The 71,778-nt window shown below is 47.6% G+C and overlaps 1 protein-coding gene across 1 annotated transcript; it reads left to right on the top strand.

Annotated features, from left to right (window-relative positions):
- Nucleotides 1-14,659: 14,659 nt before the first annotated feature.
- Nucleotides 14,660-66,901, top strand: SNX18 (sorting nexin 18). The gene is made up of 3 exons (XM_029050135.1): nucleotides 14,660-15,983; nucleotides 16,053-17,205; nucleotides 65,785-66,901. Exons 1-3 carry the CDS (start codon nucleotides 15,708-15,710, stop codon nucleotides 65,799-65,801), a joined length of 1,446 nt encoding a protein of 481 aa, XP_028905968.1. The 5' UTR covers nucleotides 14,660-15,707; the 3' UTR covers nucleotides 65,802-66,901.
- The last annotated feature ends 4,877 nt before the right edge of the window (nucleotides 66,902-71,778 follow it).

Below are 71,778 nucleotides of genomic sequence, written 5' to 3'. Positions count from 1 at the left end.
AGAGAATGTGTCCAACTCAATTTGCTTGTATTCGCCCCTAGGCTTAGTTCAGTCCCTGGCACATAGTAAGCTCTTTATAAATACCATTATAAAAATTGTGTTTTTCTATTCACACTTTGGCTGACCCCAAGGTCTTGTGCACAACCATTTCTTTCTGTAACTAATCTACTGAACTGATCTGTGGAGAGTGCGCTAGCCAATCAGATGTGTGTTGTGCAAAGATGGTTCGGGATTCTGTACAAATCATGTAATGAAAGCAAACATGATAACAGAACTGACAGTATCAATCCATCAATAGTGTTTATTGAACGCTTACTGTGCGGAGAACAGTGGACCCTGTATTTGGGCAAGTACAACACAACAAATGTGAGACACCATCCCCGGCCGCATAAGAAGTTTATAGCCTCGTGCACTATTTAAGGTGGTGTGTCGGATTTGAAAATTATTCTCGCTTCACAGGATTGCAGTACTGTCGACTTGAAATAGAACGTAACGGGTTTCAGTATAACAAAATCAATATCACGTAAATATTGCTATTTCTGTGTGAAATGGAAATGAACTTCGGGCATTTCCAGAGCGGTTAATCCTCGCCTTAAAGACCCGGCGTTACCCTCTGGCGGGCACTGCTAAACAACATCTAAGGTCCGTTGGCTTTTTATTCACCCACAGAAGTAGTAACGGCATTTATTGAGCATTGCACAGTGTTAGGAACAAGATGTGCCTCTGGGAAGCAGTGTGGCCTAGTGGATAAAGCACGGGCCTGAGCTTCTAAACCCAGCAATACCAATCATCTGCTCTGAGACCTTGGACAGGTCACTCGACTTCTCAGGACCTCAGTTCAGGGGTCTGGAAAAGAGGGATTCAGTGCCTATTCTCCCTTCTACTGAGTCCTCTGAGGGACAGGGATTGTGTCCAACACAATTAGTAATAATTTTGGTCTTTGTTAAGCGCTTACTATGTGCCAAGCACTGTTCTAAGCACTGGGGAGGATACAAGGTGATCAGGTTGCCCCACGTGGGGCTCACAGTCTTAATCCCCATTTTCCAGATGAGGTAACTGAGGCACAGAGAAGTTAAGTGACTTGCCCAAAGTCACACGGCTGCTAAGTGGCAGAGCCGGGATTAGAACCGACTACCTCTGACTTCCAAGCCCGGGCTCTTTCCACTGAGACACACTGCTTCTCAATTAACCTGTTTCTACCCCAGGGCTTGGTACATAGTAAGTGTTAAGCAAATACCAATATAATTATTGTTAAAATAATAAATCGGGGAAATGGGGAGTACATTTTAGGCCCTCCTATTTAGAGAGTGAGCTGCACGTAGACTAGGGATAGAAACAGGTTGTATCCAACCTGATGATCCATCTCAGGAGCTTGGCACAAAGTAAGCGTTTAAGAAGTTCATAATTAGTTAATAATTAATTAGTTAATTAAAAGGGAGGAAATGAATTGGTGTGGGGCTCCTAAATTTCCCATGAGAAGCAACCCAGCCCAGTAGTTAAAGCCAGAAGTCAGAAGGGACCAGGGTTCTAGTCTGGGCTCCGCCACTTGTCACCTATGTGACCTTGAGCAAGTCACTTCACTTCTCTGTGCCTCGGTTTCCTCATTTTATAAAATAGGGATTAAGACTGTGGGCCTCAGGTGGGACAGGGACTGTATCCAGCCTGAGTAGCTGGTATCTACCCCAGTACTTAGTACAGTGCCTGGCACCTAGTAAATGCTTAGCAAATGCCATAAAACCCCCCACAAAAAAGTAGAATCAAAACTAGAAGTCAGGTCTTCTGATTACCCCAAGCATTGTGTTTTTCTCTGACCCAGCTGCAGAGCATAAACATGACAATTCAACAAAGTACAGTCTGGTGGAGGGGAGGGAGGGAGAGGAGAGAACATTGGAGGGGCTTTTTCAACCACCCACATATCTACGAGGGGACATCGCTATAAGTTAACATCACCTCTGAGTACAAGGAACCACTATATATACATGCCGGCATATAAAGAGTCATTTTAAATGCTGTGTGTCCTTAGGCTAATAACCTAACTTCTCAGGTAGAGATGCGGTGTGGCCTAGTGAAAAGAGGACAGGTGTGAGTCGGAGGACCTGGGTTCTAATCCCAGCTCCAGTACGTGTCAGTTGCGTGATCTTGGCCAGGTCATTTCACTTCTCAGTTCCTCCATCTGCAAAATAATAATAATAATAGCATTCATTAAGTGCTCACCACGTGTCAAGCACTGTTCTAAGTGCTGGGGTAGATACTAGCTAAACAGATTGGACACAGTCCCTGTCCCATATGGGGCTCACAGTCCCAAGCCCCATTTTACAGATGAGGTAACTGAGGCCCAGAGAATTGAAGTGACTTGCCCAAGGTCACACAGCAGAACGGGGCAGAGCCAGGATTAGAACCCAGGTCCTTCTGACTCTCAAGCCTATGCGCTATCCACTAGGCCATGCTGCTTCTCTTCTCCCTCCAACTTAGACTGTCGGCCCCAAGTGAATTGGCTCGTGGCTCAGTGGAAAGAGCACGGGCTTTGGAGTCAGGGCTCATGAGTTCAAATCCCAGCTCTGCCACTTGTCAGCTGTGTGACTGTGGGCAAGTCACTTAACTTCTCTGTGCCTCAGTTCCCTCATCTGTAAAATGGGGATTAAGACTGTGAGCCCCACGTGGGACAACCTGATTCCCCTATGTCTATCCCAGTGCTTAGAACAGTGCTCGGCACATAGTAAGCACTTAACAAATACCAACATTATTATTATTATTATTATTATTAACTGCTGTGGTCTCCCCCCTCTAGATCGTAAACTCGCTGTGGGCAGGGAATGTGTCTGTTTATTGTTCTCAAGCACTTAGTACAGTCTTCTGCACATAGTAAGCGTGCAATAAATACGAATGAATGAATGATCTTGTCTCTACCCCAGCGCTTAGGACTGTGCTTGGCACATAGTAAGCACTTTAACAAAAACCACAGGTATCATTATTATTATTCTCTGTGCCTCAGTTTCTTAATCTGTAAAATGGGGATAAAATATATTCTTTCCTACTTCTTAGTCTGTCCATCCATGTGAGATAGGGGTGTCTGGTCTGATTATCTTGAATCTTCCACAGTACTTGGCATATTATGAATGCTGAACAAATACCACAGTTATCATTATTAGTATTATTACTACCTTGATTGGGTAGCTCAAGCAGAAAGACTAGATAATCTATTTAATACATCTTAGATTAGACTTGATTAACTTTTGTCTACTTAATTTGTCTTGTGTTGCATTGAGATACTGTAGCCATACAATATTCCTCAGGCAAAAAGCAATATTTTATTCATTCAGTCATACGTTTTGAGCACTTACTGTGTGCAAAGCACTACATTAAGTGCTTGTTTTACCTGAAATATGTTCAACAACTCCTTAGGGAGAGAAAATATACAATAATAATAATAATGTTGGTATTTGTTAAGCGCTTACTATGTGCCGAGCACTGTTCTAAGCGCTGGGGTAGACATAGGGGAATCAGGTTGTCCCACGTGGGGCTCACAGTCTTAATCCCCATTTTACAGATGAGGTAACTGAGGCCCAGAGAAGTTAAGTGACTTGCCCACAGTCACACAGCTGACAATGAGAACAGAAGTGCAAATATATCTTTCCAGTTGCCTGGAGCTTGAGTAACATATTTTATTCTAGAGAAGCAGCATGGCCTAGTGGAAAGAGCACGGGTTGGGAGTTGGATTCTAATCCCGGCTCTGTCACTTGCTTGCTGTGTGGCCTTGAGCAAGTCACTTCACTTTTTTGTGCCTCAATTACCTCACCTGTAAAATGAGAATCAAGACTGAGAGCCCCATGTAGGACAGGGACTATGTCCCACCTGATGACCTTGTATCTACTCCGTGCTTACCTAGACACATAGGTAAGTACTTCACAAATACCACAATCATTATTATTACTCAGAAAAGAAGTAGAAATTATCCATTTTATTTATAAAGTGTCAGACCTCCAATAAATCAACAGCGTTGGGACGTCCAGCATATCCACAGCAGAGACAAGAGGAGACTCAACGTCCGCCCTCCCGCCAGTATGAAAAATCTTCTGAAAAGGCTGCAGGAATCTTCAGCTCCAAACAAATTATCACCAGCCCCCCAACTCTGCTCCAACATTCACCAACTCTCCCTTTCTCCTGCTAATCAATTCCACATTCTCCCTCAGGGCCAGGGCAAAAAAAAAAATCTAAATGTTTGGCAGCTCAAATATTCCCACGGGTCTTCCGTAGATAGAGTTTTCTGCAAAACTCCAATTAAAGGGCAGCTAAAATGTATATTCCAGCTCTTTGGGACTCATTCTCTGGCTTCTATTTGGCCCAGGGCATGTGCTGATTTATACGGTCTCAATCCTGCTTCTTCTTCTTGGAGGCTTTCACCACCCCTCAATGTCCCAACCCTGCAAATGCTGAAGAAAATCCCGTAGATCCTCTAATAAGTAAACTGCAACATGCACTAATTTTTCAACCTCATTCTCCCCATCTCACTTAAGGGAAACAGCTCGGCCTCATCGATAGAGCTCAGGACTGAGAATCAGAAGGACCTGGGTTCTAATTCCAGCTCCTCCACTTTTCTGCTGTGTGACCTTGGACAAGTCACTTCATTTCTCTGGGCCTCGGTTACCTCATTGGTAAAGTGAAGATTAAGATCGTGAGTCCCATGTGGGACAGGGACTGTGTCTAACCTGATTAACTTGATTCTACCCCAGCGTTTAGTACAGTGCTTGGTACATAGTAAGTGCTTAACAAATACCAATAAAAAAATCACTCTGTGCCCAACACCGTAATAAGAACTGGGATACATATAAAATAATACAGTCAAGCACAATCCCTGTCCAACATTGGACTCACAGTCTAAGGAGGAGGGAGAACAGAGGGTATCATGGTATTACCATAAAATTAACAGAGATGCATTATAGTCTTAGTGGCTAAAACATGGGCCTGGGAGTCAGAAGGGACCTGGGTTCTAATCCTAGCTCTGCCACTTGTCTGCTGGGTGACCTTGGGAAAGTCACTTCACTTCCCTGAGCCTCAGTTACCTCATCTGTAAAAGAGGGATTAAGACTGTGAGCCTCATTTGAGACATGGACTGGTCCTACATGATTATCTCATATCTACCCCAGCGACTACCCCAGCACTTGAACAGTGCCTGTCACATAACAAGTGCTTAACAAAAACCATAAATAATGAAGAAATAAAATCAAGAAAAACTAACAAATACCATCAAGATATAAAAAGTTCCTATACTATAGTGGAGGAAGCTGAGACCCAGACAAATTAGGGGACTTACCCAAGGTCACCCAGCAGACAAGTGGCAGAACCAGGATTAGAACCCAGGTCCTTCTGACTCCCAGGGCTACACTCTCATGCCTGGGATAATTGTGTTGGGAAACTCCATCATAGTTCTACTTCTGCAAAGCCCACTCTGAACACGGTTCATCTCCTTCATTCAATCGTATTTATTGAGCGCTTACCGTGTGCAGAACACTGTACTAAGCTCTTGGAAAGTACAATTCGGCAACAGGTAGAGGCAATCCCTACCCAGCAACGGGCTCACACTCTCCAGCATCACTTCCTCTTAAGGAAATCTTCTCTCTGATCCAGACTCATCTTTATGTGCTTGTCTTTATGGGCAGGTTCCTCTGTTAGAAACATTCAGTAGCGGAAACCAAGAAAAATATCCTTAAAGGGTTTTTCCATATGTGAAAGTTAACCTTTAGTCATTTCCATTACACCACTTTATTATATTTTAGCTTGCCTAGTGATTTTTTAAAATTAATTCGATGAGTTCCAGCCCTTCATCCCATTTCCTAGCTGCGGCCAGAGCTCTGAGGGTGGCAGGGAAGCAGTGTGGTCTGGTGGCTAGAGCACAGGCCTGGGAGTCAGAGGACCTAAGAGTAATAATAATTATGGTATCCGTTAAGCACTTAGTATGTGCCAGCCACTGTACTGAGCACTGGGGTGGCACGAGCAAATCGGGTTGGACACAGTCTCTGTTCCACCTGGGGCTCACAGTCTTCATCCCCATTTTACAGGTGAGGGAATTGATGTCCAGAGAAGTGAAGTGATTTGTCCAAGGTCACACAGCAGACAGGTGGCTGGGTTCTCATCCCAGTTCTGCCACTTCTGCGTGATCTTGAGCAAGTCACTTCCCTTCTCGGGGCCTCAGTTCCCTCATCTGTAAAATGGGGATGAAACCTTGAACCCCATATGGGACAGGGGACTGTGTCCGACCTGGTTGTCACATATCTATCCCAATGCCTGGCACATAGTAAGTGCTTAGTAAATACCATAAAACAATAGACTGCATCACCGCATCAGAACAGGCACACAAATCCATCTTGAAGCAGCCATTACCAATAACCAAAGAGAAAAAGGGTCTGAGGCCTGCCATTCCTCATCAATGGGATGTTCAGATTCTAGCGTGGCTCAGTGGAAAGAGCACGGGCTTTGGAGTCAGAGGTCATGGGTTCGAATCCTGGCTCGGCCACTTGTCAGCTATGTGACTTTGGGCAAGTCACTTAACTTCTCGGTGCCTCAGTTCCCTCATCTGTAAAATGGGGATTAAGACTGTGAGCCCCACGTGGGACAACTTGATTCCCCAGTATCTACCCCAGCGCTTAGAACAGTGCTCGGCACATAGTAAGCGCTTAACAAATACCAACATTATTATTATTATTATTATTCCTCCTCCCGTTCTTCTCTTCCTCTCTTTAGATTAAAAATTCTCAGCTCTCTTCCTGCCACCCTGAGCCTACATTTTGTGGAAAAAGATCACAGATCTGGGAGTCAGAGGACCTGAGTTCTAATTCCAGCCCCATCTCTTGCCTGCTGATTGACCCCAGGGAAGTCACTTAACTCCTCTGAACCTCAGTTTCTTCATCTGTAAAATGGAAGTTTTCCATTTCCGTTCTCCCTCCTACTTAATCTGTGAGCACTGGGTATCCAACCTGATTATAATAATAATGATGATGATGGTATTGGTTAAGTGCTTACTAATCCCAAGCCCTGTTCTAAATGCTGGGGTAGATACAGGGTAATCAGGTTGTCCCACATGGGATTCACACTTTTAACTCCCATTTTACAGAAGAGGTACCTGAGGCACAGAGAAGTTAAGTGACTTTCCCAAGGTCACACGGCAGACAAGTAGCAGAGTCAGTCACGGATTGACTCCCAAGCCTGTGCTCTTTCCACTCAATAATAATAGTAATAATAATGTTGGTATTTGTTAAGTGCTTACTATGTGCCAAGCACCTTTCTAAGCGCTGGGATAGATACAAGGTTTTTAGGTTGTCACACGTGGGACTCACACTTTTAACCTCCATTTTACAGATTAGGCAACTGAGGCACAGAGAAGTTAGGTGACTTGCCCAAGGTCACACAGCAGACAAGTAGCAGAGTCAGTCACAGGCTGACTCCAAAGCCCATGCTCTTTCCACTCAATCAGAGGGGATGACAAATACTAGAGGAGCACGGCCTAGTGGATAAAGGCTGGGACTGGGATTCAAAAGGACCTGGGTTCTAATCCCACTCTACCACTTCCCTACTGCATGACCTTGGGCAGATCACTTCACTTTCCCGTGCCTCTCTGTAAAACGGGGATTGAGATCATGAGCCCTATGAAGGATTTCTACTCCATCCTAATCCTTTTCCCATCCTAATCCTTTTCAACCTCTCAGCTGCCTTTGACACTGCGGACCACCACCTTCTTCTGGAAACCTTCTCCAACCTCAACTTCGCTGACGCCGTCCTCTCCTGGTTCTCCTCCCATCTCTCTCTGGCGCTCATCCTCGGTCTCTTTCTCGGGATCTTCCTCTCCCTTCCACCCCTTAACTGTGGGGGGTCCCCCAAGGTTCAGTTTTGGGTCCTCTTCTATTATCCATCTACACCCACTCCCTTGGAGAACTAATTTTCTCACATGACTTCAGTTCTACCTTCACGACATCACCAAAACCTGCTCCTTCCTCTCCAGGCAAATTGCTACCACATTAATCCAAGCATTTATTCATTCAATAGTATTTATTGAGCTCTTATTATGTGCAGAGATGTGTACTAAGCACTTGGAATGTACAAATCGGTAACAGATAGAGACAGTCCCTGCCCTTCGACGGACTTACAGTCTAATTGGGGGAGACGGACAGACAAAAACAATAGCAATAAATAGAATCTAGAATAAATAGAATCAAGGACTTATTCTAGCCTGCCTTGATTATTCTATCAGCCCCCTTGCTGACCTCCTTGCTTCCTGTATCTCCTTCCACTCCTGTCCATTTTTCACTCTACCTCCCGGATCATTTTTCTACAGAAACGTTCAGTCCACGTTTCCCCTCTCCTCAAGAACCTCCAGTGGTTGCCCATCCACCTCCACATCAAACAGAAACTCTTCACCATCGGCTTTAAAGCCGTCCATCCCCTTGCCCCGTCCTATCTCACCTCGCTACTCTCCTCCTCCAACCCAGCCCATACGCTTCGCTCTTCTAGTGCCAACCTACTCACCGTACCTCACCCTCATCTACCTCGCCGCCGACCTCTCGCCCACGTCCTGCCTCTGGCCTGGAACGCCCTCCCTCTTCCTACCGACAGACAATGACTCTCCCCACTTTCAAAGCCTTATTGAAGGCCCATCTCCTCCGAGAGGCCTTCCCCGACTAAGCCCTCTTTTCTTTTTCTTCCACTATCTTCTGTGTCACCCTGACTTGCTCCCTTTATTCATCTCTCCCTTCCAGCCCTTCAGCATTTATGTCCGTATCCGTAATTTATTGATTTACATTAATGTCTGTCTCCCCCTCTAGACTGTAAGCTTCTTGTGGACAGGGAACATGTCTTCCAGGCCTGCATCTTTCCACTTGGCCACGCTGTTTCCCACTCCATCAAGCCCTACTACCTTGATGCCCACCGTTCTGGATGGTCCACACCACGTCCAGCTTTGTCCCCACTCCACTTAAAATAAAAAGCTGGTACTTGTCAGAAGACTTCTGTTCTTGCAAGTGTCAATGGCTAAAACTATGTAATGTCCTGTCCATTTCCTAGCTAGCCTAGACAAAAACAAATCAGAGGAAAAACTAGGAAGCAGCAGCATACCCTAGCAGACAGAGCACGGGCCTGGGAGTCAGAGGACCTGAGTTCTAATCCTCATTCTGTAACTTGTCTGCTATATGACCTGTGGCAAGTCACTTCACCTCTCTGTACCTCAAGTTCCTCAACTGTAAAATAGGGATTAAATATCTGTTCTTCCTCCACTGAGCCCATGTGGGACAGGGACTATGTCCAACCTGATTGACTTTTATCTACCCCTGGGTGTAGAACAGTGTTTGACACATAGTAAGCACTTAAAAAAGCACTTGGGAGAAGCGGTGTGGCCAAATGGATAGAGCATGAGCCTGGAAGGCAGAGGATCTGGGTTCTAATCGTGCTCCTACACTTGTCGGCTGTGTGATCTTGGGCAAGTCACTTCACTTCTCTGGGCCTCTGTGATCTCATCTGTAAAATCGGGTTTAGTAATATTAATTGGGGTATTTGTTAAGCACTTACTCTGTGACGAACACTATTCTAAGCGCTGGGGTGGATACAAGGTAATCAGGTGGGACACAGTGCCTGTCCCACACTGGGCTCAGAGTCTTCATCCCCATTTTCCAAACGAGGTCACTGTGGCCCAGAGAGGTTGAGAAGCAGCGTGGCTCAGTGGAAAGAGCCCAGGCTTGGGAGTCAGAGGTCACCGGTTCTAATCCCGCCACTTGTCAGCTGTGTGACTTTGAGCAAGTCACTTCACTTCTCTGTGCTTCAGTTCTCTCATCTAAAAAATGGGGATTAAGACTGTGAGCCCCACGAGGGACAACCTGATTATGTTGTATTGCCCCCCTCCCAGCGCTTAGAACAGTGCTTTGCACATAGTAAGCGCTTAGCAAATACCATTATTATTATTAAGAGACTTGGCCAAGGTCATCAAGCAGACATGTGGCAGAGCCGGGATGAAACTCCATGTCCTCTGACCCCCAAGCCCCTGCTCTATCCACGAGGCTATGCTGAGACTGTGAGCCCCAAGTGGGACAAGGACTGGGTCCATACTAATTAGTCTGCATCTACCCTGGAGCTTAGTACAGTATCTGGCGCATAGTAAGTGCTTAACAAATGCCATTTTAAAAAAAACAAAAACATAAGAGAAAGAAAAGAAAAACAAACTGGCAAAAAGGGGGACTACTGTCAGAGACTGATGTAGTTAGTCTGGCTTTAAGGGAAGAAAGACTAGGTGGGAAGAACCAGCTTTGAGGGAAGCGGAGAGAAATAAATTGGGAGCTCTGGGGAAAGAGGAAAGGAAGCATGGAAAAGTCAAGAGTTATTTCAGTTGGTTAGGTAGGTCCAAAATAGCTTCCTAAAAAGTGACTTTGGAAACAGAATTAGCAGTATCCCGGAATAACAGGAAAGGGACCGAAAGAGAACATTTGAAAATAGTACAAACTGAGAGGGCTTGGTTGTTCCTCAGAGATGAGCCTTTTCTGGAATTTCCAGCTGTTATGCACCAGGGAAAAGGTCAGCAGAGAGTTGCACGGCTTCTGGAGAAGATCCCGGCAACCATCGGTGCTATTTGCCGAGCACTTACTTCGTGCAGAGCAGTGCAGTGCACTAAGCACTCTTATTCTTATGTAGGCATATCTACCCCCGCGCTTAGTACTGTGTCCGGCATATAACAAACGCTTAACAAATACCACAAGTATTAATTTTCATTATTACAGGGATTATTATTAAGAAGCGGTGTGGCATAGTGGCTAGAATACGGGCCTGGGAATCAGAAGGTCATGGATTCTCATCCTGGCTCCGCTACTTGTCTGCCATGCTACCTTGGGCAAGTCACTTCAATTCTCTGTGCCTCAGTTATCTCCTCTGTAAAACGGGGACTAAGACTGCGAGCCCCACATGAGACTGGGACTTTGTCCAACCCGATTACCTTGCATCTTTCCCAGTGCTTAGATGAGTGCTTGGCACATAGTAAGCATTTAACAGATACCATCATCATTATTATTATTATTGTTATCATTACAGTTTCTGGCACATAGTCAGCGCTTAACAAATACCATAAAATAAATAAAATACTAAATGAATTTAGTATTTCCTTTAGTATTTCATTTATTTTATTTGTTAAGCGCTGACTATGTGCCAGGAACTGTAATAGTGCTTAACAAACACTGTTAAAAAAAAGATAAGGAAACTGAGGCACAGATAAGTTAAATGACTTGCCCAAGGTCACCCAACCGACAGGAAGAGCTCAATAAATCCAATCAAATGAATGAAAACTAGGCCCACACGGTTTCTCTTTCACTCCCAGTTCTGAAACCAACCCTGGTCCCGCTCCGGCTGGAATTCTAGGTCCACTGAAGGGAGCGGAGCAGGTGGGAGATGAAGGGAAGGGGTGGAGTTGATCCAGTCCTTTATCAGAACGGCCACTATTCTTATGAACCCTACCCAGGGCATTCATCAAAAGGGCAGGAAAACTGAAAGGGAAAAGCAGTAGGGAGAGGTTGCTTGCCCCCTGTGCCCATGAGATCTAATTCTAATATTTCAAATAAACTTATTTAAAGAAGCAGCATGGCTTAGCGGAAAGAGCCAGGGCTTGGGAGTCAGAGGTTGTGGGTTCTAATCCCGGCTCTGCAGCTTAGCTGTGTGACTTTGGGCCTCAGTTACCTTCTCTGTAAAATGGGGATGACGAGTGAGTGCCCCACATGGGACAACCTGATGAACTTGTATCTCTCCCAGTGCTTAGAACAGTGCTTGGCACATAGTAAGCACTTAACAAATACCATTATTATTAGTATTATTACTATTATTATTATAATGGCAGTAGTGGTATTTCATTCATTTATTCATTCAATTGTATTTATTGAGCACTTACTGTGTGCAGAGCATTCATTTATTCGTTCAGTCGTATTTACTGAGCGCTTACTGTGTGCAGAGCACTGTCTTAAACGCTTGGAAAGTACAATTCAGCACAAATAGAGACAATCACCACCCAACGATGGGCTCACAGTCTAGAAGCGGGGAGAGAGACAGCAAAACAAGTAAACAGGCAAACTGTACTGAGCACTTGGGACACTATAATACACTATATTAAGCGCTTGGGAAAGTACAATACAATCATAGACAGTGACACTCCTTGCCCACAACGAGTTTACAGTCAAGAGCTACAGTCTATTTGTTAAGGACTTACTGTGCGCTACTCATTGTACTTAGCATTGAGGCAGAAACAACATAGGCAGACCAGTTCCACGTCAACCAATAAGTGTCATATTTATTGAGCGCTGACTGTGTGCAGAACACTAAACTAAGCAGTTGGGAGAATACAGTATAACAGCATTTGGAGATGTGTTCCCTGCCCACAAAGAGCTTAGAGTCAGTGATATTTATTTATTATTTCTGTGTGCAGAGCACTGTACTAAATGCTTGGGAAAGTACAATATAACAACAAACAGTGACATTTCCTGCCCACAGTGAGTTTACAGTCTAGATAAGCCATGTTGCCTAGGGATAAAGTATGGGCTGGGGAGTCAGAAGGACCTGGGCTCCTCCGTTTCATTCATTCATTCAATTGTATTTATTGAGCGCTTACTATGTGCACAGCACTGTCCTAAGAGCTTGGAATGTACAATTTGGCAACAGATAGAGACAATCCCTGCCCAGTGATGGGCTCACAGTATGTCTGCTGTGTTTGCTTGGCTTCTCTGTGGCTCAATTCCCTCATCTATCAAATGTGGATTAAGATTCTGAGCCCCATGTGGATTAGCCCATGTTACCCTAGTGCTTAGTACAGTGTCCGGCACATAGTAAGGGCTTAACAAATACCACAATTAATAATAATAATAATGATGATATTTGTTAAGTGCTTACTAGGTGCCAAGAAGATTCCAGGTAATCAGGTTGCCCCATGTGGGGCTCACAGTCTTAATCCCTGTTTTACAGATGAGGTCACTGAGGCCCAGAGAAGTGAGATGGCTTGCCCAAAGTCACACAGCAGACAAGTGGCAGAGCCGGGATTAGAACCCACGACCTCTGCCTCCCGGGCCCAGGCTTTTTCCACTGAGCCACACTGCTTCTCAGGGGAAGAAAGGCCTCTTGGAATTACTTTATTTCTCCTAAGGTCTCTCTTCCCCTCTAGACTATAAGCTCATCGTGGTCAGGGAACACATTTACCCACTCTGTTGACTGTTCTAGTGTGCTCTCCCAAGGGCTTAGTACAGTGCTCTGCACACAGTTGGTGCTCAATAAATACGACTGATTGATTGGTTGATGAGGAAGAGGGACTGTGTCTACTGAGAGCTCTCCTCCTCCAGGAGGCCTTCCCAGACTGAGCCCCCCTTTCCCTCTGCTCTTTCCCCTTCCCTCAGCACTGTGCTCATTTGTATATATTATTTATTCCCCTATTTATTTTGTTAATGAGGTGTATATCTCCTTGATTCTATTTATCTTGATGATATTGTCTTGTTTTTGTTTTGTTCTGTTTTGCTTTGCTGTCTGCCTCCCCAGTTTAGACTGTGAGCCTGTCACTGAGCAGGGATTGTCTCTATCTGTTGCCAAATTGTCCATTCCAAGCGCTTAATCCAGTGTTCTGCACTTGGTTAGCCCTCAACAAATACTATTGAATGAATTTATCTTGATGATGTTGTCTTGTTCTGTTTTGCTTTGCTGTCTGTCTCCCCCATTTAGACGGTGAGCCCATCATTGGGCAGGGATGGTCTCTAATAATAATGTTGGTATTTGTTAAGCGCTTACTATGTGCAGAGCACTGTTCTAAGCGCTGGGGGAGATACAGGGTCATCAGGTTGTCCCACGTGAGGCTCCCAGTCTTCATCCCCATTTGCCAGATGAAGTAACTGAGGCACAGAGAAGTGAAGTGACTTGCCCACAGTCACACAGCTGACAGGTGGCAGATCTGGACATCGAACCCATGACCTCTGACTCCCAAGCCCGGACTCTTTCCACTGAGTCACGCTGCTTCTCTGTTGCCCAGTTGTCCATTCCAAGTGCTTAGTTCACTGGTCTGCACATAGTAAGTGCTCATTCATTCATTCAAGAGTATTTATTGAGGAAGGAAGGAAGGAAGGAAGGAAGGAAGGAAGGAAGGAAGGAAGGAAGGAAGGAAGGAAGGAAGGAAGGAAGGAAGGAAGGAAGGAAGGAAGGAAGGAAGGAAGGAAGGAAGGAAGGAAGGAAGGAAGGAAGGGGAAGGAAAAGGAAGGAAGGGGAAGGAAAAGGAAGGAAGGGGAAGGAAGGAAGAGGAAGGAAGGAAGGAAGGGAAGGGAAGGGAAGGGAAGGGAAGGGAAGGGAAGGGAAGGGAAGGGAAGGGGAAGGATCCTCTGCTCCCGATCCTCTGCTCCCGATCTCGTCCGTCGGTCGTGTCCTATGTAGGCCAGCAGGGGGCGGCGTTGGTCCGGGAGCGGCGGCGCTCGTGGAGCGGGCCTCGGCGCTCCATTGGTCGCGCCTGGGTCCGGGGCGGCGGGGGGGGGGGGAGGAGGGGCGGCGGCGCGGCGTTCGGCTGGCGGCGCCTGGGGCGCGCTCCCGGCGGCCGGGGACGTGGGAGGCCGCGCGCAGCGCGCGCTCCGCCCCTCCGCCCCTCCCCCCGCGGCGCCCGCCGCTCCCGGACCCGCAGCGCAGCGCAGCGCAGCGCACAGCACCGCACCGCACCGCACCGCACAGGCGGACGAGCCCGGGAGCAGAGGATCCTCTGCTCCCGCGCTGCACCCTCCCGAGCTCTCTGCACCGCGCTCCAGCCTCAGTGCTCCTTTGCTCCCTGCTCCTGGGCTCCGGGCTCCAGGTTCAGTGCTCCCCGCTCCTGTGCTCCTTTGCCCTGCGCTCCCGTCCTCCCTGCACCCTTGTTCCGTGCTCCTGGGCTCTCCTGTGCTCCCTGCTCCTGTGCTCCTTTACTCTGTGCTCCACGATCAGTGCTCCCGTGCTCTGTGCTCCTTTGTGCTCTGTGCTCCTTTGCTCTGTGCTCCCTTGTTCTGTGCTTTCTGCTCGGTGCTCCCTGCTCTGGGCTCCTGGCTCAGTGCTCTGTGCTCCTTTGCCCCGTGCTCCTGTGCTCTGTACTCCTTTGCTCCGTGCTCCCTTGCTCTGTGCTTTCTGCTTTGTGCTCCCTGCTCCGGGCTCCTGGCTCAGTGCTCTGTGCTCCTTTGCCCCGTGCTCCTGTGCTCTGTGCTCCTTTGCCCCGTGCTCCTGTGCTCTGTACTCCTTTGCTCCGTGCTCCCTTGCTCTGTGCTTTCTGCTTTGTGCTCCCTGCTCTGGGCTCCTGGCTCAGTGCTCCCTGCTCCTTTGCTCCCTACTCCTGTGCCCCCTGCTCCTGTGCCCCCTGCTCTTGTGCTCCCTGCTCCAGTGCTCCGTGCTCTGTGCTCTCTTGCGTGCTCCCTTGCTCTGTGCTCCAAGCTAGTGCTCCCTTTTCTTGTGCTCCCCGATCTTGTGCTCCATGCTCTCTGCTTCATGCTCTAGGCTCAGTGCTGCCCGCTCCCTAGTTCTCTGCCCCTTTGCTCCCGTGCTCCCTGCTCCTGTGCTCCCCGCTAGTGCTCCCCTCTCGTTAGCTCCGAGCTCCTTTGCTCTGCGCTCCCACGCTCCTGCTCTCGGTGCCCAGGGTGTGAGGCCCGGGGTGTGCCCCCCGCCCCGGGCGGTACCCTAGGCCAGAGGGTGCCCAGGTGGGCGCCCGGGGCGCGAGGATGTCCACGCTCCGCGCCCTGGCGCTGTACGATTTCCGGTCGGAGAACCCCGGCGAGATCTCCCTGCGGGAGCACGAGGTGCTCAGCCTCTGCAGCGAGCGGGACATCGACGGCTGGCTCGAAGGCGTCAACAGCCACGGACAGCGGGGCCTCTTCCCGGCCTCCTACGTGCAGGTCCTGCGCCCCGCCGCCGCCGCCGCCGGGGAGGCCCCCGGGACGGCCGCCCAGGCCCCGGGGGTCCCGGGGGTCCCCGGGGGCCCGGCCCGCTACGCCAACGTGCCGCCGGCCCGCTCCGACCCGCCGCCCGCGGCCGACGACCCCCTGCCCGCCCCGGGGCCCCCGCCGGCGGGCTTCCCCCACCCCGGGGGCGTCCGCTACGACCCCCCGCCGCCGCAGCAGCGGCTCAGCCAGGGCAGCGAGGACGACGAGGACTACTGGGACGACGACTGGGACGACGGCCCCGCGGCGGGCGACGAGGCCGGGGCCCCCGCGGCCCCCGTCCCGGCGGCGGGCGGGGGGCGGCGGCCGGCGGCCGGGGCCAGGGGCTCGGCCACGGTGGGCCGCAACCTCAACCGCTTCTCCACCTTCGTCAAGTCCGGCGGCGAGGCCTTCGTGCTGGGCGAGGCCTCGGGCTTCGTCCGGGACGGCGACAAGCTGTGCGTGGTGCTGGGCCCCCACGGCCCCCAGTGGCAGGAGAACCCCTACCCCTTCCGCTGCACCGTGGACGACCCCACCAAGCAGACCAAGTTCAAGGGCATGAAGAGCTACATCGCCTACAAGCTGGTGCCCACCCACACCCGGGTGGCCGTCCACCGGCGCTACAAGCACTTCGACTGGCTCTACGCCCGCCTGGCCGAGAAGTTCCCCGTCATCTCCGTGCCCCACCTGCCCGAGAAGCAGGCCACCGGCCGCTTCGAGGAGGACTTCATCTCCAAGCGCCGCAAGGGCCTGGTCTGGTGGATGGACCACATGGTCAGCCACCCCGTGCTGGCCCGGTGCGACGCCTTCGCCCACTTCCTCACCTGCGGCGCCGACGAGAAGGCCTGGAAGCAGGGCAAGCGGAAGGCCGAGCGCGACGAGATGGTGGGGGCCAACTTCTTCCTCACCCTCAGCACCCCGCCGGCCGCCGCCCTGGACCTGCAGGAGGTGGAGGGCCGCGTGGACGGCTTCAAGGCCTTCACCAAGAAGATGGACGACAGCGCCCTGCAGCTCAACCACACGGCCAACGAGTTCGCCCGCAAGCAGGTGACGGGCTTCAGGAAGGAGTACCAGAAGGTGGGCCAGTCGTTCCGGGGGCTGGGCCAGGCCTTCGAGATGGACCAGCAGGCCTTCTCCGCCGGGCTCAACCGGGCCATCGCCTCCACCGGGGACGCCTACGACGCCATCGGGGAGCTCTTCGCCGACCAGCCCCGGCGCGACCTCGACCCCGTCATGGATCTCCTGGCCCTCTACCAGGGACACCTGGCCAACTTCCCCGACATCATCCACGTCCAGAAAGGTAAAGGCCGCCCGGCCCTCCTCCTTGCGTCCCCGCCTCCCTCCCGCCCGGAGATGGGCGGCCTCTCCGTCCGTTCGCGGAGGCCGCCGGCGGGTTCCCGTCCCGGGTTCCCGTCCCGGCTCTGCCCCTCGCCGGCCGGGTGACCCCGGGCGAGTTGCTTCAATCGGCCCCGTGGCCCAGTGGAGACACCGCGGGCCCGGGAGTCGGAGGGATCTGGGTTCTAATGTCACGTTGGCAGCGCGGCTCGGTGGCCAGAGCCCGGGTCTGGGAGTCGGGGGTCGGGGGTTCCGATCCCGGCTCCGCCACTTGTCCGCTTTTGTGGCCCTGGGCAAGTCACTTGACTTCTCTGGGCCTCAGTTGCCTCGTCTGTAAAAGGGGGATTGAGACTGGGAGCCTCACGTGGGACAACCTGATCACCTTGTGTCTACCCCAGCGCTGAGAACAGTGCTTGGCGCGTTGTAAACGCTGAACAAATGCCGTTATCATTATTAATAATTCCAGCTCCGCCCCTTGTCCGTTGGGTGACCTCAGGCAAGCCACTCCACTTCACAGGAGCAGCACGGCCTAACGGAGAGAGCGCCGGCCCGGGAGTCGGAAGGACCTGGGTTCTAATTCCGGCCCCGCCCCTTGTCTGCCGGGTGACCCAGGGCGAGTCACGTCGCTTCTCTGGGCCTCGGCTCCCCCATCTGTAAAATGGGGGTGAAGACCGGGAGCCCCATGGGGGACGGGGACTAGGTCCAACCTGCTTAGCTTGTTTCTATCCCAACGCTTCCCGCTACGTCGTAAGCGCTCAACAAATACCGTAGGAAAAAAATGTCTGTTAGGCGTTGCTTGGTGTCGAGCGCTGTGCTAAACGCCGGGGGAGACACGAGGTAATCGGGCCGGAGAAAGGCCCCGGTACCAAGCGGGGGCTCGTGGTCAAAACACGGGGAGATCGGGTCTTTCACCTCCGCCCCCTCCCCACCCGTTTTACAGAGGAGGACATCAAGGCCCAGCAGTGAAGCCGGGATGACCTCTTTCCACTAGGTCAAGCCGCTTCCGGGAGCACATTTAGGGAGCTTTTTAATAATAACGATGGTATTTGTTAAGCGCTTACTATGTGCCAAGCACTGTTCTAAGCACAAGAAGCACTTTATATGTCAGGTATCCCGGCTCGAGTTGCTGAAGGGTAATAATATTTGGTATTTGTTAAGCGCTTACTATGTGCAGAGCACTGTTTTAAGTGCTGGGTTAGATACAGGGTCATCAGGTTGTCCCATGTAAGGCGCACAGTCTTCACCCCCATTTTACAGATGAGGCAACTGAGGCACAGAGAAGTTAAATGACTTGCCCACAGTCACACAGCTCACAGGTGGCAGAGCCGGTAGTTGCCCGGCCATTCTGGTACCGTTCTGAACATCTCCTCGCTACGGAAAGCAGCGTCAGTGCTCCCTGGATGGATCAATCGATGGTATTTATCGAACGCTTCCTGTGTCGGAGCACTGTGGGAGAATCCCTTACGAAAGAATTAGCCTCTTGTGGGCAGGGATCGTCTCTTTATTGCCGCGTTGTACTTTCCAAGCGCTTAGTACAGCGCTCTGCACACAGTAAGCGCTCAGTAAATGTGATGGAATGGATTTAGCAGATAGGTTCCCTGCCCACAAAGAGCTTACGGTCTAGAGGCAAGAGGAAACATGGATGAGAAGAATCCGAGTTTCCCCCATTCTTGATGTGAGTTTCGTCTCATCTCCGTTTAAGAATCTTTCACAGGTTGGATCGCCTTGTTCCGGGTAATAATAATGTTGGTATTTGTTAAGCGCTTACTATGTGCCGAGCACTGTTCTAAGCGTTGGGGTAGACACAGGGGAATCAGGTTGTCCCATGTGGGGCTCACAGTCTTAATCCCCATTTTACAGATGAGGTGACTGAGGCACCGAGAAGTTAAGTGACTCGCCCAAAGTCACACAGCTGACAAGTGGCAGAGCCGGGGTTCGAACCCATGACCTCTGACTCCAAAGCCCGTGCTCTTTCCAGTGAGCCATGCTGCTTCTGGCATGGATTCCCAGCTGGATGAGCTGGTTGTGGGCAGGGATTGTCCCCTCTTTCTTGCTGTATCGTACTTTCCCAAGCGCTTAGTACAGTGCTCTGCACACAGAAAGCGCATAGACGTGGCAGAGCTGGGATTAGAACCCAGGTCTTTCTCTGCCACTTATCAGCTGTGTGACTGTGGGCAAGTCACTTCACTTCTCTGTGCCTCAGTTACCTCATCTGTAAAAACGGGGATGAAGACTGTGAGCCTCACATGGGACAACCTGATTACCCTGTATCTACCCCAGCGTTTAGAACAGTGCTGTGCACATAGTAAGCGCTTAACAAATGCCAACATTATTAAATGCGATTGAACGAATGAATGCCCCGGTTGCCTCGAAGAGCTCATTGCGGGCAGGGAGCGTGCCGAACAACTCTGCTATATTGTACTCTCTCCCGAGCGCTTAGTACAGTGCTCCGTGCACAGTAAGCACTCGATAAATACGACAGTGATTTCTTCTGTTGAAAGTCCTCTTACCGCTTTCCGGTGAGCAGATCCGACGGCGGTTCGGGGAGAAATGCCAAAACCGGGGAAAAGGGGGAAGTCAAGCGACAGGATGATAATAATAATAATGGAGTTCACTGTTCTGAGTGCTAAGGGAGATACAAGGTAATCAGGTTAATAATGTTGGTATTTATTAAGTGCTTACTATGCGCAGAGCACTGTTCTAAGCGCTGGGGGAGATACAGGGTAATCAGGTTGTCCCCCGTGAGGCTCACAGTTAATCCCCATTTTACAGATGAGGTAACTGAGGCCCAGAGAAGTGAAGTGACTCGCCCACAGTCCCACAGCTGACAAGTGGCAGAGCCGGGAGTCGAGCCCATGACCTCTGACTCTGAAGCCCAGGCTCTTTTCACTGAGCCACGCTGCTTCCCTGGGTTGTCCCCTGGGGGGCTCAATGCCCATTTTACAGGTGAGGGAACGGAGGCACAAAGGAGTGAAGTGACTTGCCCAAGATCACCCAGCAGACAAGTGGCAAAGCCGGGATGAGAACCCATGACTTTCTGACTCCCAGGCCTGTGCTCTATTCCCTCCGCCTTGCCGCTTCTCCAGGAACAATTCTCCTCCCTTGGCCACGCTCCTCCTTCCCCCCGCCCCCAGCTCACGCTCCCTCTCTCTCTCTCCCCCCCCGAAGAGACTGTGACCCCATTGTTGGGCAGGGATCGTCTCTCTCTCTTGCCGAATTGTACATTCCAAGTGCTTAGTACAGTGCTCTGCACCCAGTAAGCGCTCAATAAATACGATCGAATGAATGAAAGCATCCCTTCCCCAATCCCTCAGAAAGTCCTCCGAGTGACATCGGAACACCGTCACTTCCTAGTTCCCCGCCCGAAAGGGGCATTACCCCAAAAAAACCCAAACACTTCTTCACGTCGCCATCCTTTAGGAAGAATTTACAATATTCCTAGGCCTCCGTCGACGTGGAAAAGCTATCGCGGGCTCGAAGTCGCCGGTGCAGGAACGAGATGAATTAGGCTCATTTTGTGCATCACCTAGCCCATGGTAAAAAGCCCTCTAAAACCACGTGTTAGCGTTTGTAAAGTTGCTTTCTGCTCGGCTGCCGACCGCTTATCTCAATAGCAGCCGGAGTTGGAAACAGGGCGTCCTTTAAGAACCACACAACGGCCGTGTTGTAAGCAGAAGCCGTGTCCCTAAGACATTGTTTCTGCCGGCGAGAATGCTTCATTTTTCCCAACCAGGCCGCTGACGCGCAGCCGTGAGCGGAGCCCGTATCCGTGATGTGTCACGTATTCGGCGATGGTAGGGGGAGGTGGGGTCCCGGACTTGAATGGCCAATTTCAGGGAGGGGGAAAAAAAAAAAATCAGTTTTTTATTTTTTGTTTCTCGTCCTCAGATGACATAGTTTTAGATTTTTCTGCCCGGAGCCATGCTTTGCCATCCAGATGGGCCGACCCTTTGGAAGCTGGTATTAATGAAGCATATGTTAGTGTGATTTTGGAGGAAACCTGAGGGGAGCCGTGCTTCATATGCTTGAAAAGACTCAACTCCAGTTTTTCCAAATTCCCTTGGCCCAAGAGTAGTTTCTGTTTTTTTTTCCACAGCAACCGGGAGGCACTCTTAGAATGCCGCTTATTGTCTGAGAATTTGGGGATGGGGGCGTTGCTTTAAGATCTTGGGAAAAAACTTGTGATCACTTCAAAGGGTGCTTGGAAAAGGCCTCTGGGAAGGAGGGGTGGGAGTAAAACAAACTGCAGGCAGTTTCCGGAGGCCTCTCGCGTTTTTCCGAATCGTACTTTCCAAGCGCTTAGTACAGTGCTCTGCACACAGTAAGCGCTCAGTAAATACGATTGAATGAATCCCTTAGTCGATACTGCTCGATAAGTAGGTGAACTAAATGTTCGCGTCAGAATAATCGCGGCGCACGGTAGAGTATTTGTGTGTAATAGGAAAGGAAAGGGATTCAATCCATCGGTGACATTTCCTGAGCTCTTATTCATTCACTCGTATTTACCGAGGGCTTACGGGGTGAAGAGGGATGTACTCAGCGCTTCAGCACTGTATTAAGCGCTTGAGAGGGAGTACAGTTCGTTAGGATTGGTAGACCCCTCCCCGCCCGTAGGAGCTTACAGAGTACAGACTAAAGTGCGGAGGAAAAAGGAAAGATATTTCCTTGTTGCCAAATGTCTAATATCTAAAATAATGAGAGCGTATTCGAGGGAAGAGGTCGTTATTGTCAGGGGGTGGTTCTTCCTTGACTTTCCATTTTCCTGCTTTAGGTAATGTGGTAAATTCTCAGCTGTAGGGGAGAGTTGAAGGAATGTTTGGCACATAGTAAGCACTTAACAAATACCATTATTATTATTATTCCACAGAGTACTGTCCCTAGCCAAATGATCTAGATTTTCAAGAACTTTCCAGGCATCTATCCAGAGGGTAATTTTAGTATGAATCGGAGCACATCCCCTGCCCCTGCCCTCATGAGTTCATGATTCCTTTGGGAAAATCTGAAAATGGTTTAAGCTGCTCCCAGCCGGCAGTGACTCTGGTCAGTGAATTTAAGTGAAATGAAATCCCAAGACCGCTGAAATTGACGGACCCAGATTCATTGAATTTTATTTAGCTTCAAGTACATGGTTGCTCCTGTGACTATCGTTTCTAAGTACTCAAAGCGTTTACATTGTTTCCGGCCCGAGCTCTGTACTGAGTACTCTGGAGAGTGCAATAGAGTTCATTCGTCCATTCATATTTTTGTGTTTGTTGAGCGCTTAGTGGGTGCAGAGCACTGTATTGAGCGCTTGGGAGAGTCCAGTACAACAGTAAACAGACATATTCCCTGCCCACAACGTAAGGGCGGGGAGGCAGACATCCATATACATAAATAAATGACCGAGCTGGACAAAAGTGACCCGGGGCTGGGAGGGGAGAAGAGCAAAGGGAGCGAATCCGACCGAAGACGCAGACGGGAGTGGAGGACTGTGAATTAGTGGAAAGAGCCCAGGCTTGGGAGCCAGAGGAAGTGGGTTCTAATCCCGGCTCCTCCACTTGTCTGCTGTGTGACCTTGGGCAAGCCACTTCACTTCTCTGGGCCTCAGTTACCTCATCTGTAAAATGGGGATTAAGACCGTGAGCCCCACATGGGACAACGTGATCACCTTGTATCCTCCTCAGTGCTTAGAACAGTGCTTTGCATATAGTAAGCGCTTAACAAATACCAACATTATTATTATTCTCTGTGCCTCAGCTACCTCATCTGTAAAATGCGGAATAAGACCGTGAGTCCCACGTGGGACAACCTGACTATATCTACCCCAGTGCTTAGAACATTGCTTGGCACATAGTAAGCGCTTAACAAATGCCATCGCTGTTATTATTATGAGGAAATGCGGGGCTTAGACTGGAAAGGCCTCTTGGAGGAGATGGGCTTTTGGGGAGCTTGAAATCTAGGAGGCGACAGATATCTAAATTTTACGAAGGTGGAAACGAAAGACTTTAAAAATAGGTGCGTAATTGCTGGGGGAAAGGGGCGCTTATTGACTCAGAAGTGCCGGTGGTGGTGGTGGAGGGGAAAGGGTGAGGAGGTGAAAGATGAGTGGGGGAAACCTCCCGGAGGAGATGTGATTGTGGAAAAGCTTTGAAGGTGAAATCGCGGAGGGACTTCGGGACAGAAAAGAGGGTTTGAGCAAGAGGTCAACGGTGGTGAGAGGTGACCACAGAGAATCACGCTGGGTGGGTTGGTGTGAGAAGAGTGAAATATGTGAGCTGGGTTAAAGCCAGAGAGGAGCGAGGATGAGCAGTGTGGTCCAGTGAAAAGAGCTCGGGCCTGGAGGAGGACCTGGGTTCTAATTCCCACTCCACCACTCACCTACCCCGTGACCCTGGACAAGTCACTTCTCTGTGCCTCACTTCCCTCATCTGCAAAATGGGGATTCACTACCAGTGCTCCCTCCTATCGAGAATGCGAGCTCCACATGGGACCGATGATGCATTTGTTCATTCAGTGGTATTAATTGGGTGCTTACTGTGTGCAGAACACTGTACTAAGCGCTGGGGAAGTACAGTTCAGCAACAAATAGAGACAGTCCCTGCACAATGGGCTCACCGTCTAGAAATGGACTCTTGGATTTATTATTAGGAATGATGGTACATGGCCAAAGCATTTTTTAAAAAATTGGTATTTGTCAAGTACTTATTATGTGCCAGACACTGTACTAAGTGCTGGGGTTGGACACAGTCCACATCCCACATGGGATCACAATCTTAATCTCCATTTTACAGATGAGATAATCGAGGCCTAGAGAAGAGACTCTCTCGTACCCTTCCCCCCCCCCCGTGTTTAGTACAGTGCTTGGCACATAGTAAGCGCTGAACAGGTACCATTATTATTTTATCGTTCTTGTTATGAGTGATTTAAGGCCAGTGGTCAGGGGTTTTTGCTCTGGTGAGATGAATTGGCCACCCTTGGAGGAGGGGGGGAGACGGGTTCAAAATGTCGTTTGTGAAAAATGACCGAGGCATCGGTGATGTCGAGATTGAGGGGGGAGACAGGTGATGAGGGAGAGGTCGAAGGAAAGGAGGTCCAGCGTGTGGCAGTTTGGGTGGAAGAAGTGGGTCTGGAGACATTACGAAGAAAGAATTGACAAGATCTGGTGACTGACCGAATATTATTACATTAATAATAAGTACTATGATATTTGTTAAGTGCTTACTGTGTGCCAGGCCCTGTACTGAGCACTCAGGTGAATACAAGCAAAGCTGATTGGACACAGTCCCTGTCCCACATGGGGCTCATAGTCTCAATCCCCATTTTTCAGTTGAGGCCCAGAGAATTATTATTATTTATTATTATGGTGTTTGTTGAGCGCTTACTATGTGCCAAGCACTGTACCACTAGGGTGGATACAAGCAAATTGGGTTGAACATGGTCCCTGTCCCACGTGGGCCTCATAGTCTTGATCCTCATTTTACAGCTGAGGTAACTGAGGTCCAGAGAAGTGAAGTGACTCGCCCATGGTCACACAGACAAGTGGCAGGGTCAGGATTAGAACCCAGGCCCTTCTGACTCCCAAGCCCGGGCTTTATCATCACACCATGCTGCTTCTCCAACATAGGAGTTGAAAGAATGAGAGGAACAGGTCTGCCAAGTCTGTTGTAATGTACTCTCCCAAGCGCTTAGTACAGTCCTCTGCACACCGGAAGCACGTCGTATAGCTTCGGGGAGAAACTGCCCTACCTCTCCACGGTTCTACAAGGTGTGACCACCCCACCCTTCTCAATCAATCAGTCAGTGGTATTTATAATAATAATAATGTTGGTATTTGTTAAGCGCTTACTACGTGCCGAGCACTGTTCTAAGCGCTGGGGTAGACATAGGGGAATCAGGTTGTCCCATGTGGGGCTCACAGCCTTAATCCCCATTTTACAGATGAGGGAACTGAGGCACAGAGAAGTTAAGTGACTTGCCCACAGTCACACAGCCGACAAGTGGCAGAGCTGGGATTCGAACTCATGAGCCCTGACTCCAAAGCCCGTGCTCTTTCCACTGAGCCACGCTGCTTCTCCGAGCACTATACTAAGCGCTTGGAAGAGGACAGCAGAATGACTGTGTCAACCTGATTTGCTTGTATCCACCCCAGCACTTCGTACAGTGCCTGGTACACAATAAGCACTGTTGTTATTATTAGAGTTGTTAATAATAACAATGATGGCATTTGTTAAGCGCTTATTTGCCAAGCACTGTTCTAAGCGCTGCGGTAGATATAGAGTCATCAAGTTGTCCAACTTGGGGCTCAAAGTCTTCATCCCCATTTTACAGAAGAGGGAACTGAGGCCCAGAGAATAATAATGATGGTATTTGTTAAGCGCTTACTATATGCCAAGCACTGAGTGACTCGCCCAGTCACACAGCTGACAAGTGGCGGTGCGGGAATTAGAACCCACGACCTCGGACTCCCAAGCCCGGGCTCTTTCCACTGAGCCACACTTCTTCTCTGGTAGACATGATCCCTGTCAAGCACTTACTACAGTGCTCTACACACAGTAAGTGCTCAATAAATACCATTGAATGAATGAATGCTCTCTAGGAGCTTTACAGTTTAGTGGGGGAGACAGACATTAGAATAAATAACATCCTCATCATCATCTCAGTATTTAATAATAATAATGATTGTATTTGTTAAGCACTTACTATGTGCAAAGCACTGTTCTAAGCGCTGGGGGATACAGGGTGATCAGGTTGCCCCACGTGCGGCTCACAGTCTTAATCCCCATTTTACAGATGAGCTAACTGAGGCACAGAGAAAGTCACACAACTGACAAGCGGTGGAGCCGGGATTAGAACCCATGACCTCTGACCCCCAAGCCTGGGCTTTTTCCACTGAGCCAAGCTGCTTCTCTATTGAGCACCTTTATTGAGCACCGGCATGGGCAGAGCATTGTGCTACACATTTGGGGATCATGGTAGGGGGCAGCTTGGTGTAGTATACTCTCCCGAGCGCTTAGTACAATGCTTGGCACACAGTAAGCGCTCAATAAATACAACTGAATGAATGAATAGTGGCCTGGGACTCGGAAGGTCATGGGTTCCAATCCCGACTCCACCGCTTGTCCAATCGCACCATTGTGGGACCGATGATCTCTCTTGTACTTCCCCATTGTTTAGTACAGTGCTTGGCACATAGTAAGCGCTGAACAGGTACCATTAATATTTTATCGTTCTTCTTAAAGGTATGGAGGAGAGAGCAGATTTGAGTGATTTAAGGCCAGTGGTCAGGAGGTTTTGCTCTGGTGAGATGAATTGGCCACCCTTGGAGGAAGTGGGGAGACAGGTTAGAAAGGTCGTTGGAGAAAAATGACCTTGGGCAAGTCACTTCACTTCTCTGAGCCTCAGTTATCTCATCTATAAAATGGGGATGAAGACCATGAGCCCTATGCGGGAGAGGGACCGTGGCCAACCCGATTTGCTGGTATCCACCCGTTGCTTACTACAGTGCCTGGCACCTAGTAAGCTGAGGCTCAGAGAAGTAACGTGACCCAAAAATGGGAATGAAGACTCTGAGACCTATCTGGGATAGGGACGGTGTCCAACCCGATATCCTGGTATCCACCCAGTCACCCAAGGTCACACAACGGACAAGGGGCGGAGCCGGGATTAGAACCCACAACCTTCTGATTCCCAGGCCCGGGCTCTAACCACTACGCCGGGCTGCTTCTCTACCTATCCCAGAGCTTAGAACAGTGCGTGACACCTGGTAAGTGCCTAAATGAAGAAGCAGTGTGGCGTAGTGGAAAGAGCCCGGGCTTGGGAGTCAGAGGTCATGGGTTCTAATCCCGCCTCCGCCACTTATCAGCTGTGTGACTTTGGGCAAGTCACTTGACTTCTCTGTGCCTCAGTTCCCTCATCTGTAAAATGAGGATGAAGTGTGAGCCCCACGTGGGACAACCTGATTACCTTGTATCTACCCCAGCACTTAGAACAGTGCTCGGCACATAGTAAGCACTTAATAAATGCCATCATCATCATCATTATTATTATTAAATGCCATCATCAGGTAGACACAGCCCCCCGCTCACAGTCTAAGCGGGAGGGAGAGCGGGTATTTAGCCTCCCTTTTTATCGTCAGGGAACCCGGGGATCTGAGAAGTGAAGGGGCGTGCCCTAGGTCACACAGCAGGCAGGTGGCGGAGCTCGGGTCAGAACCCAGGTGCTTCCGACCCCGGGGGCCGTGGTCGGGACGGCGAGCATCCTCAGCACCCCCCTCCTCCTTCACGGGCAGACCACCGTGGGCTGGCCGTCTCAGCAGTTGTGAAATCAGTCACCCTCTGCCTCACGGTCTGCCCGCCAGCAACTGCCGAGACCCCGAGCTTCCGGGGTAGCCGGGGCTGGGGGGGGAGGGGAGAGAAGGGAGGGGGTTCCCGGCCTCCTGCCTCCCCCCCGGCGGGGATGTAGTCACCCCCCACTCCCCAGCCTGCTTCCACCCGGTGGGATGCAGCGAGGCCGGTCCGGGGATCGGACGGCCGGGGACGTTCAGCACACAGCGACGGGAAGCTCGTCGGGGTCGGGGGACGTGTCTGCCGACTCCGATCGTATTTCTTGAGCCCTCACCGTGTGCAAAGCACTATACTAAGCCCTTACAATAATCATCATCTTCATTATGGTGTTTGTTAAGCACTTACTCCGTGCCAAGCACTGTTCTAAGCGCTGGGGGAGAGATGGTAATCAGGGTGTCCCCCATGGGGCTCACAGTCTTCATCCCCAGTTTTAATAATAATAATAATAATAATGTTGGTATTTGTTAAGCGCTTACTATGTGCAGAGCACTGTTCTAAGCGCCGGGGGAGATACAGGGTCATCAGGTTGTCCCACATGAGGCTCACAGTTAATCCCCATTTTACAGATGAGGGAACTGAGACAAAGAGAAGTGAAGTGACTTGCCCACAGTCACACAGCTGACAAGTGGCAGAGCTGGAATTCGAACCCATGACCTCTGACTCCCAAGCCCAGGCTCTTGCCACCGAGCCACGTAGTTGAGGTCACTGAGGCCTAGAGAAGTGAAGCGACTTGCCCAAGGTCACGCAGCAGACGAGTGGCGGAGGCGGGATTAGAACCCACGACCTCTGCCTCCCAAGGCCGTGTTCTTGCCGCTCAGCCACGCTGCTTCTCAACAGCGCTGTTTATTCCAGAGCGTCGACTTGGCCCAGAGATCCCCGCCCTGAATGTGCCCACAGTCTAATGGGTCAGGGAGTGTTACCTCCGTTTTGCAGATGAGGTAACCCTCCCTGCCCCATTTTGCAGATGGGGAAACTGAGGCTTGGGGCTACCAGAGGTGATCAAGACTCCACCAAGAGTCCTTATTGTGGCAAATGACATCCTGCCGATCATTGAAATCCAACCCCTTTTCGTTTTCATGCTTCCCAGATGCGAGCAATTGCAAGGTTTCCGTTATCTTACTCTCATTCATTCATTCAGTAGTATTTATTGAGCGCTTATGATGTGCAGAGCATTATACTAAGCGCTTGGAATGTACAGTTAGGCAACAGAGACAGCCCCTGCCCAATAACGGGAGCACTTACTGTGTGCAGAGCACTGTACACAGCACTGAGGAAGTACAATTCAGCAACAAATAGAGAAAATCCCTGCCTACAATGGGCTCACAGTCTAAAAGACGGGCTCACAAGCGTTTAGTACAGTGCCCTGCACATAGCGAGTGCTCAGTAAGTATGATGGATTGTTCGGAGTAGGTACACGGTCCTTCTTGTGAGCCCCAATCCAGTGTGGTAGAGACTAGCAGGTGGAAATTGCCCACCAACTGATCCAAACAAAAGCAGGCAAGTAAACCCAGCAGATGTAAACAGGGGTGTCGAGGAGCTGTTGAGATGGCACAAGCAGCGTGAGAAATAGCGTGACCTAGTGGAAGGAGAGCGGGCCTGGGAGTTCGAGGACCTGAGTTCTAATCCCCGTTCTGCCGGTCCCTTGCTGGGTGGCCTTGGTCATGTCACTTCACTTCTCTGTGGGATGTGTTCATTCGTCTGCAAAATAGTGACTCAATACCTCCTATTTAGACTGTGAGCCCCATGTGAGACCTTTCATTCATTCACCCATCCGATCATATTTATTGAGCGCTTACTGTGTGCAGAGAACCATACTAGGCGCTTGGGAAAGTATAATACAGCAATAAACAGTGATATTCCCTGCCCGCATGAGCTTGCAGTCGAGAGGGGCCTGATTATATTGTATTTACCCCAGTGCCTAGTACAGTACATGACACATAGTGCTTAACAGACACCATTATTATTAAATCATTATTAAGCAAGGCGTGGGAGTTAATGAGGGAATGCCTCTGGGAGGAGGTGGTTTTGTAGATTTGTGAGTCCCTTGTGTGTCTGCTTAGCCTGTAAGCCCCATATGAGAACTTTCATTCATTCACCCATTCAGTTATATTTATTGAGCACTTACTGTGTGCAGAGAACTGTACTAAGCGCCTGGGAAAGTATAATACAGCAGTAAACAGCGATATTCCCTGCTGACGTGAGCTGACAGTCGAGAGGGACCTGATTATCAGCCCGTGTGTCTGATCCGATTATTTTGACTATACTCCAGCGTTTAATACAGTTTGGCACATAGTAAGTGCTTAACAAGTAATAGTAATAATTTAATAACTGTGGTAGTGAAGTGATTTCTATGTGCCAAACACAGTATTAAGTGCTGGGGTTTACAAGATAATCAGAGTGAAGTGACTTGCCCATGGTAATGCAGCGGGTAAGCGGCTTCAGCACGGAAAAAGCACGGGCCTCGGAGTCAGAGTCTTGGGTTCTAATCCCGGCCCTGCCACTTGTTTGCAGTGTGATCTCAGTCCGGTCACTTCACTTTGCTGGGCCTCCATTTCCCCAACTGTAAAACGAGGCTAAATACCTCCTATTTAATACTGAAAGCCCAGGATGGGACAGGGACTGTGCCGAACCTGATTATCTTCTATCTACCCCAATGCTTAGTACAGTGTTTGGCACATAGTAAGCACTTAACAAGTAACATATTACTTCAGGTTAGTTTTAGGCTTCATAGATTGGGAGCCCTGCAAGAAACAGGGTTCGGGTCTAATTCCCACATGTATATATGCAAACAAATAGATCGTGGAGCAAATTAAACCAAGGAAGGCCAAATGCCTGGAATTAGGTGAGCATATTTTGGACACCTCAGAGGACTGATTCTCTGGAGAAGATGCTGATGCCCGGAAAAGTCCAGGAAAAAGATGGAAGAGGCATCCCAGCAGCTAGATAATCATAATGGTGGTATTTGTTAAGCACTTACTATGTGCAAAGCACTGTTCTTAGCGCTGGGGGGATACGAGGTAATCAGGTTGTCCCACGTGGGGCTCACAGTTTTAATCCTCATTTTACAGATGAGGTAACTGAGGCACAGACAAGTTAAGTGACTTGCCCAAAGTCACACAGCTGGGAAGCGGCAGAGCCGGGATTCGAACCCATGACCTCTGACTCCCAAGCCCGGGCTCTTTCCACTGAGCCACGCTGCTCCTCACCAACATTAACAGAAGAACCGTTAGGTTGCGGATTATGGCAGAGGATGGGACGTTCTGGAGAAACTATATCCTTGGAGTCGCTATGAATCGGAAACAACTCCACGACATTTATTAATAATAATATACTCTTTCCCAGTGCTTAGCACAGTGCTCTGCATACTGTAATCACTTAGTAAATATTATTGTTGGAGAAAAGCCTGGCCAAGTGGATACAGCCCTGGCCCGGGATTCAGAAGGGCTTGGGTTCTAATCCCGGCTCCGCCACTTGTCAGCTGTGAGACCTTGGGCAAGTCGCCTCACTTCTCTGGGCCTCAGTGCCCTCATCCGCAATGTGGAGATTAAGACCGCGAGCCCCTTGTCGGACGCGGACTGTGTCCGACCTGATTTGCTGTATCCACCCTAGCGCTTAGGAGAGTACCTGGCCCACGGTAAGTGCTTCACCAATACCACAGTTATTTTTATGACTACTTCTAGGTCCCATTTAGACCTCACAGTACGCTGTATTGTCCTGTGGACTTTGGGTCCAGGCTGGCGCCTCAGCCAGGTAGATACTCTCCAATCCGTGTCCAGAGGGCATAAAAATCCACCAGAAACGTGACAGCGGGTGATGTGAAGAGAGGAAAAGGGCCACTCGAGACCATAAGCTCCTTGTGGGCAGGGAATGTGTCTACCAACTCTGTTGTATTCTAATAATAATAATTGATAATTCTGGTAATTGATAATTCCGGTATTTGTTAAGCGCTTACTGTGTGGCAGGCACTATACTAGAAGCAGCGTGGCTCAGTGGAAAGAGCCTGGGCTTTGGAGTCAGGGCTCATGAGTTCGAATCCCAGCTCTGCCACTTGTCGGCTGTGTGACTGTGGGCAAGTCACTTAACTTCTCTGTGCCTCAGTTCCCTCATCTGTAAAATGGGGATTAAGACTGTGAGCCCCACGTGGGACAACCTGATTCCCCTATGTCTACCCCAGCGCTTAGAACAGTGCTCGGCACATAATAAGCGCTTAACAAATACCAACATTATTATTATTATTACTAAGCACTGGGCTGGAGGCAAGCAAATCGGGTTGGGCAGCCCCCGTCCCACATGGGGCCCACAGTCTTAGTCCCCATGTTACAGATGAGGGAACGGAGGCGCAGAGAAGCAAAGTGACTCACCCAAGGTCACACAGCAGACAAACGGAGCTGGGCCGAGAACCCATGACTTTCTAGCTCTCAGGCTCCATCTACTATGCTGTGATTCTACCCTCCCAGGCGCTTAGTACAGCTTTCCGCAGACAGGGAGCCCCCGATCAGTTGCATTGATTGGCAAATGGAGAGGGGGAAAGGATGCTGGGAGAGGAAGGTAGATCACGGGCAGGCAGAGAGGAACGGCATCCGAAGGAAGCTGCCGTCAACCGGCCCTTCATTTCTCAGCAGTGATTCTAAAAACAGCACCCAGAGGAGATGCAGTAATTGTTTAGGTTTGGTTTGGGGCCAGGGGCTGGCTCTTAAGTAAAGGCCCTTAAGACTAGCGCTAGGCAGTCATAAGCCTTTGAAATTCCCCATCCTTAGGCAATAGTTAGTCACAAAGCATTGTTTTTCTACCCGTCTTTTGTAATAATGATAATAATGGTATTTGTTAAGCACTTACTATATGCCAAGCACTGTTCTAAGCGCAGGGTAGATACCAGGGAATCAGGTTGTCCCACAGGGGGCTCACAGTCTTTGTCCCCATTTTACAGATGAGATAACTGAGGCACAGGGAAGTGAAATGACTGGCCCAAAGTCACACAGCCGACAAGTGGCAGATCCGGGATTCGAACCCATAATCCCTGACTCCCATGCCCGGGCTCTTTGTACTAAGCCACACTGCTTCTCATAAGGCCGACCCCGGGTCGACGCTTTTTGGCAGAATGAAACAGCCGCTTTCCTTTCTGTTGAGGATTTGCCAGATGGTCTGGGAGTCACGATAATCCCTCTGACTCAGGCCATGAGCCCCGAGTAGGACAGGGACTCTGTCTCACCTGATTGTCTCACGTCCATCCCTGGCGCTTAGCACAGTGCTCGACACAGAGTAAAGGCTAAACAAACGCCATGTAAGAAATGTCATCACCCGTTGCGTGACGTGACGTGACCGATAACAGTGTAGAGAGGCAGTGTGGCCTAGTGGATAGAGCACGGGCCTGGGAGTCAGATGAACCCGGGTTCTAATCCCGGCTTCTCCACTTGTCTGCTGGGTGACCTTGGGCGAGTCACCTAATTTCTCTGTGCCTCAGTTACCTCATCTGTAAAATGGGGATTAAGACTGTGAGCCCCACATAGACCAACCTGATTAACCTGTATCTACCCCAGTTCTTAGAACAGTACTTGGCACATAGTAAGCACTTAACCAATACCATAATTATTAATATTATTATTACTACCTCACTTCCCTTGGCCTCAGTGACCTCATCTGTAAAATGGGGATTGAATCTGTGTGGGACAGGGACTGAATCCATCCTGATCAGCTTCTATCTACCCTGGTGCTTAACAGATACCATAATAATTAAAACAAAAATCAGTCAAAAAATGTTCTGAGCACTCCAACCTCTGCTCCTCAGATTATGTCTCGATGTTGCTCTGCTAGTCCTGGATTCTAAATCTGTTTGTAGCTGACAAATGGAAGAAATAAGGTGTGCGCTCATGTTGGTTTATGTTTTAGTTTGTCATGGAATTTGTTCAGTGCTATAAGCTCTGGGAAAGATACAACTTAATCAGGTTGGGCACAGTCAGTGTTCCACATGGGGCTCACAGTCCTCATCCCCATTTTACAGAGGAGGGAACTGAGGCACAGAGAAGTAAAGTGCTTTGCCCAAGGTCACGCGGCAGACACGTGCAGAGCTGGGATTAGAACTTGGGTCCTTCTGACTTCCAGGCCCGGGCTCTATCCGCTAGGCCTCGCCACTTCTCCTAAACCTTTTTTATGACTCTGTATTTCTTTTTGTGAGAGCAGTCCTAGTCTTGGCAAATAAATTGCTCTGAAAATGAGCTGTGACTAATAAAATAATAATAATAATGCTATTTGTTAAGCGCTCACTATGTGCCAAGCACTGTTTTAAGCACTGGGGTAGATGCAAGTCAGGTTATCCCACGTGGGGCTCACAGTCTTAATCCCTATTTTACAGATTCATTCATTCAATTGCATTTATTGAGCGCTTCCTGTGTGCAGAGCACTGTACTAAGCGCTTGGAAAGTTCACATCGACAACAGAGATGATCCCTACCCAACAACGGGCTCAAGGTCTAGAAGAGGGAGACAGACAACAAAACAAGTAGACAGGCATCACTACCATCAAAATAGAGAAATAGAATTATAGATGAGATAACTGAGTCACGAAGAAGTTAAGTGGCTTGCCCAAGGCCAATCAGTGGTATTTATTAAGGGTTGACTGCAGAGCATTGTACTGAGCGCTTGGGAGAGAACGATTCGATAGGGTTGGTAGACACAATCCCTTTCTTGCCGTGTTAATGGGAGGATGTGATGATAAAATGGAAATGTTCATCTAGTCTTCACGCTGCTTCGTAGCGTGGACATAGGCAATTTGTCAGAGCCCGACTCGTGTCAGTTTGGTGCTTATTGTGAAAAAAAGATTGAGGAAAACTGATGCGATCAGTTGTATTTGAGCGCTTACTCTGTGCAGAGCACTGTACTAAGCCTTAGGAAGCTATAACAGTTGGTAGACACGTTCCCCGCCCACAACGACCTTACAGTCTACAGGACTGCAAATGCAAACTAAAACAACGGATGTGTTCTTAATACCTCTTAGATTTTAAAAGTTGTTGCGCTTCTCAGTTTGGTTTTTTGTTCTTTTCTCACGAGGCATGGTCAATGACTCGAATTGGATCTCTACCGTGGGTGTTTTCAATTAACTCTGTCACATGGTGTAAGGAGGTTATAGTTTTTGAGCTGCTGTCTCAATTAATTTACATGTATTTGTAAAGTAGCGACACATCGGCCAGTTGGAGTTTAATGGCACTTACCACATTTCATTGTTTCTGAAGTACTTTTAGGGAAGCGTTTCTTTTCCTTCAGCCCCTTGGCAGACTTTGAAAGCATTTTTTTCTTTTTCATTTGGGGTAAGATGGGCCGGAAAGATAGTGCTTGTGTAGTTGAAGAGTCCCAAGGTGGCTTTTTTTATGTCGGAGTCCTCCTGTATTAATTCTTCTTCATTTCTCTGGCCAGACTGTGGACTGCTGCCTGCAAGATATCAAGTGAAATCAATCAGTGTTATTTATTGATCACATGGCCTAGTGGCAAGAGCCATGGGCTTGGGAGTCATAGGTCGTGGGTTCTAATCCCGCTCTGCCGCTTGTCGGCTGTGTGATCTCGGGCAAGTCACTTCACTTCTCTGGGCCTCGGGGACCTCATCTGTAAAATGGGGATTGAGACTGGGAGCCCCACGAGACTTTGTCCACCCCAGCACTTAGAACAGTGCTTGGCACATAGTAAGCGCTTAACAAATACCATCAGTATTATTCTTCTTATTGAGAGCTTACCGTGTGCAGAACACTGTACTAAGCGCTTGGGAGAGTACACCACAGCCGAATTAGCCGACGCCTTCCCTGCCCATAACGAGCTGACAGTCTAGAAAGTGAGATTCCTTTGAAGACCCCCGGGGTGAGGACGGGAGCCATCTTGTTCCAGATGCTGAGAATCTGTGCCCGCTTGGTAATATTAATAATTATAATTAGGGTACTTGTTAAGCGCTTACTAGGTGCCTGGCACTGTTCTAAGCGCTAGAGTAGATATAAGTCAATCAGGTTGGACACAGTCCCTGTCCCACATGGGGTTCACAGTCTTAATCCCCATTTTACAAATGGGGTAACAGGCTCGGAGAATAATAATGATGATGATGATGATGGTATTCGTTAAGCGCTTACTGTATTCCAATCGCTTAGTACAGTGCTCTGCACACAGTAAGCACTCAGTAAATACGATTGCAGAATGCCAAGCACTGTTCTAAGCGCTAGGGTTGATTTTAATCTCCATTTTCCAGATGAGGTAACTGAAGCACAGAGAAGTGAAGCGACTTGTCTGAGGTCACGTAGCAGATATGTGGCGGGGCCAGGATTAGAACCCAGGTCTTTCTGACTCCCAGTCCCGGGCTTTATTCACTAAGCCACGCTGCTTCTCTACCACCCAGGGATCTGGCGATGCTTTTGCTCGGCATGTGGCCTTCCTGGGGTGATCCGAGTAATCCGCTGAGCCGGAGTTAGGGGAAGAAAAAGAGTAGGTCTGTGCTCCCGTTGTTTGTCCTGGTTTCCCCTGTTGGAGAATCACACGGTTCAACCATCAATCAGTCATATTTATTGAGCGCTTTCTGTGTGCAGAGCACTGTACTAAGTGCTTGGAAGAGGTCAAGAGAAGAACATGAGACAGGTTCCCTGCCCACAACAAGTTTACACTCTAGAGGACGAGCCTGCAGGGAATTGGCGGCCTTGCCCATTGTGCCCAGGAGGGCCCGGATGCCCCCGACCACCGAGGAGCGGAGACGACACCATTGCCATGTGTTCCAGGGGGAAGCAAGTCCCCTCTACCCTAGGTCTCGGGCATGCCACGCTCGAGAAGCAGCGTGGCTTAGTGGAAGAAGCCTGGGCTTGGGAGTCAGAGGACATGGGTTCTAATTCCACTCCGCCACTTGGCTGCTGGGTGACCTTGGCCAGGTCGCTTAACTTCTCTGTGCCTCAGTGACCTCCTCTGTAAAATGGGGATTAAAAGTGAGTCCCACGTGGGACAACCTGACTACCCTGTATCTACCCCAGCACTTAGAACAGTGCTTGGCACATAGTAAGCACTTAAGAAATGCCATAATCATCATCATCATGCCGTCGCACTTCTCCGCGCCCGCTCCATGGCCGGGCTTCCTCGAAGCCAGGGCGGATGGATATCCCCAGGCCGCCCGCTGTTCCACACTTAAAGATGGCACCGCCGGCGGCCAGTACGGGCTCGGGTGGGTGTCCTGGCCATCCATCTTTCCAAGATCCAAGGGTTCTAATCCCCACCTCACCATATATCCGCTGTGTGACCTTGGATAGGAGAAGCAGCAGTGTGTAGCAGCTAGATCCCGGGCCTGGGAGTCAGAAGGTCACGGGTTCTAATCTCAGTTCTGCCACTTGCCTGCTGGGTGACCTTGGGTAAGTCACTTGACTTCTCTGGGCCTCAGTGACTTCATCTGTAAAATGGGGACTGAAACTCCTATCCCCACGTGGGACAGGGACTGTGTCCAACACGATTTGCTTATATCTATCCCAGCACTCAGTACAGTGCTTGGCATATAGTAATTGCTTACTAAATACCATAATTATTATTTTTATTGTTATTATCTTTGTAAGCCTCTTCCTACCTGACAATTGCTCTCCATCCCCTTTGAGTACTATTATTATTATTATTATTATTATTATTAAAAGCACATCTCCAAGAGGGCTTCCCTAATACTCCCTCTTTCCTCTTCTCCCTCCCCTGACTCTCTTCCTTTATTCATCCCCCCTCCCAGCCCAACAGCACTTATGACTATATCTGTCATTTATTAATTTCTATTCATTTCTGTTTCCCCCTCTAGACTGTAAGCTCACTGTGGGTGGGGAATGTGTCTGTTATATTGTACTCTCCCAAGTGCTTAGCGTAGAAAGTGCTCAATAAATTCGATCAAATGAATAATTGAATCCTCCTCTGGTGCAGAGCCGTGCCAGAGACCATAATAATAATAATAATAATGATATTTGTTAAGATCTCACTATGTGCCAGTTACTGTACTAAGCACTGGAATAGATACAAGTTAATCAGGTTGGACATAGTACCTGACCCACACAGGGTTCCCAGTGTTAATCCCCATTTTACAGATGAGGGAACTGAGGCCAAGAGAAGTGTAATGACTTGCCCCAGGTCACCCAGCAGACAAGTGTCGGAGCCGGGATCAGAACCCAGATCCTTCTGACTCCCAGGACTGTGCCGGAGTTCAAATAATGCCAGTGGTATTTACTGAGCACTTCTCTGGGGGGTTGCTTACTAAGGGGCTTTATGCAAGTTAAGGCAGAAAGGCACGTTGAAGACTTGCAATTGGTATTAATAATAATTGGAGTATTTAAGTGTTTACTATGTGCCAAGCACTGGGGTAGATATAATGGTCGGGTCAGACACAGTCTCTGTCCCATTTAGGGCTCACGGTTTGAGGGGGAGAAAACAGGTAATTCATCCCCATTTAAGAGGTAAGGAAACTGAGGCCTAGAGAAGTTCAGTGGCTTGCCCGAGGTTCCGCAGCTGGGAGTGGAATCCAGGTCCTCTGTCACCCGGGGCCCATGACTCCACTAGGGTCACGCTGCTTCCCCAAATCTGGCATGAAATCTGATGGTTTGTTTTTACCCTGCTCAGTTTCTCAATCTCCCAAAAGCCAAGTCAGCCACTTTAAGCATTTTGACAATCAGTTAATCAATAGTATTTATAGATTTTTACTCCAGGAAGATACAGACACTAAGGTAAAGTGCTGATAAAAGGAAGAAGAAAGCATTTAGTAAAGTGGGGATTGGCAGCCCTATGTGGGGCAGGGACTGTCTCCAACCTGATTAGCTTGGATCTACCCACGGTTTAGTCCAGTGCCCAGGCACATAGTAAGCACTTGACAAATGCTATTAAAAAAAAGAGAGAAGGAAAGGGAAATGTGTATGTGAAATTGTCCTTATGGTATATTGCAAGATTTATACAAAGCACTTGTGAGTACTTTAAGTGCTTAGGTAGTGCACAAGTACTGAGGAGGAAGTAGAGGAGGTTGGAGATTAATCAGGGAAGGCCTCCTGGAGGTGATGCCATTTCAGAAGGGTTTTGAAAATGAGGAGAGCTGTGGCCTTTGGAATCTGGAAGGAGCGGGAGTTCCAGTCAGCGGGGAGGACAGGTAAGCAAGTTGGCCGGTCGATCATGAACTTGGCTAAGTACTTTGATACTCACCTAAGCCCCACAAGATGACTTAAGTAAATATCCTCATACTCTGTTCACTCATTCAATCGTATTGAGCACTTACTGTGTGCAGAGCACTGTACTAAGCTCTTGGGAGAGTGCATTCCCTGCCCACAGTGAGCTTACAAGCTAGAGGGGAAGACAGGCATTAGTAGAAATCAGTAAATGACAGATATGGACCTAAGTGCTGTGGGGCTGGGAGGGGAAGATGAATAAAGGGAGTGAGTCAGGGTGATGCAGAAGGGAGTAGGAGAAGAGGAAAGGAAGACTTAGGGAAGGCCTCTGGGAGATGGGCCTTCAATAAAACTTTGAAACGGGAGAAAAGTTGTCGGACGGCTGTGAGGAGGGAGGGCACTCCAGGTTAGAAGCAGGATGTGGGCAAGAGGAGTTGGCAGCAAGATAGATGAGATTGAGGCAGAGTGAGAAGGTTGGCGTTGGAGGAGCGAAGTGTGTGGGCTGGGTTGCAGTAGTAGAGTAGCGAGGTGAGGTAGGAGGGGGCAAGGTGATTGAGTGCACACAGTAAACGCTCAATAAATACTTTAATTGGTGACCTGGGAGCGAGGGCCGGAGGTGTCAAGAAGGGAGTGTAGAAGCAGAGACATTGAGTGTGTACAGCTAACTGGAGGAGTCTGGGACTCCCATACAATCCTGGGAAGAGGGAGATGAGGTGATAACTGAATGGCTGGTTGGTTAATGGATTAACTGATTGGGTGTAGGGAAGATCAGAGAGGGTTTATTTTGGATAAAAGAGAAGTCGTGGGTGTGTGTGAAGACAGAGGGGAAGGAGCCCCCAGATAGGGAGGGAGGAAGGTTGGGTGAAAATCTATTTGTTGAGCACTTACTGTGCGCAGGGAAAACCTGAACTGAATGCTTGAGAGCCCAGCAGAAATAAAGAGCAGCCAGTTCAATGAATCTATTTACCTCCAGATTCAAAAATAATAATAATTGTGGTATTTGTTAAGTGCCAGGCACTGTACTAAGCACTGGGGCGGTTAAAAGCAAATCAGGCTAGGGGACAGTCCCTGTCCCACGGGGGGCTCATAGTCTTCATCCCCAATTTGCAGATGAGGGAACTGAGGCCCAGAGAAGTGAAGTGACTTGCTCAAGGTCAATCAGCGGACAGAGTGGCGAAAGGAGATTGGAACCCAGGTCCTTCTGACTCCCCAGTACGTCCTGTCTCCATTAGGCCACGCTGTGCCCAAGGAAGGTAGTGATCAAAGAAGAAAGAGTTTGTTCTATCCTGGGCCACAGCTTAGTTACAAGAGTCTGAGGACGTAAGGTAGTAAGGAGTAAGTAGGGAGTTCCCGCTACATTGTAAGCTCCTCGAGGGCAGGGGTTGAGCTTACCCATTGTTATCCTACTCTCCCAGGTGCTTAGTTCAGTGCTCAGCATGCAGTAAGTGCTTGGTAAATACCACGGACTGCTCGAGATGAAAACCGGACAGACAGAATGGGCACAAAGCCTTCTTGAATTTCTAGCTTGGCTAAGCAGATTTAGAGGGAGTGGAAAAAGACGAGACTAAACAGTATTGACATCAGGAAGCTAAGCCTACACTTAGGGAACACATGCACCGTCAGCGTTCCCGTAAGCCCGTAGTAAATCTGCACTGTGAAAGTATTTTACAAGCCAGACTTGAATTCAGAATTGAGCGTTGGCTGTAATCGATCTTCAAGGTTATAGGATACATGCCACTGACAACCCTAAATGAGAAAGGATTCTGAATTGGGAACTGAAGTCAGGATAGGCAAGGCAAAAAAAAATTTTGAGTTTTATTTCCTGTTCACCAAGTTCTTCAGTGAAGGAGGGGGTTGCATTCCTGCAGAGCCCCACTTTAGGGAAAGTTTGTGCCGATTTAGCAGTTTGAACGCTGTGCAATTATGTGCAACTTTTTCTTCATTGAGCACTTACCGTGTACAAAGCACTGTACTAAGTGTTTGGGAGAGTACAGTTTAACAATCAACAGAAATATTCCCTGCCCACAATGAGTTTACAGTGTCATGTTACCAGAAGAACATTCCCTAATAATAATTGTTGTTATTATGGTATTTATTAAGCACTTAGTATGTGCCAGTCACTGGGTAGCTACAAGACAAACAGGTCAGACCTGGTCTTTTTTGTTGTCATTGTTTTGTTGGTATTTGTTACGCGCTTATTATATGCTGGGCACAGTACTTAAGCACTAGGGTAGATATTCATTCATATTTATTGAGTGCTTACTGTATGCAGAGCTTTGTACTAAGTGCTTGGAAAGTACAGTTCAGCAGTAGAAACAATTCCTGCCCACACAAGCTTATATTCTAGAAAGGGGGAGACAGACATCAAAACAAGTAAACAGGCATCAATATAAATAAACAGAATTATAAATATTTACAAATATACACAAGTGCTGTGGGGTGGGGAAAGGGGTAGAGGAGAGGGAGGGTAGGAGGAGCAGAGGTAAAGGGGGACTCAGTCTGGGAAGGCTTCCTGGAGGAGGTGAGTTCTCAGTAGGGCTTTGAAGGGGGGAAGAGAGTGAGTTTGGGGGATGTGAGGAGGGAGGGCATTCCAGCCAGAGGTAGGACGTGGGCCAGGGGTCGACGGCGGGACAGGCGAGAACAAGGCCCGGTGAGAAGGCGAGCACCAGAGGAGCGGAGTGTGCGGGCTGGGCTGTAATAAGGTTAGTATTTGTTAAGCGCTTACTATGTGCCGAGCACTGTTCTAAGCGCTGGGGTAGACATAGGGGAATCAGGTTGTCCCACGTGGGGCTCACAGTCTTAATCCCCATTTTACAGATGAGGGAACTGAGGCACAGAGAAGTTAAGTGACTTGCCCACAGTCACACAGCCGACAAGTGGGAGAGGAGGAGAGAAGGGAGGTGAGGTACGAAGGGGTGTGGTATTAGCTAATTGGGTTGGTCACAGTCCATGTCCTACACAGCACAGAGTAAGCGTTCAATAAATACGATTGACTGACATGGGGCTCACAGTCTTAATCCCCATTTTACAGATCAGGTAACTGAAGCACAGAGAAGCTAAGTGACTCACCCAGGGTCACACAGCAGACCAACGGCAAATCCAGGATTAGAACCCAGGCCCTTGAGACTCCAGGTTTTATCCACTAGGCCACACTGCTTCTTATCCCACAAGGGGTTCACGGTCTAAGGAGAGGGAGGACAAGTATTTCATTCCCAGGCCTGTGCTCTAGCAATTAGGTCCTGCCATTTCTTTGTAATTTGGAATATAAATTGAAACTGTAGACCTGAATTGTCTAGTTGGCCCATCTCTTGGGTAAAGTCAACTGGATATTTGCAGTCTCTCAGTGTTCTCTTCATTGAGCTTGTGCAGGTACATCAGCCCTCAGTAGCCCTGTGTCTCAGAAATGCAGTTAGAAAGAAATTTGTATCGAAGCTCATCTCTGCAAGATTATAGCTCCAAGCCTGCAGGGCAGTCAGCAGAGAACTTCATTATACCTGGCCCGTCGTGAACAAGGAATGTGTGTCTGTTGTTATATTGTAACACTAATAATAATAATTCTGGTATTTGTTAAGCCCTTACTTTGTGCCAAGCACTGTTCTAAGCGCTGGGGTAGATACAAGGTCATCAGGTTGTCCCACGCAGGGCTCACAGTCTTAATCCCCGTTTTACAGATGAGGTAACTGAGGCAGAGAGAAGCGAAGTGACTTGCCCAAAGTCACACAGCTGATAAACGGCGAAGCCGGGATTAAAACCCACAACCTCTGACTCCCAAGCCCATGATCCTTCCGCTAAGCCATGCTGCTTCCCCTGACACCTAGTACAGTGCTTTGCACACAGTAAGGGCTCAATAAATACGATTGACTGAATGAATTTTACAACAGAGGAAACTGAGGCACTGAGAAGATAAGTGATTTGCCCAAGATCGCACAGCAGGTGAGTTGCAGAGCCAGGGTTAAAATCCAGATCCTTTGATTACCAAGCCTATGCAATTCCCATCAGGCAATGCTGCTTCTCAACAGAAACTCTGGTATTTAATGTATAATTAGGTCAGGCACAGTCTCTGTCCCTCATTGGGCTTACAGTCTAAAGGAAAGTGAGAATAGATTTTGAATCCCCATTTTCCAGATGAAGAAACTGAGGCACAGAGAAGTCAAGTGAATTGCCCAAGGTCACACAACAGGAAAGTGGTGGAGCCTGGATTAGAATCCAAGGTCCTCTAACTCCCAAATGCACAGTGAAAACTCACATTAGGGGAGAACTGAATGTACCTCTCATGTCACTAAATGCAAAACTAGAGATATGATTTTGTTAAAAAGAATGAGCTGTAATGAATGTTTCCCACACAATGGGAAAGTGGTGGGGTCTGGATTAGAACCCAAGGACTTCTGACTCCCTAATGCATAGTAAAAACGTACATTATGGCAGAACTGAATGTATCTCTCATACATTCGCTAGATAATAATGGTATTTGTTAAGCACTTACTATGTCCCCAAAACTATTCTAAGTGCTGGGGTAGATACAAGGTAATCAGGTTGTCCCAGTGGGGCTCACAGTCTTAATCCCCGTTTTACAGATGAGATAACTGAGGCAGAGAGAAGCAAAGTGACTTGCCCAAAATCACACAGCTGATAAATGGCAAAGCCGGGATTAGAGTCCACGACTTCTGACTCCCAGGCCCGTGCTCTTTCCACTAAGCCATGCTTGCTAAATGCAAAACTAGAGATAATATGATTTTATTGAAAAGGATTAGCTGAAATGAATGTTTCCCACCCCTTTTAATCCAACGTTTTGTTGTACAAAGCCCCCAGTTTTTAGATGTGCACTTAATTCCTGGAATACACCGGTTAGGCACCTCATCCATTCATTTGCTGCTTCTAATAGTTCATCTCTAATGTTTTGATTTTCATTGTCATTCTAACTCTCCAGCATATCTCCAACTAGATTCCGTGGTTAAAATATGTCCGAAAGGAAGTCCTTCTAACAGATAATTGGGTCAGAATTCTCGAAAGTGTAAAAGGTCGGCTGTCCTGTGAACAACGTGTTTATAAGGGATTACAAGGCGGCTTTCAGTTGGAAATGTAATCCACATTTCTCCAGCGAACTACCATCCAAACTCCTGAAGAGCCAGCCAAATACCTCAATTCAGTAGGGGCTCTGTGGTGAGATGCCCTTGAGCTGAAAGCTTATCCCAGGCGTATCTCACAGTTTTAGAAAATTATAAATTACCAGAGAAATATCCATTTTTTGACTAAGTCGGCATGCTGCCTAATTTGTCCCCCCTCGTGCTGCCTCTTCCATTTTCCCTCTTTCGTCATCTTCCCCTTATGCCTTTCTGTTCTTGATTATTTTTTCCTTTGACTTTTTCTCCTCAGTGTTATTCATTGAGAGCCTTCTCTGTGCAGAGCACTGTACTAAGCGCTTGGAAGAGTACAGTAGAACAGTGTAACAGACATACTCTCTGCCCACTCAATAGTATTTCCTGAGCGCTGACTGTGCAGAGCTGTACTAAGCGCTTGGATGAAAGAAACGGTGTAGATAGTCCCTGCCCTCCAGGGATTAAAAGGGGAGACTGAGGTTAAAATGAGTAGGATGGACATGTACGAAAGTGCTGAGGGAGTGAGAAAAGGGTGAATATCCAAGGGTTTAAGCAAATAGACCCAAGTACCCAGGTGACACACGAGAGGGATTTGTTCATTGGGGAGATGTGATTTTAGTACAGCTTCAGAAGCAGCGTGGCTCAGTGGAAAGAGCCTGGGCTTCGGAGTCAGAGGTCAAGGGTTCAACTCCCGGCTCTGCCACTTGTCAGCTGTGTGACTGTGGGCGAGTCACTTAACTTCTCTGTGCCTCAGTTACCTCATCTGTAAAATGGGGATTAACTGTGAGCCTCACGTGGGACAACTTGATTACCCTGTATCTCCCCCAGCGCTTAGAACAGTGCTCTGCACATAGTAAGCGCTTAACAAATACCAACATTATTATTATTATTATTCAGAAGGGGAGAGGGGGGGATTGTTGGATATGAAGGAAGAGGGAGTTTCAAGGCAGAGGGAGGACGCGGACCATCACTTAGAACAGTGCTTGGCATGTAGTAAGCGCTTAAATACCATCATTATTATTGGCGGTAAGGCAGATGAGATTGAGGTGGCTTGAAAAGCTTGGTATTAGAGGAGCAAAGCGCCTGTGAAGTAGGAGATGACGCAGGAAAGGGGGAAAGGAAAGAGCCTGTAGAGTACTTTACAGTCAGTGGTAAGGAGCTGTTTCAGTTTGCCGCAGAGCTGGATGGGCTTTTAAGGGGGAGTAGTGGGCTGAACGTTTTTGTCGAAAAACGATCCAGGCAGTCGAGGGGAGGACCGACTGGAGAGGGGAGACGTGGGAGGCTGGGAGGTCTACGAGGAAGTTGATGCAGTAGTCCAGGTAAGGTATTAGCTCTTTGATCGGCATGGTTGTGGGGTAGAGGAAAAGGGGCTGATCTAAGCAATGTGGGGAAGGTAGAACCTTTCATTCAAATTGAACAACAATAGAATTACAGATTGAATACATGGGTCGAATGGAAAGATGGCAAGGGGGTGCCACAGTTACAGTCTTCTGAGACAGGGTGGATGGTGGTGTCTTCTCTGAGGAGGGAAAGTCTACAAGGGAATAAGGTTGGGGTAGAAAGGTAAGGGGGGGGGGGTTAAGGCATAATAAATTAGAGGTGGCCACGGTATATCCAAGCAGAGGAGTCCTGAGGCAGGAGGAAATGCGAGGCTCTGGAGAAGGCTTCTTGCGGTCAGGGAGTATGTCTGTTTATTGTAATCTTCCAAAGGCTTAGTATAGGGCTCTTCACAGGGTGAGTGCTCAAGAAATACAATCGAACGATTGACTGAGGGAGATCGGGCCTGGAAAGGGAATGGTCCACAGGGGTGAAGGCAGCTGAGGGGTCAAGGAGGATTAGGACGGAGTGGAGGTCTTTGGATTTGACCAGCAGGAGGTCACGAGTGATTTTAGAGAGGATAGTTTCTGCAGAACAGAAGGGGCGTAAGCTAGAATGTGGGGGATCACGGTGAGAATTGGAGAAGTGGAAGCAGCTTGGCCTAGTGGAAAGAACATGGGCCTGAAAGTCACAGGACTTGGGTTCTAATGTCGGCGACGCCACTTGTCTGCTTGTAACCTTGGGCAAGACACTTAACTTCTCTGTGCCTCAGTTACCTCAAAGAAGCAAGGCATAGTGGCTAGAGCCACTGCAAGTCAGAAGGTCATGAGATCTAATCTCCACTCTGCTGCTTGCCTGCTCTGTGACCTTCGGCAAGTCACTTTTCTTCTTTTGTGCCTCAGTTCCTCATCTGTAAAATGGGGACTGAGACTGAGAGCCCCACGTGGGACAGGGACTGTGTCCAACCCGATTTGCCTATAGCCACCCCAGCACTTAGTACAGTGCTATACATAGTAAGCATTTAAGACGAGCCCCACGTGGGGCAATCTGATTTCCTTATATCTACCCCAGTGCTCCAGACTGAGCTCCCCTTTTCCCTCTGCTCCCTCTACCCCCCCCTTCACCTCTCCGCAGCTAAACCCTCTTCTCCCCTCTTTCCCTCTGCTCCTCCCCCTCTCCCGTCCCATCCCCTCAGCACCGTACTCGTCCGCTCAACTGTATATATCTTCATTACCCTATTTATTTTGTTAATGAGATGTACCTCGCCTTGATTCTATGTATTTGCTATTGTTTTAATGACATGTTCTTCCCCTCGATTCTATTTATTGCCATTGTTCTTGTCTGTTCGTCTCCCCCTATTAGACTGTAAGCCCTTCAAAGGGCAGGGACTGTCTCTGTTACTGATTTGTACATTCCAAGCGCTTAGTACAGTGCTCTGCACATAGTAAGCGCTCAATAAATACTGTTGAATGAATGAATGTTTAGAACAGTGCTTGGCACATTGTAAGTGCTTAACAAATATTATTATCATTATTACTATAAAATGGGGATTAAATTCCTACTCCCTCCTACTTAGACTGTGAGTCCCATATGGAACATGGACTGTGCCCAACTGTATTATCTTTTACCTCCCTCAGTGCTTAGTTTGGTGCTTGGTACAAAGTGAGTGCTTAACAAATACCATTAAAAAAAAAGAAAAACAAGTGGAGGTAGCAGGTGAAGGCAACTTGCTCGAGGGGTTTGGCAGTGTGCCAAGGAGGTTTTTTGTTGGTTTTTTTTTTGGATTGGGGAGACATGGGCTGTTAGAGAAAAGGAAAGAAGTCCCTGGAGAGTAAGCAGTTGAAGATGGTGGTCAGGAAGGAAGATAATTGTGGTATTTGTTAATAATGTTGGTATTTGTTAAGGGCTTACTTTGTGCAAAGCATTGTTCTAAGCGCTGGGATAGATACAAGGTAATCAGGGTATCCCACTTGGGGCTCACAGTCTTAATCCCCCTTTTAGATGAGGTAACTGGGCACAGAGAAGTGAAGTGACTTGCCCAAAGTCACACAGCTGACAAGTGGCGGAGCGGGGATTAGAACCCACAACCTCTGACTCCCAAACCCATGCTCTTTCAACTAAGCCATGCTGCTTCTCACAGGCACTGTACTAAGCAGAAACAAGGTAATCAGGTTGGACACAGTCCCTGTCCCACATGGGGCTCAGAGTCCTAATCCCCAATTGACAGGTGAGGGAACTGAGTTCCAGTGAAGTGATTTTACTAATTGAGGAAACTTAATGATCGCTATATGATAAGAGTAAGACTGAATGCCTTTCCATCCCTGATAAATGCCATCAAATGCACCTTGGACCAGCAGAGTAGGTTAGTTCAGCCTTATGAGTATTTATTGAGTACTTGCTGTGTGCAGAGCACTGTGCTTAGCACTTGGGAGAGCACAGTATAACAGAGTTGGTCGACATGATTCCTGCCTGCAAGGAGCTCATAGTCTGAGCATGATGTAGTAGATTGAGCAGGGACCCGGGAGTCATGAGGTCATGGGTTCTAATGGAAAGAGCACAGGCTTGGGAGGCAGAGGTCATGGGTTCAGATCCCAGCTCTGCCACTTGTCAGCTGTGTGACTGTGGGCAAGTCACTTAACTTCTCTGTGCCTCAGTTATCTCATCTGTAAAATGGGGATTAAGACTGTGAGCCTCCCATGGGACAACCTGATTACCCTGTATCTACCTCAGCACTTAGAACAGTGCTCTGCATATAGAAAGCACTTAACAAATATTCATTCATTCAATTCATTCAATAGTATTTATTGAGCACTTACTATGTGCAGAGCACTGTACTAAGCGCTTGGGATGAACAAGTCGGCAACAGATAGAGACGGTCCCTGCCGTTTGACGGGCTTACAGTCTAATCGGGGGAGATGGACAGACAAGAACAATGGCAATAAACAGAGTCAAGGGGAAGAACATCTCGTAAAAACAATGGCAACTAAATAGAATCGAGGCGATGTACAATTCATTAACAAATAGGGTAACGAAAATATATACAGTTGAGCGGACGAGTACAGTGCTGTGGGGATGGGAAGGGAGAGGTGGAGGAGCAGAGGGAAAAGGGGAAAATGAGGGTTTAGCTGCGGAGAGGTAAAGGGGGGATGGCAGAGGGAGTAGAGGGAGAAGAGGAGCTCAGTCTGGGAACGCCTCTTGGAGGAGGTGAGTTTTAAGTAGGGTTTTGAAGAGGGAAAGAGAATCAGTTTGGCGGAGGTGAGGAGGGAGGGCGTTCCGGGACCTCGGGAGGACGTGACCCGGGGGTCCACGGCGGGATAGGCGAGACCGAGGGACGGTGAGGAGGTGGGCGGCAGAGGAGCGGAGCGTGCGGGGTGGGCGGTAGAAAGAGAGAAGGGAGGAGAGGTAGGAAGGGGCAAGGCGATGGAGAGCCTCGAAGCCTAGAGTGAGGAGTTTTTGTTTGGAGCGGAGGTCGATAGGCAACCACTGGAGTTGTTTAAGAAGGGGAGTGACACGCCCAGATCGTTTCTGCGGGAAGATGAGCCGGGCAGCGGAGTGAAGAATAGACCGGAGCGGGGCGAGAGAGGAGGAAGGGAGGTCAGAGAGAAGGCTGACACAGTAGTCTAGCCGGGATATAACGAGAGCCCGTAACAATAAGGTAGCCGTTTGGGTTGGAGAGGAAAGGGCGGATCTTGGCGATATTGTAGAGGTGAAACCGGCAGGTTCTCGTACGGATAGGATGTGTAGGGTGAACGAGAGAGACGAGTCAAGGATGACACCGAGATTGCGGGGCCCGAGAGACGGGAAGGATGGTCGTGCCATCCACGGTGATAGAGAAGTCTGGGAGAGGACCGGGTTTGGGAGGGAAGATGAGGAGCTCAGTCTCGCTCATGTTGAGTTTTAGGCGGGGGGCCGACATCCAGGTGGAGACGTCCCGGAGGCGGGAGGAGACGCGAGCCCGAAGGGAGGGGGAGAGGACAGGGGCGGAGATGGAGATCTGCGTGTCATCTGCGTAGAGATGGTAGTCAAAGCCGTGAGAGCGAATGAGTTCACCGAGGGAGTGAGTGTAAATGGAGAACAGAAGAGGGCCAAGAACTGACCCTTGAGGAACTCCGACAGTTAAAGGATGGGAGGGGGAGGAGGCTCCGGCGAAGGAGACCGAGAATGACCGGCCAGAGAGGTAAGAGGAGAACCGGGAGAGGACGGAGTCCGTGAAGCCAAGGGTGAGATAAGGATGGAGGAGGAGGGGATGGTCGACGGTGTCAAAGGCAGCAGAGAGGTCAAGGAGGATCAGGAATGGAGTAGGAGCCATCGGATTTGGCAAGAAGGAGGTCCACGGGTGACCTTAGAGAGAGCAGTCTCGGTAGAGTGGAGGGGACGGAAGCCAGATCGGAGGGGGTCTAGGAGAGAATGGGAGTTAAGAATTCTAAGCATCGATTGTAGACGACTCGTTCTAGGATTTTGGAAAGGAAGGGTAGTAGGGAGATAGGGCGATAACTGGAGGGGGGAAGTGGGGTCGAGAGCGGGTTTTTTTAGGATGGGGGGAGACGTGGGCATGTTTGAAGGCAGAGGGGAAGGAGCCCTTGGAGATTGAGTGGTTAAAAATAGAAGTTAAGGAAGGTAGGAGGGCAGGGGCGATGGTTTTAATAAGGTGAGAGGGAATGGGGTCCGAGGAGCAGGTGGAACAAATACCAACAATACTATTATTATTATTATTATTATTATTATTATTCTAATCGCAGCTCCACCACTTGTCTGCTGTGTGATCTTGGGCAAGTCTCTTCACTTCTCTGGGCCTCAGTTACCTCATCTGTTAAATGGGAATTAAGACTGTGAGCCCCACGTGGGACAGGGATTGGGTCCAACCTGATTTACTTGTATCCCCACCCAGTGCTTAGTACAGTGCCTGGAATATAGTAAGCATTTGTCAATACCATAATGATGATGATGATGATGATTATAAATGTTTTAGTCCACAGCTCCAAGCAGCTAGCTTTATTTTAAAAAAATGGTATTTGTTAAGCACTTTACTATGTGCCAGGTACTGGTAGTAAGTGCTGGGGTAATCAGGTTGGACAAAGTCCAGGGTTCAGGTCCTATGTGGGGCTCCCAGTTTTCATCCCATTTTAAAGGTGGGGAAGCTGAGGCTCAGAGATTGAAGAGACTTCAGTCAGTCATATTTATAGAGCACTTACGTTGTGCAGAGCATTGTACTAAGTGCTTGGAAGTACAAGTCGAGCAATAGAAACAATCTCTGCCTACAGCTCCACCATTTGTCTGCTGTTTGACCTTGAGCAAGTCACTTCACTTCTCTTGGCCTCAGTTACCTCGATCTGTAAAATGGGGATGAGACTGTGAGCCCCATGCGGGACCAGGGACTATGTCCAAACTTGAACTTGTAATCTATCCCAGCACTTAGTACAGTGCTTGGCACAAAGTAAGTGCTTAATAAGTACCCTTCATTATTATTAGTAGTAGTATTATTAGATGTGCCTGCAGTAAGGCTTTGCGTCATTGTAAAGCACTTAAACAATCCCACCATTATTATTATTATTACTACATCAGAACAAGCACTGGTTGTACAGCAGACAAGTGGCAGAGCCCGGAATTAGAACCCAGATCCTTCTGACTCCCATCTTCAGGCCCGTGCTTTAATCCCTAGGCACGTACGTGGCTTTCTCTTGAAATGTAGGGAAAGTGGGTGTCGGGAATGCTCTTGCTTAACTGGTTGGAGACTGTCGTGGGAGATCTTTGAATGTGAGGTATCACCTGTCTTTGGAAGAGCACCTCCTTCACCTAAGCATTCCAAGGATGAGAAAGGCAATGACATCATTCCCGGAGCCCTGGAGCTAGAAAGCATTACTCATAGAAACATAGAACTCAGGCACAGAGAAGTTAAATGACTTGCCCAGGGTCACACAGCAGACAAGTGGCTTACCGTAGACTGCTACTAGAGTAATGTTTGTTAAATGCTTACTTGCGTAACTGTAAGCTTAACCATGCCGAGCACCGTGGTAGGTGCAAGACAATCAGCCCTGGCCCACACGGGCTCAGAGTCCAAGTAGGAAGGATAGAGGTACTGAATCCCCATTTTAAAGATAGTGTAACCGAGGCCACCGAGAAAGTAATAATAATAATGGCATTTGTTAAGCGCTTACTATGTGCAAAGCACTGTTCTAAAGTGCTGGGGGGAGATACAAGGTGATCAGGGTCAGAGTTTTAACCCCATTTTACAGATGAGGTAACTGAGGCACCAGAGAGAAGTTAAATGACTTGCCCAAAGTCCACACAGCTGACAAGCGGCGGAGCCGGGATTAGAACCATGACCTCTGACTCCCAAGAAGTGAAATGATTTACTCCAGACACGCAGCGGGCAAGTGGCAGAGCTGGGATTAGAACGCAGGTCTTCCGGATCCCTGGCCTGTATTCTTTTTTAAGGAGACTAACACTGTGTGTTAACGTCGAGATGTGGGAATCTCCTGCCCTAAGGTGCTGCATTAAGTGTGCTTTCAGAATAACACTATTGAATTTTAATAGTAGAATTTCTTTATGCACTCACTCCAGATAAGGATCTATCTGGTTTTCCGTGTCTCAAAAACCTTTCTCCTTTACTAATAATAATTGTGGTATTCATTTAGTGTGTACTCTGTGCCAAGCACTGCACTAAGCACTGGGTAGATAAAATAATAATTACAGTATTTGTTAAGCGCTTACTATGTGCCAAGCACTATTCTAGGTGCTAGGGAAGAGACAAGGTAGCGGAGTTAGATGCAATCCCTGTCCCAGATGGGGCTAACGGTCTTAATCTCCATTTTATAGATGAGGTAACTAAGGCACAGAGAAGTTAAATGATTTGCCCAAGGTCACACAGCAGACAAGGGCAGAGCCAGGATTAGAACCCATGTCCCCTGATTCCCAGGCCAGTGCTCTTTCCGCTAGGCCGTGCTGCTACTTTCACGCTTTTGTCTCCTTTTCCACCTCCCCAAACTTTAAAGAACTTTAATTAACTTGAACAGAGAGATTGAAAACACAGTTAGCAGGTGTTTGTTCTCTGACAGATAATGATAGATCTTTAGTGTGTTGGCATAAGGTGCATAAAGTTTGAAAAGCACAGTATCGTTGGGCAGGGATTGTCTCTATCTGTTGCTAAGTTGTACATTCAAGCGCCTCGTACAATGCTCTGCACACAGTAAGCGTTCAAATACTAATTGAAATGAATGAAAATTAAACATTTACAAATGTACCATAAAACACCTAATTCCAAACATTTTGTTCTTGAGTCATATTTACATTGCTATTATGAACCTGTGTTCTGATTTTTATCACTTCTGTCTAATCCAGGTCTCATTTAGGAGTGCTTTTTTATTTTAAAAAAAAATGGTTCTTGCTAAGTGCTTACTATGTACCAGGCACTGTACGAAGTGCTTGGGTAGATATTAAGATAATCAGGTTGGTCCCCAATCCTTGACCCACATGGGATTCACTGCCTAAATCAAGAGGGAAGAGGATTCATTTAATCCTCTTGACAGATGAGGTAACTGAGGAACAGAGAAGTGAAATGACTTGCCCAAGGTCACAAAGCAGGGAAAGTAAAACGCAGATCCTCTGGCTGCCAAGCCACAGAGGCTGTGCCAGTTCCCCCATTGATCTCCCTGAATGGGGAAGGGGATAAGGACAGGTGACCCCAAAACTGCCTAAATGTTTGCAGGATACGATAAAACACGGAGATTAATAATTAAGACAGACATTACTTAAGGCTGCGTCTTGGCGTAGGTGGAATTTCAAGAGAATTTTGTACAATGGGAGGATGTGAGTTTGCTGAGTTGGAATGAGGACATTCCAGACATAGAGCTTGGCTTGAGAAAAAGGGCGCTAAGGCTGAAAAGACAAAAGGGACATTTAATAAATTTGCCTCGGGAAGACGGAGAGCAGCTAGGGAGATAAGCAGTTTAAGCCGCAGTTGTGTCGCGGAAGTCTAGGGCAGAGAGGATATTGAGAAGACAGCCGTGATCCACTTCCAAAGTTGTGAGGAAAATTTCCGGGGAGAAATATCCTTTGATTCTGGTGGTGAGACGGTTTCTGCGGAATGGAGGGGGTGGAAGGCGACTGAAAAGAATCCTGTCGCAAGCGGCGTGTAAGGAAAAGCAGGGGCAAAAGGGGTGAGAAAGTCATGGGCCAGAGCGAGACGATTCCAGAGGAAGCCAGGAAAGGGGAAGTTCTAATTCTTGAAAAGTCCATGTTTTCGGTGCATGATTACAGCTAGAAGGAAAAGGAACCCATGGTGAGAGGTTAAAGGTGAAAGCGGCAAGAGTCTGGACCCGGGAGACCCAAATTCTAATTACAAGGCACTGTACTAAGCAACTGGCGTGATACAAGCAAATCAGGTTGGACACAGTCCCTGTCCCACGTGGGGCTCACGGTCCCTATCCCCATTTGACAGATGAGGTAACTGAGCCCCACAGAAGTGAAGTGACTTGGCCAAGGTCACACAGCAGATTAGTGGAGCTGGGATTAATAATAATAATAATAATAATAATAATGGTATTTGTTAAGCGCTTGCTATGTGCCAAGCACAGTTCTAAGCACTGGAGTCGATACAAGGTAATCAGGCGATTGGATTAGAACCCATGACCTTCCGACTTAAAAAATGCTAGCATTATTATTATTTTCAATTAAGGTGCTGTTTGGAGGGTGGCCAGTGCCTGTAGAAGAGGGAATGTCTACCCATTTGGAGGTTACTGTGTTCAACGCACTGTACTAAGCACTGGAGTGATTACAAGCAAATCAGGTTGGACACAGTCCCCGTCCCACATGAGGCTCCCGGTCTTAATCCCCATTTGACAGGTGAGGTAACTGAAGTCCAGAGAATAATAGTGTTGGCATTAAGCGCTTACTATGTGCAGAGCACTGTTCTAAGCGCTGGGGTAGATACAGGGTAATCAGGTTGTCCCATGTGAGGCTCACAGTTAATCCCCATTTTACAGATGAGGTAACTGAGGCACAGAGAAGTGAAGTGACTTGCCCAAGGTCACCCCGCACACAAGTGGTGGAGTCGGGGTTAGGGCCATCTGACTCCCGAGCCCGCGTTCTATCCATTAGGCCACGCTGTTTCTCAGCGATAGCGATGGGTAGAATGGCAGAATGAAAGCTGTCACATTCTCTAATTGGTGGCGGTCGGGAGGGTCCTTGGGAGGGTCCTCCAAGAGGCTCCAGTCGTACTGTGGCCGAACTTCGAAACCCATCGATCGTTGGTGAAGTTGTTTGTAGCTTAAATGCATCATCGTTAGTTTGCTGAATTGTTCTTTCCAAGCGCTTAGTACAGGGCTCTGCACACAGTAAACGCTCAACAAGTGCGATTGAATGAATGAATAGGAGAAAGGCAATGCTCTTCCTTAAAGGCTGGTAGATACATAGCAAGTAGGGCTTTGGAGGGTAGAGACGGTTGGTCCAAGATTAGTGAGGGGGAAAAGGCAGGAAAGGGCCGGGGAGGGAGAGGGAAGAGGAGAAGTGGTGGTGGAGTGGAGTGGTAGGAGTATTTGTTCATTCACTCAGTTCATTCAGTGGTATTTATTGAGCGCTTACCATGAGCAGAGCACTGTACTAAGCACTTGGGAGAGTACAATGCAGCAATAAACAGACATGGTGGCAGCTGTGGGAACTAGCGAAAATACCCTTCCCTTTCATATATTCATTGAGTCGTATATAGTGAGCGCTTACTGTGTGCAGAGCATGTACTAAGCACTCGGAAAGTACAGTTTGGCAACAAATAGAGACCCTATTTATCCCTACCCAACAACGGGCTCATATGATACACCCCTACCTTTAAAGCCTTATTAAAATTCCATCTCCTCCAAGAGGCCTTCCCCAATTAATCCTTCATTTCCCCCACTCCCTCTCTTGTCTATGTCACCTATGTGCTTAGTACAGTGCTCTGCACATATTAAGCGCTCAATAAACATGACTGAATGAATGAATCTACCCCCTTTAAGCAGTGGATATTCACCCCACCCTCAGCCCCACAGCACTTCTGCATGCTGCATGCTTGCCATGGCCTAGTGGCAAGAGCACAGGCTTGGGAGTCAGAGGTCATGTGTTCAAATCCCAACACTGTCACTTGTCTGGTGTGTGACCTTGGACAAGTGACTTCACTTCTCCAGGCCTCGGTTGCCTCATCTGTAAAATGGGGATTTAGACTGGGAGCCCCATGTGGGACAGGGACCATGTCCAACTTTGATGGCCTTGTATCTGCCCCAGCTCTTAGAACTGTAAGAACTTAGAAGCCTCTTAGAACTTCTGTAATATCCATAATTTACTTTGTCTCCCTGTGTAGACTGTAAGATCCTTGTGAGCCAGGGAACATGTTTCCCCACTCTGTTATATTGTACTCTCTCAAGTGCTTATTACAGTGCTCTGCACACAGTAAAGTGCTCAATAAATACCTTTGATTGATAAAAGTACTAGTGATAGTAGAAGTCCTAGGATTAATAGTATTTCTAGAGAGGGCCAGGGACACGTTTTATGTACGTGCTCACATGTGTTCCCTCACATTCATACACACTCACCTAGATAGTCTTCCCTTCTAGGAAACTGCGTTCAGGGAATGTGGTGACCAACTCTGTTTTTTATGGGGTTTGTTAAGTGCTTACTATGTGCCAGGCACAGTACTAAGTGCTGGGGTAGATACAAGATCTTCAAGAAAAGAAGCGTGGCTCAGTGGAAATAGCCCGGGCTTGGGAGTCAAAAGTCGTGGCTTCTAATTCCGGCTCCACCACTTGTCAGCTGTCTGACTTTGGGCAAGTCGTTTAACTTCTCTTTGCCTCAGTTACCTCATCTGTAAAATGGGGATTAAGACTGTGAGCCCCATATGGGACAACCTGCTCACCGTATACCCCAGCGCTTAGAACAGTGCTTTGCACATAGTAAGCACTTAACAAATTCCATCATTATTGTTATTATTATCAAATTGAACACAGACCCTGTCCCATGTGGGACAGTCATAATCCCCATTTTACAAATGAGGTCTCAGGCCCAGAGAAGTGAAGTGTCCACTAGGCCATGCGCCTTCTCACGTTGTACTCAATGAAGCATTTAATGCAGTGCTCTCACACAGTAAACACTCAGTAAATACAGTTGATTGAAGTGTCTGGAGGAGAAGAGAGGATTTGGGAGCCTAGACTGTGACTCTGTTTGCAAGCTGGCTCTTGCTCTAGCCTAAAGAGGCTTCTGAGTATTTCTCATATGGTGCCTGGGGCAGGGGAATCACGGGCTCCAGGGCCTTGGGAAACCCTGGGGAGCGGACACTGCCAGTGGTGGTGGTGGGCTCTTTATTCTGAAACAGAGGTGGGAGAGAAGTGGCCTCAGCTACATCTGTCTCTGTCTTCTCCCTCGCCCCCCACTTTACTGGTTCTGTCAGTGGGTTGTGGGACCCTCATGGACCCCAAATTTGAGATGGACCAACTATAATCTTGGTCATTTCTCCTTATAGGTGGTTCTGCTGTGATCATCCCGAGTTGAAAGCCATTTGGCAGCTTCTCATAGTATTATTTTACTCTTTGAGAATATATTATTATTATGTTACTCGTTAAGTGCTTATTGTGGGCCAAGCCCTGTTCTAAGTACTGGGGTAGATGGAGTTAATCAGGTTGGACACAGTCCCTGTACCACATGGGGCTCACCGTCTAAGTAATGCCTTTAAATGACATCCTTTTCTTGATAAACTCTTAGTAATTTTATAGAACAAGTCCCATCTGTCTCCACTTTATAAGAGCAGGGAAAAGGTTGTCATCTGGGTCTATTTTGCATCCCCTTTCTCTGTTGCCAGTTTTTCTTGTATAATTTATATTTTGATGTCACTGTTTATTGGATTTTTTAATCTTCAGGGATTAGAATTTTTCCTTATATATTCCAACAGTTAGCTATGCCCTTCTTTTTATTCCCTCATTTCCTCCATCTGTTTTCATAGCCCTGTGACAGAGTTTCTGCCTTTTCAGACTGAGTTAAAAAAGAACATCTGAAAGCTTTGGATTTTTCTCCCTGAAAGTTGCGATAGAAATGTGTGTGGCCCTTTGTTTGCCAGGCTGAGTTTACAGTTAGTTTATAATCCTCTTGGATTTTCTGAAAAGTGCAATAGAGAAGATTCTTGAAAGATGCTGTAATGTTTTGTTTGATTTTTTTTCAGTTAGTTGTCTCATCTCTGCAGCTGATTCTTAAAGAGATACACACTGCTTTAAAGAGATAAATAAATAAAGATAAATGCCATCGATTGCTTTGGGTTTGTCAAGTTCCAAAAGTTCATTCAATTGTATTGAGCGCTCACTGTGTGCAGAGCACTGTACTAAGTGCTTGGGAGAGTACAGAAGAACAATAAACAGATACATCCATCAATTTTTTTTTTCCTCCCTCACCGTTCAGGTGCCCAACCTGTCGAATAAATAATACTCGAATGTTGGAGGTCTTGATATTAGAAATATGTGAAATTGACCACAGAATTGAATTTTCAGTATACACCCCAATATTTTGCATGTTAACAGTAGGTGACAGTGTTTCTGTTACACGTTGTATGATTTAAAATTGTTTGGTAGTTGATATATTCTTAGATATCATGCTTAATTATGTTACAGGCAAAATGTATTTGCATTCAGTATGGCCTCCTTTATGGCTATGTTGAGTTTTATCCCTAAAAAAGGAACTTCTCAGTGTTATTAGTGACAGACAGGGGAGCAGTGAGATTTTTGCTTTGAACCAAATTATGGGGGCTGTAAAGGAGAGTGGTGGGTGAAGGAGAAGGCGAGGACAAGGATGAGAAGGGGGAAAGGAAATAAAGGAAGGGAAGAGGAGGATAGGGAAAGAGAAGTGGGAGGAATGAGAAGCAATGTGGCCTAATGGAAAGAGTCCAGTTCTGGATTCTAATCCCATGCCCTCCAATTACCTGCTGTATTGCTTGTGATCTTGGGCAAATCATCTAACTTCTCTGGGCCTTGTCAGTTCTCTCATCCCTCCTGCCTAGACTGCGAGCACCTAGATTTGATTATTTTATCTGTATCCCCAGCACTTTTTTATGGTATTGGTTAAGTGCTTATTATGTGCCAAGCATTGTTCTGTGTGCTGGGGTAGATACAGGACAAGTGCATAAGATTCAAGATAAGTACATAAGTGCTGTGGGGCAAGGGTGAATAAAGGGAGCAAGTTAGGGTGATGCAGAAGGGAGTAGGAAAAGAGGAAATGAGGGCTTAATCAGGGAAGGCCTCTTGGAGGAGATGTGCATGCAATGAGGCATTGAAGGGTGGGGAGAGTAACTGTGGGATTTGAGGAGGGAGGGCATTCAAAGCCAGAGGCAGGATATGAGCAAGAGTTTGGCGGCACTGTAGACAAAGTGGAGATGCAGTGAGTAGGTTGGCATTAGAGGAGCGAAGTGTGCAGCTTGGGTTGGAGAAAGTGAGTGGTGAGGTAGGGGGCAAAGTGATTGAGCATTTTAAAGATGACCTTCTTGCCAAATCCAATGGCTCCTACTCTATGCTAATCCTCCTCAACCTCTCAGGTGCCTTTGACACTGTTGACCATCCCCTTCTCCTCAACACATTATCCAACCTTGGCTTCACGGACTCTGTCCTCTCCTGGTTCTCCTCTTATCTCTCTGGCAGTTCATTCTTGGTTTCCTTCGCGCGCTCCTCTCCCCCTCCTATCCCCTATCTATAGGAGTTCCTCAAGGGTCGGTTCTTGGTCCCCTTCTGTTCTCCCTCTCTATTCACTCCCTTGGTGAACACAGAAGACACCCAAATGTACATCTCCTCCCCCGTTCTCTCTCCCTCCCTCCTGGCTCGTATCTCCTCCTGCCTTCAGGACATCTCCACCTGGATGTCCTCCCGCCACCTAAAACTCAACATGTCCAAGACTCAGCTCCTCATGTTCCCTCCCAAACTCTGTCCTCTCCCTGACTTTCCCATCACTGTGGACGGCACTACCATCCTTCCCATCTCATAGGCCCGCAACCTTGGTGTCGTCCTTGACTCCGCTCTCTCATTCACCCCATTCACCCAATCCGTCACCAAAACCTGCTGGTCTCACCTTCACAATATCACTAAGATCCACCCTTTCCTCTCCATCCAAACTGCTCCCTTGCTGGTACAATCTCTCATAATATCCCGACTGGATTATTGCAGCAGCCTCCTCTCTGATCTCCCATCCCCCTGTCTCTCCCCAATTCAGTCTATACTTCATTCTGCTGCCCGGATTATCTTCCTACAGAAATGCAAATTATCTTCCTACAAAAATGCTTTGGGCATGTCACTACCCCCCGTCAAATGTCAAATACCTCCAGTGGTTGCCTATCAACCTTTGCATGAAGCAAAAACTCTTCACTCTTGGTTTCAAAACTCTCCAACCTCTTTCCCCCTCCTACTCCCTTCTCCCTTCTCCCCTTCTCCAACCCAGCCCGCCCACTCTGCTCCTCTCCCACCACTCACCTCCTCACTGGGCCTCGTTCGCACCTGCCCCGCCGTCGACCCCTGGCCCACGTCCTCCCGCTGACCTGGAATGCCCTCCCTCCTCACATCCCCTAAACTAACTCTCTTCCCCTCTTCAAAGCCCTACTGAGAGCTCACCTCCTCCAGGAGGCCTTCCCAGATTCAGCCCTCCCTTCCCTGTGCCCTTCCTCCCCTTCCCCTCCCCACAGCACTTGTGTATATTTGTATGTATTATTTATTACTCTATTTTATTAATGATATGTATATATCTATGATTCTACTTATCTATTTTGATGGTATTGATGCCTGACTACTTGTTTTGCTGTCTCCCCCTTTCAGACTGTTAGCCTGTTGTTGGGCAGGGATTGTCTCTATCTGTTGCCAAATTGTACATGCCAAGCGCTTAGTACAGTGCTCTGTACACAGTGAGCGTTCAATAAATACGATTGAATGAATGAATGAATGAATGAATAAAGCTGAGGTGAGGAATTTGCCTTTGATGCGAAGATGAATGGGGAACCACTGGAGATTCTTGAGGAATCGGGTAACATGGACTGAACGTTTTTGTAGAAAAATGATCCGGGCGCGGCAGAGTGAAGTATGGACTGGAGTAGAGAGAGACAGGAGGCAGGGTGGTCAGCAAAGAGGCTGATAGAGAAGCAGCGTGGCTCACTGGAAAGAGCACGGGCTTTGGAGTCAGAGGTCATGGGTTCGAACCCTGACTCTACCACTTGTCAGCTGTGTGACTTTGGGCAAGTCACTTAACTTCTCGGTGCCTCAGTTACCTCATCTGTAAAATGGGGATTAAGACTGTGAGCCCCACGTGGGACAACCTGATTCCCCTGTGTCTACCCCGGCGCTTAGAACAGTGCTCGGCACATAGTAAGCGCTTAACAAATACCAACATTATTATGATTATTGATATAGTAATCTAGGCGGGGTAGGATAAGTGCTTGGATAAATGTGGCAGCAGTTTGGATGAGAGGAAAGTGTGGATTTTAACAATATCATGAAGGTGGGACCGGCAGGATTTAGTCATAGATTAAATATAGGCTCAGCAGACATGCTTAAAAAACAGAGGGGTGACTGGAATAGGGAAGACCACCGTGGCTACTAGGCCAGCCTCCTTAGATGCAATTGGTGAAGAAGACTGCTTTGGTAGAGTTGCATTTAGAGTGTTAACAACTGGGACTTCCAGTTAGAGATCCCTGAGATCGGAGGGTGACAGGGAGAGTTGCAAAACACGCATTCACAGTTGTCCTCCCCTTCCCATCCCGCATTTCTTATTCACTGTCATACACAGAGTCATCCACAATGCTGAGGCAGTGGGGACGGTAACCCCTCAGCTGTTGAAGCCTGATTTCCAATCTTGCTCCTCCCAGCTGTCTATCAAGATTTGAGAATTTCCAGTCAGGGCTGAAAAGGCCCAAAATGGCGACTTCTGGCCTGTGAGCTTTTTGATCCTAATAATAATTGTGGTGTTGGTTAAGCGCTTGCTCTTGCCGGGCACTGTAGTAAGCACTCATTTGGATACGAGTAAATCGGGTTGGACCCAATCCCTGTCCCACATGGGGCTCGCAGTCTTAATCCCCATATTGCAGATGAGGTAACCGGGGTGCAGAGAAGTGAAAAGACTTGCCCAAGGTCACGCAGCCAACAAGTGGCAGAGCTGGGATTAGAACCCATGACCTTCTGACTCTCAGGCCCGGGCTGTAGCCACTTTGCCAGTCCCTTCCCAGTCCTCATCTCTCATTAAAAATCTTTGCCTCCTGTGTCCAGAGACACTTTCATAGACATCCTCTGACATTCTCACAGACACACAATCTCTCTCACTCCCTCTCATACCTGTCTCTCTCTTACGATCTTCATGTTCTCATCAGATGACACGCAGATCTACATCTCCGCCCCTGTCCTCTCCCCCTCCCTTCGGGCTCGCATCTCCTCCCGCCTCCAGGACGTCTCCACCTGGATGTCGGCCCGCCACCTAAAACTCAACATGAGCGAGACTGAGCTCCTCATCTTCCCTCCCGAACCCGGTCCTCTCCCGGACTTCTCTATCGCCGTGGATGGCACGACCATCCTTCCCGTCTCTCGGGCCCGCAATCTCGGTGTCATCCTTGACTCGTCTCGTTCACCCCACGCATCCTATCCGTTACCGAGACCTGCCGGTTTCACCTCTACAATATCGCCAAGATCCGCCCTTTCCTCTCCACCCAAACGGCTACCTTACCGTTACGGGCTCTCGTTATATCCCGGCTAGACTACTGTGTCGGCTTTCTCTCTGACCTCCCTTCCTCCTCTCTCGCCCCGCTCCGGTCTATTCTTCACTCCGCTGCCCGGCTCATCTTCCTGCAGAAACGATCTGGGCACATCACTCCCCTTCTTAAACAACTCCAGTGGTTGCCTATCGACCTCCGCTCCAAACAAAAACTCCTCACTCTAGGCTTCGAGGCTCTCCGTCACCTTGCCCCTTCCTACCTCTCCTCCCTTCTCTCTTTCTACCGCCCACCCCGCACGCTCCGCTCCTCTGCCGCCCACCTCCTCACCGTCCTCGGTCTCGCCCGTGCCCGCCGTCGACCCCCGGGTCACGTCTCGCCGCCGGTCCCGGAACGCCCTCCTCCTCACCTCCGCCAAAACTGATTCTCTTTCCCTCTTCAAAACCCTACTTAAAACTCACCTCCTCCAAGAGGCGTTCCCAGACTGAGCTCCTCTTCTCCCTCTACTCCCTCTGCCATCCCCCTTTACCTCTCCGCAGCTTAACCCTCTTTTTCCCCTTTTCCCTCTGCTCCTCCACCTCTCCCTTCCCATCCCCACAGCACTGTACTCGTCCGCTCAACTGTATATATTTTCGTCACCCTATTTATTTTGTTAATGAATTGTACATCGCCTCGATTCTATTTAGTCGCCATTGTTTTTACGAGATGTTCTTCCCCTCGACTCTATTTATTGCCATTGTTCTCGTCTGTCCGTCTCCCCCGATTAGACCGTAAGCCCGTCAAACGTCAGGGACTGTCTCTATCTGTTGCCGACTTGTTCATCCCAAGCGCTTAGTACAGTGCTCTGCACATAGTAAGCGCTCAATAAATACTATTGAATGAATGAATGAATGACACCCTCTGTTAGAATTGGAACTCTACTGATTTGCATCTTTTGAAAGATGTTTTTTAAATTGGACCAAGTTCTGTCTTGGCTTGGGGAAGTTTTATTTCTTGGGTAGAGTCTCTGACAATTATTTCTGTGGAATTTTCCCCCTTTTGTTATTTTCTTAGGTTTATAAGCCAAAGAGTTCAGCACATAATTTGGAAACTACCTTGTTATGTTTTTTTGAATACCACAATGGTACCAAAATTACTTGCATAATTACCTCCCCTGAATAATTCTCTTCCCATTCACATTTGAGGAGGAAGTAAGAGATTATTTTGGGTAACAACAGTGCTTGGGATGATGGAGCTCATTGTGAGCAGGGAATGTGTCTGTTTATTGTTATATTGTACTCTCCCAAGTGTTTAGTACAGTGCTTGGCACACCATAGGCACTCAGTAGATAGGAATGAATGAATGAGTAGGGTTAGAATGTTGGCAGATATAAGGTTGGGGTGTGGTATGAACTCCAGGATAGGAAGGGGAAAAAGGGTATTTACCATATTTCATGGAGTACATATTGCATGCAGCACTTGGAAGAAACGTTCTCAAGTGCTCGCTTCCTTTTCTCTTTTTTTCTTCTCCCCTTATTGCTAGGCTTAATTCCCCTTATAATAGCCCCACCCCAGCTTTAGGATTGCAAATGTTGTGCCCAATAATGAGGCAAGGAAATGATGAAGTCTGTTTTTAGGCCACTGGATGTTTCAGCACGTTTCCGTGAGTTTGGGATATTACAAAGAGCAGTAATGAAGAACCTAATGTGCCGGGCTGCTTTTAGCAAGGGGCAGTGGAATTTGCCACCTCAGAAGAATGACCCTTAAAACACCAAGAGTATAAATGCATCTGTTGTGTCAGAGAGGGTCACAGTTTTCATTCGTGGGGTTTAATAGAGGGAGGGCGGAGCTGCCAATCAAATGGATTTATCTTCTATGGCTTCATTGTTACCTGTCCTGGGTGGTTCTGTTTCTCCTGAATCAATGACATCAAAAAACTCTCTTCAACATGGAAATTTTCTGGTTTTCTTTTAGAACAAAAAACAACATTGCGCAAGTGTTGTTTTGAAGGGCAGTAACGTATTTTAGACTTTTAAATGTTAGAAATGTCAGACCATTTTTTCTAATACTTTTTAAAGAGAATTTATATTTACAAATCTTCTTACCTGGCTTGGCTGTGTTAAATATTTGGCCTCCAAAGTAGCCACAAACAACCACACAGAAAATGCATTCCAGATTCCTTATTCCATTCGAAAGGGAAATATTCCCACATCTCGAGAATTAGGAGATGAGGAAGATGGGCAAAAAGCCCTACTCTCGAAGAAGGTTCTTGAAAAGCAGTTAAGAGCAGATCAATTTGCTTTTCTAAAACTTTCAGAAAGGATCAAGTCAAGAACAAAATGCACAGGTTTTCCGTCTTTTTTTGATTGTTTTTTAAATGAAATCAACTTGAAGTCTCATCTCAGATTGGGAACCAAAAGTTAACCAAGGCGACTTGGAATTTTTCAGAACTGCAGTAGCCGCACCCTCACTTCCCTCTGGTTGTGGGCAGGAATGTGTCTGTTCGTTGTTATATAATACTCTCCCAAGTGCTCATTTTCAGATATTCTTTTTTTTTAATGGTATTTGTTACACTCTAGACCATAAGTTCATCGTGGGCAGGAATGTATTTGTTTATTATTGTATTGACTTTTCCAAGTGCTTAGTACAATGCTCTGCACACAGTAAGCCCTCAATAAATACGAGTGAATGAATGTTAAGGCACTTACTACATGCCAGGCACTGTACTAAGCGCTGGGGGTGTTAATCAGGTGGAAGTAGTCCATGTCTGTCAGTCGATCAGTTGTATTTATTTGAGTGCTTACTAGGTGCAGAGCCTGTACTAAGCACTCGGGAGAGTACAATACAACAGAACTAGCAGACACGATCCCCTGCCTGTAACGAGCTTATGGTTTTAACGTGGGGCTTTCCAGTCTTACTCCCCATTTTACAGATGAGAGGAACTGAGGCCTAGAGAAACTAAGTGACCTGCCCAAGGTCACACAGTAGACAAGTAGCGGATCTGGGGATTAGAACCCAGGTCCTTATTCTTATAGCCAAAGTTTGGAGTATGGGCTTCCAAATTGGGTTTGGCAGTTATCCATTGTACATTTTTTGGGTGTATATGGAGTGCTTGGAGAAACCTGAATGGAGATACGTAGGTATGTATTTAGTTGTCCATTCAGTTAGTGTTTCCATTGGAGTCTTCATTTTAATTACTCTGTAACTACTTTTCTGTATGTCAACTCCTTGTGGGCAGGAAATGTCATTTGCTGATGGTGCACTTCCAAGCACTTATTACAATCCATTCTGCCTAGTGATTGCTCAGTTAATCAGTTAATGCTACTGTTAACACTGCGAGTCAAACAGGGATTTCACTTAGCACTTACCATGTGCAGAGCACTATACTAAGCACTTGGGAGAATACAGTACAACACAGTTGGAAGACACATTCCTGCCACAATGAGCTAACAATCTACTATTGCTACTTCAGCTATTTATTTCTTGATCTTCTTTGTGTTCAGGACTTCAGTTCTATTCTCCCGTCGGTGATTTATACTGAATTTAGGTCCCCCTTTTTTTTTTTTTGGAAACCTTTTTTTTTTTTTTTTGGAAACCTACATTGGGCATATGTCTGTAATGGGAGAGAGTGGTGACATTATAGACTGCCAGAATTTGGGACCACATCCAGTCTTTTTCTCTCTGTCATTCTCTTCTGGGAAAAAAGTAGTCATATTTCAAGAAATTTTAAGGATGTGTCATGGAGACGGAGGACCCTATGGAAACCACTACATTTTTGATGTAATATCTTGTGGAATCTAGCTACCTTGTTCTGTCCAGAATTGGCCAACGAGAGGGGTTTGTTTGGCATTTTCTGACTTCCGTAATTACGGTAGGATTTCAGCCCATTGTCCTGCAACCACCACAGACCACCTCAAAGCCCGAACGACGGCTCTAGAAATATAGCAACGTCCTAAAGGAAAGATCTTGCGTGAGTTGTTCTGTCCCAAGGCGCCTTTGTGTTCACATTCCTTTTTTTTTCTTTCCCCCAGGTGCTCTACCAAAGTAAAGGAGAGTAAGCGGCACGTAGAGGAAGGGAAAATGGAGGTCCAGAAGGCGGACGGCATTCAGGATCGTTGCAATACAATTTCTTTTGCCACCCTGGCCGAGATCCACCACTTCCATCAGATCCGAGTGCGAGACTTTAAATGCCAAATGCAGCACTTCTTACAGCAGCAAATCATATTTTTCCAAAAAGTGACCCAAAAGTTGGAAGAAGCACTTCACAAATATGACAGTGTCTAATCTCCAGATGTGGAATTTGGGACCTTTCTCTGAAGGAAGATGATTTAAAGCAGCAGGGGTGTGATTAACTGCTTTCAGAGAACTATTGCCAACAGTTCTGGGGTGGTACAAGGATGGTTTTTGTGTTCAAGTGGAGCCCAGCTGAATCTATATTATGTAGGGAAGACACAATTAATCTGGTTACGTAATAGAAACAGTACCACCCATGTAACTAAATTATACTATGTATGCCTAACACTACCATTGTAACTCTTTTGGAATAATGATTATACTATTTGCCTTATTGCTTTTTCAAGTATGGTATTTTAGTGCATACTTTGTAAGACCTCAGAACCCATTAAGGGTCTTAAAAAGAAACTGGCTAGGTGAAAGCCTGCTTGGGATGCCTTTTATTCTTGGTAGATTTGGATTACCGAAATTCAACCCATTCTCTGTTTACAAACTCCTACTACTTAGAGCAGCTATGCGACTTTGTGCCTTTAGACTCTTCTCCCCAACCCTTTTTTTTTTTTGGAAGCCACATTTTTACGATTGAAAGAACGAAGGGTGGATGCATGGAATGACAAACTGATAACCTCATATTGATGGAAAGAATCAGTTGTCATCAACTTGCACAGCAAGTAATTATCTCCTGACAAAATGCTGGCTGAGAATGCAGGATCTGAAATCAATGCCCCCAGCTGCGAATGAAGACTATTTATTATGCAGAGCAAAACTGTAAATGTTCAAGTTAAATCACTGCACCAGCATCAGAATCTTGCCTATCTTAAGCCCTTCTCTAAATTAGAATACCAGATCGGCAGTCAAGTTGTAAAGAACTTGTCTTAGAAAATGGAGAATGCAAATACAGAGTCTGTAAGAATTCGTGGGTGTTTTTTCTTTGTTCATTTGAGAGGATATTCTCATAATTTGGATTCTGTTTTGGTATGATTCTTTTCAAATGGATCTACACTGTTAACTGATGGAATTGAGACGCCACTGTGGAAGGGTGGCCCAGTGGCTAGAGCCCGGGCCTTGGAGTCAGAGGGCCTGGGTTCCCAACCCCGGCTCCGCACTCTGTCCGCTGTGTGACTTTGGGCGAGTCGCTTCACTTCTCTGGGCCTCAGTTCCCTCATCTGTAAATGGGGATTAATATTGTGAACCCTAGGTGGGACAGGGACTGTGTCCAACCTGATTATCTTATATCTACCCCAATGCTTAATACAGTGCCTGGCACATAGTAAGCACTTAACAGATACCATCAAAACAAAACCAACGAAACACTGTGATTCACTGGTTTATTTAATCACAAACTTTCAGGGATATCAGTGTAATTCAGTTTTTAAAATGATGAAGCAGTGCTATAAATGCCCGAATTTAGGGACCACGAATCATTTTCCCAGGTGGATAAAGAATTGGGGAGTTTTACTGAAATGGAAAAACAGAGGAAAATTGGTCTTGAAAAATAAAGTCCATTCTTCTATTAGTTCACAGTTGTGGAAAAATTTGCTAAAAAAAAGGGTTTTTGAAGAGATGTAATTTTCAAAGCACAATATAAAGGTAGAAGTGTTTGAACAGTAATGTAGGTATGGTTTGGTAGGAGAAATGGCTTGATTCTTAATGAATTTGAAACTAGATTAACTTTGTCCCTGAAAAATGAGAATCTCTGTGTCTGAAATCCAATTTATGTTGGTTTAGAAATCTCCTCTTCTCAGGGTTTACCAAAAACCCTTTCTGCTCATCTGGAGCAAATGAAAAATCAAGTTCGACAGGCTGATGCTCCCAAGAGTGATTTGCAGATATCTCTGCTGGGAGACAGATAGTGAAGGAAGATATCAGACAAATTCAAAACAAACAGAGATAAGCCAAAGAAGGCATACCCAGGTTAAGGCAGAGAGTTTGACCGCGATATTTTTGTTTGATTCCTGAGCTAAATTGATTCTCTGTTGAGCTTTGGACATTCTAACATGGAGAGCATTTTAGAACCTAGGGATGCATATTACTTCAGCGGAAGAGGATCAGATTTTTTGCATTCTTCTAAGAATTTTGCAGATAATATATTTATTCATGATTACTCCACATAAACATGTATTATAAAGGATCTCTGCTCTGTAAAAGGACCATAAATGTGCTTAGCACAATGTAGGCACTCAAATAAATACTCTCGATAGATTGAAAGTATTTATTTCTAAGGCTGTCTACACTGACCAAATAAGCCCTGTGTTTTCCAAGCACTTTCCAGCTGACTGGAAGGGACCCCTTTACCTTGCCACCCTTTTCAATGACAATTTTGAACAAAAATAAATATTACCAAAACTGATAATCAGCACAGGAGTTATCAGACTGTGGCAAGATTGCTCCTCGGCCAAGTAAGAAAACAGCTTGAAGAATAGTAAAATAGTAAAATGTTCAAGCGTTAGACCATTCAAGGATGTGTAATTTCAGGTGGAGCCTTCTCAGAAAGAAGTTGGTGGTTTTAACATGTCTGTTCACCTTACTGGGTCAGTGGTTCTTAAAACGTTTAAATTCATTTAGTACTGGGGCATAAAATGCCAGAATTGCCATCCTTCGTTTCCACGGGACAGGAGGAGATCTCTATTTCCCTAACGATCTTGGCCCTGTTGAAACGTTTCAGTATACTCGGTTCCGCCAAATTGCGTGTTTTAGCCGGAACTCGACGGGAGACTCGGGACGTTCTTCCGACAACGCGAGCCCGTCTGTCTACAGCACGACAAGGTGTCGGAAGAGATGGTGCGCACGGGGATACCGTTAGGCATGGTGAGTACGAGACCACGTGAGTCTTCCTGAAGGCGGAGGTCTGCAAGAACAAAACCCCGGTGTTCTGGGAAAGCTGGGTTTCCCGGAACAGCTATTACTGGAATGTTCATATCCAAGAGAAAAGCCATTATCATTTGTATGCTGGGTACCATAATCAGAATGGTACAGTGTCTTCAAATAAACTGTCATGCCCTTCGATTCGTGTTCTAGGTTGTCGTTCTTTGTCTTGGCATTTTAACTCTTCTCAAGTGGTATCTTTCTGTCCCCCACCCCCTCCTTTTTTCTTTGACGTTGAAGAAAGTTCAGGAGCAAGTTGTAGAAAATGATCCTTCATTTTTTGCCCAGAAATGTCTTTAAAATGGGTAAGACATAAAAGCAGCACTAATCGTTTTATTCAAATCCACTCTGTGTGTTGAATTTAAAAGACTAGTTTTGTAGGAACAGGAACTGCAATAGGGCAGACTTAGATATTTGACAGATGTGAAGGTATTTACTTGAAAGGAATACCACTGGTGGTGAAAGTTCAACATGTGACTAAAAAAGCCAGTGTGAAGTCCATGATCTCTCACTGCCTCTACTTCCAATCCTCAGCTCCCTGTTGACCAGCCACGATCCAGTTTCTGTCTTCTTCACTCCAACAGTAATAATAATGGTATTTATTAAGCACTTACTATGTGCTGAGCACTCTTCTAAGCGCTGGGGTAGATACAGGGTAATCAGCTTGTCCCAAATGGGGCTCATATTTTTTAATCCCCATTTTTACAGATGAGGTAACTGAGGCCCAAAGAAGTGAAGTGACTTACCCAAGGTCAAACAGCAGACAAGTGGCAGAGCCAGTTAGAACCCACGACCTCTGACTCCCAAGCCCGGGCTCTTTCCACTAAGCCACACTGCTTCTCAATGAATATGATTGAATGAACAAGACTGCCCCCTCCGAGGTCACGCTTGTCCTCCTTGCCTAATCAATCCATCAGTGGTAGTTATTGAGTGCTTACTGTGTGCAGAGCACTGTACTAAGCGCTTGGGAGAATACCATCCAAAAGAGTTGGCAGACACGTTCCCTGCCCAAAAAGAGCTTACAGTCCACTGGGGGAGAAAGGCATCACTATAAATAATTTATAAGTATTATGGTTTATGTTACCTTCCTTGTATTTCAATCTTCATGAAGTCTTTGCTCTAGGAGAGCTCCCCTCCCGATTTTTACCCAACGAGGGCTTTTTGGCTGCAGTGGCCTCCCAGTTTTCCGCAGCAATATATCCTTTTGGGGAACTGTGCTTCATCTTGGCTTCAAAATAATTCATCTACCCTCTCCAAGTTGCATGTCTCCTTTCAGGTCCTGACATAGTGTAGCTCTTTGGTATCCTGCTGTCACAGGACACCCAAACAAAAAAGCAGCGTGACCTAGTGGATAGAGCATGGCCCTGGAGACAGAAGGACCTGGGTTCTAATCCCGGCGCTGCCACTCATCTGCTCTGTCACCTTGGCCATGTCACTTCACTTCTCTGGGCCGCAGTTTCCTCGTCTGTAAAATGGAGTTTAAGATTGGGGGTCCCATGTGGGACAAGACTGTGTCCAACCTGATTAGCTTTACCTACCCCTTAGAACTTAGAACAGTGCTTGACACATAGTAAGAGCTTAACAAATACCATTATTATTATTTTTATCCATTCTCTCGTCTGACCCAGTGAAGCTGTGTTTCTGAGGGCATTGGTTTCTATGGATGCGAGTTGGCTATATCCGACCTTGGGGTTTTTTTTTGGTTGCTTTTGTTTGTTTGTGTTGTTGGTTTTTTTAGTGGCATTTGGTAATAATAATAATGGTATGAGGTGATTATTCTGTGCCAAGGACTGCACTAAGCTCTGGGGTAGATGCAAGCTAATCAAGTTGGACACAGTCCATGTCCCACACGTGGATCACAGTCTCAATCCTTTTACAGATGAGGTAACTGAGGCACAGAGAAGTGAAGTGACATGGCCAAGGTCACACGGCAGTCAAATAGTGGAGGTGGGATTTAGAACCCAGGTCCTTCTGACTGTCAGGTCTGTACTCTATCCAGGACCCTGTCTTTGATATTCTTGTTCTGCCTTGTGGCTTTAAGGTGGTTCATAACAGCCACTGATGAAATTGCTGCAAGAGCTGGGGGTGTTTTCCATAGAAATTGAAAAGCAGTATGGCCTAGTGGCCAGACCCCGGGCCTGGGAGTCAGAAGGACCTGGGTTCTAATTCTGGCGCTGCCACTTGCCTGCTGTGTAACCCTGGGCAAGTCATTTAACTTCTCTGTACCTCAGTTCCTTCCTCTGTAAAATAGGGATTAAGACAGCTCCCTGAGGGACCATGGACTGTGTTCAACCTGATTTAGCTTGTATCTACCCCAGTGCTTCGAACAGTGCTGGGCACATAGTAAGCACTTAACAAATGCCATTAAAAATCCCAAAAATGGTGGACCCAACAACTGCCTTGATAAAGCGCTTAATGGCCTGTTGTTGCTGTACTCTGTCTTACATTCTTCTGTAGGCCATCCTGTGCTTTTTAATTTTGTTTTTTTGCCCAGGTAGCAGATTTTGGTGTCCGCTTTAAGGTCTGTTGCTGATTAAAAAGCTCCGGTTGTGTATGTAGTGTCTTAATAATAATAACAATTATAATATTTGTAAAGAACTTATTTTGTGCCCAGCACTGTTCTAAAGCTGGGGTAGCTACAAGGTTATCAGTTCGGACACAATCCTGTCCCACATGGGGCTTAGAGTCTAGGGGAAAGGGGATGATTTAATCCTGCATTTTTGCAGACGAGGAAACTGAGGCAGACAGAAGTTAAGTGATGACTTGGGAGACTATAAGCTCGTTGTGGGGAGGGAATATCTCGACCAACTCTATTATGTTGTTCTCGCCCAAGCCCTTAGTATAGTGCTCTGCACACAGTAAGCACTCAGTAAGTACAATAGATTGCCCAAGGTCACATAGATAAATGACAGAGCCGGAATTGGAAC

The sequence above is a fragment of the Ornithorhynchus anatinus genome, chromosome 1 (genome assembly GCF_004115215.2).
Source record: "Ornithorhynchus anatinus isolate Pmale09 chromosome 1, mOrnAna1.pri.v4, whole genome shotgun sequence".
Lineage (NCBI taxonomy): Eukaryota > Metazoa > Chordata > Mammalia > Monotremata > Ornithorhynchidae > Ornithorhynchus > Ornithorhynchus anatinus.
This window is presented reverse-complemented; position numbering and strand designations above follow the sequence as displayed.

What these genes read in the sequence shown, in the direction of transcription:
- SNX18 (XM_029050135.1), top strand. Translation starts at nt 15,708, where the DNA reads ATGTCCACGCTCCGCGCCCTGGCGCTGTACGATTTCCGGTCGGAGAAC. An exon ending in GCCCGGCCCGCTACGCCAAC is followed by an intron (nt 15,984 to 16,052) that starts GTGCCGCCGGCC and finishes GGGCCCCCGCCG; the next exon opens with GCGGGCTTCCCCCACCCCGG.